At 31.2% G+C, this 72,089-nt stretch overlaps 1 protein-coding gene across 3 annotated transcripts; it reads left to right on the top strand.

Annotated features, from left to right (window-relative positions):
- The first annotated feature begins 29,025 nt into the window (after positions 1-29,025).
- Positions 29,026-68,401, top strand: LOC127729965 (LIM homeobox transcription factor 1-beta-like). Of its 3 annotated transcripts, none has more exons than XM_052237965.1 (7): positions 29,026-29,160; positions 44,523-44,709; positions 55,393-55,610; positions 59,931-60,070; positions 61,346-61,423; positions 62,858-63,002; positions 66,264-68,401. In XM_052237965.1, exons 2-7 carry the CDS (start codon positions 44,525-44,527, stop codon positions 66,452-66,454), a joined length of 957 nt encoding a protein of 318 aa, XP_052093925.1. In that variant the 5' UTR covers positions 29,026-29,160; positions 44,523-44,524; the 3' UTR covers positions 66,455-68,401. The 3 variants fall into 3 exon arrangements, with proteins under 3 accessions (XP_052093925.1, XP_052093927.1, XP_052093926.1); XM_052237967.1 differs by having other exon boundaries at positions 29,038-29,057; XM_052237966.1 differs by lacking the exon at positions 29,026-29,160 and adding an exon at positions 43,133-43,273.
- Positions 68,402-72,089: the final 3,688 nt, after the last annotated feature.

The following is a 72,089-nucleotide window of genomic DNA, read 5'->3' as shown; positions in this document are numbered from 1 at the left end:
ACAAATAGATAATTTTTTTTAAATTGATGATAATCTTTCAACCAAAATGCTGGGTATAAGAATAGTTGTGTATGTGAATAAATTTGTAATTGCTTATGTTCTTAGGCTTACAACTATTACTACTATATATTAATAACTCATTTAATGTGATGCTGTGTTCCGTAAAATGCCTATATCAAGTCAATCAATACTTTTAAAATACTAGTAATAATAGGGTCTTTGCATCGGAAATAAACACATTTATTGTTAAACCAGTTGTTGCCATGATACGGGTTATGTTCTTCTCATATATTTTATGATGGTATGATACTAAATCCCTAACGGGAGGGATTGTGCTTGATTTTCATATGATGAAGACATAATCTTTCAATCAGTTTAATTGAGGATGGAGCTGGCATGTCAGTAGCTGCTAGTAGTCCTTTGTTAATCTATGTATCATTGTCATTTTTCTTAGTTTCTTTTGTTACCTATTCTGACATCGGACTCGGACTTCTTTTAAACTGAGTTTTACTGTGTGTATTGCTGTGTGTTTGTTTGTTCTACATTGGCTAGAGGTATAGGGGGAGGGTTGAGATCTCACAAAACATGTTTAACCCCGCCGCATTTTTTCGCCTGTCCCAAGTCAGGAGCCTCTGGCCTTTGTAAGTCTTGTATGTTTTTTTAATTTTAGTTCATTAATATGTTTTGTAGTTTAGTGTGACGTCCATTTTCATTGAACTAGTATACATTTTTGTTTAGGGTCCAGCTGAATCCCGCCTCCGGGTGCGGGATTTTACCGCTGTGTTGAAGACTCATTGGTGGCTTTCGGCTGTTTTCTGCTCTTTGGTCGGGTTGTTGTCTCTTTGACACATTCCCCATTTCCATTCTCAATTTGATTTTCAGTCTTCAGCAGTCTTAAATAAGGAAAGACTTATATCAGTTGGTTGATAAAGTATAACGTTTGATTTTGTCAGTTTTTATGGATTACCCCCTTTTAAATCTACCTTGGGGTTTGGTATTTTTGTTATACTTTTTTCCCCTATTTATCAATACCAACATTTTTATTGTAAATTATCAATCTATGGAATATCTTTATTCATTTCATCGATCATTTGACTGATAATTATTTTCCCCCGAAAAATGCATATATTTACAAAAATTGGCATGTGAATTTCATAGAGGTAAGTAATTTCTTTTTTCAATTATTATTATACATGTAAAAAAAAGGAGATGTGAAATGATTGCCAATGAGACAAATCTCCATCAGAGACCAAATGACGTAGAAAATGTCTGTTTTTGAGTCAATATTCATGCTGATGGTAGTTAGATAGGGAGTGTTTCACTGACATGATTTACATAATGTTTTGATTGAAGTCACTGTCATTTTCCGAACTGTTGGTGCCTTTAAAACATTTTGATTAAAGCATTGTGGGTTTTACAGTCCAATCTCTATTTTTCTTCTATTTTAGAGCGTTCATGGTGCTAGTCACAACAACACAAACAATGCACACTAAAGTGAGTAATTGTACATTTATTCTAAATAACTAGTTATTTTTTTAATAAATCTCACCACTTCTCCGTATTTTTTACATTTGATTTATCACATCAAGTCAATAACCTAGATCATTTTGAGGCCTTTTGTGTTGTATTTTTGACTTTAGCCTCATCTTGAGATATTTAGTTGTTTATTTTCCAATCTTATCAAGTTTTCCAATGTTTACCTATATGTCATTAGTGAAACAGATTGAAGACAAGATTTACAACAGCCGCCCCCATCATGTTTTTTTTTTCTGAACGTGGCTCACACTCAATATGTTTTACGGAATTTACATAGTTTATTTTATTGAAATAGACAGGGATCCCTGTTAAAAATGACATTTATCAACCTAATTTAAAAAATGCGATGATGACTGAACATATTATAAAATTTGAAGTTTTTTTTTATTCGTTAGCATGTTATTTTAAGGAATTGCATGTTGTTTCGAACACTGTCCACCATTTTTTCTCTTATTTTCTAATACATGTAGTTTACATGTTGTAATAGTTACGGTTTTCGAAGTAGTATCTTATGTCACGTGTGTCCCAATTTATCCTTCAACAACAATTCAACACCACAGACATGTCAATCAATTCAAATGTTAAAATGTTTAAAAAACCAACAGTGTTGACCTTCAAGCGTTATGGGTCACACGAAATCCTTGTCGAAGAACTGTTTGTCCTGCTGCTTCTCTTTCATACATTGCAGTTCTTGCACTAAATCAATACAATTGAATTGTCAAAATTCTTAACACCTGCCGAGAATTGAAACAGAAATATTTCATCAAGTAAGCAGTATTGGCTACCTGGTAAGTGTGGTCTTGTCAAATCAACAGGTTGTATAAAATGGAACCGTGACTGATGACATATGCGTTTTTCCGAAACATGGTAAAAATTATCTCCCCCTGGTTTTAGACGTTAGACCTGTGTTTTACAAAACAATCTCAAGACTTAAAATTTATCGAAAGTATACTGAATTGTTTATGACTTACGATCAATTTTTGTCCGTGTCGTATAATATTTTTGTGACACGCGGACCCGAATAGTTGTCTCGTATGAAAATGACTTTCCATGCTGGTTTACGCATGCATAGCTGGAGTCGCTTGCCTTGTATGTACTTCCATTATCGCTTCGTTTGAAGTTCATACAATTTTTTAAAGTGTTTTCCTCTTCGTTGGAATATCATCGGTAAACCACGGTTGTCCTATGCATTAAGCAAAATGCTCGATTTTCCATATTGTATGCGGTATGTCTAGTCATTTTAATACATAACAAAAATGTATCAAAATGATCAAAGATTATTTGAATCAATACTATTAAGTATCCAGTATTTGTAAAAATACCACTACTGGACCTAAATGCATACGTTATAGCCTCGTAGAAGAACATTTTCTGGCTATCTCGGTCACCTATAATCCGTCATGTCTTTTTTCGGTTAATTTAGGACTACCACTTCTCCTGACTGCCCAGGATTGCCAGTTTTCCTGTCGAATGTCGATGATTCTCTCCGGGCGCTCCGGCTTCTTCCGCCAATAAAAACTGTTTGCCATGAAATAACCAATAGTGCTGAAAGTGGCATTAACACACCAAAAATCAACCAATTAATCAATTTAAGACTACTATTTCATCTGACTATGCCCATGTCTTTCAAAACAAAGATACGTATACAGCAGCGCAGCTTGTATGAATGATTTTTTTTTATTCTGGATATTCTATATCGTTGCAAAATAACCCATACAAAATAAATCCTACCCTTTGTCTTATATCGGGAGCATCCACCAACATTAATGCATTGCTTTTAAACTTGTACACCGACTAAAACTAGCGGAATAAGAAATTGAATAAAACTGTTTTATCTGATCAGGCAGTGAAATTTTGTTGTCATTTTCCCTCCCATTTACTGTAAAAATGTTTCAAAAATAGTATTAAATAGTAAATGTACTCAGTTAAATTTAACCCTACCTGAAATGTTTGGTTACACTGTATAATTAAATTGATTTTTTTCTTCAGTCATTTTTTTTATTCAATTTATCAATTTGGTGTGGGAGTAGATAGGCTGTACATGTGTTATCGCTAATTCTAATTTAAAAAGACCAAAATCGATGACTAAGGTGAAATACTGTTGAAATTGATAGATAGCAAAACAAATGAAGTTATCAGTATAAGATTGTTTTTAAAACAAATAAAACACACACCGAGGTTCCTGGTTTTTAGAAAAGAGCTAACATTTCGACTACACTATATTTCGCGGTTTGATACTTTCTATTGAGTACCTCTTTGTGAATGAATTATATCCATGAAATCAACGAAAATTAGCGTTCGTCTAAAATACTGAATATATTTTTACAGTCTGCAACTATGTATCTGGAGAGCATGATTCTTATTAGAAAATCATATTGTCTCCTCCCGGGACTTCTGTGTAACAAGTCAAAACTCAAACCGACTGAGCTAAAAAGAAAAGTACTGCTCTAGCTCACCACTTACGACTAGCTAAGTATTTACTACTCAAGGGAAGCAATCCTGTCACAACTATAACAATCGTTACTGAAAGAATTTGTATACTGAATACGACTATATGCACCTTTCTTATATAGCTCATATAGAATTCCTGATAACTTAGAACTTTTGTCTACAATTATTCTACATAAAACATTACGTACAACATGAACGTTCGTATGGTTTGGGTATGAGTCAAACTATTATAATTAAGCATCTACTGTAAGCCTTTTTATTTTCAAGGATACTTTATTTCGCGTTTAGCCCTCTAGTCCATTTCGCGGCGATTTATTTTCTATGACTAATGAAATATTCAAATCATACTACGGTATGGTTTTTGCTCATTATTGAAGGCCGTACGGTGACTTATTGTTACTTACACGTCAATTGGACTCCGAGCTGCCACATTGGCAATTATACTACATTTCCTTATTTTCATAGTACTATGTTGGATATGAACACTAAGTTATGAACCATTTTGTTGAATATAGGCTACTCTCTCTCTCTCTCTCTCTCTCTCTCTCTCTCTCTTCTAGTAATTTGATTTGTTTCTACAATTACATGATGTAATGCGTTACTTCGTATTTGTAAGTAAAAAAACTTTTTATTACGTAAGTAAGAGATAAAATTACCTGCGCTTAAACATGACAAGATTTGCTAATTCGTAAATTCTTTATTCTATCAAAGCTGGGAGAAGATTTGTGGTTGCCCTCTCTGTCGACATTTAGCTTTCATCTTCACTAAAATAAGTCTTAACAATGCGCGACATTTCAACAAAAAGAATTTCCCCGACTTAATTTCAATTAAAACCTTTGCAACTGTTTTGTATGAAACATATAATTTTCTTCGACATGATATAAGATTAACAATATGTTTGATTTCTTCAGGCGTTCAACTAAGTGGGGTATACCGTTTCAGGCTTTGTTTTCTGAATGCCTGATGTTTAAATGTTTATCACTGGAATAGAGACACCCTGTCATCATATGGTGATTTTAGTATCACATTAAGCCTTAATTAGGCACGGATCGCCTAGATATATACAAACTTGGTTTTTCTTCAATTTATGCCTTATTTCACCTGATGACAAAAGTGACAATTTTAGGTCAAAGGTGTGAGCATCTAATGACACTTTGTGCACGTAACCAAACACAAAAGCTTATTTAGAAAAGTGAGTATGTAGGCCAAGACTTCTTCAAAAAACTGGAAAAAATAAGGTTTAGAAAAGGATAAATGTTTTAGTATAACAGAATAACAAAAATACCTAACTTCAAGGTAAATTCAAAAAGGGGAAGACCGTAAAAACTGACAAAATCAAACGTTAGACTTTATCAACCAACGGAACGAATGGAAAACAACTGTCATATTCCTGACTTGGTCCAGGCATTTTTCGAATAAAATTGTGGGTTAAACCTGGGTTTATAGCTAGCTAAACCTCCCACTTGTATGACAGTTGTTTTGTGGCGTTTCATTTTTTTATCAATGATACCTTTGTTTTTAATTCGTAAGAGTTATTATACAATTATGTATAATTTAATTTACCTCTCTAAATAATCAGGGAATAATTAAATTTCCGAATGGAGCATTATGTACCGAAATTGACCAAATTAGAGTTATACGCAGTCAAAAGCAAAATATGTAATTATGTGACCGTCTGACACTGTGACAGAGATTTTAATCTGCGATAAGTAAGTGTGATGGTATTTTGTACTTTAAAAGTTTTTGTTATAAAAAGGTTATTCCTTTTTAGAAGTAGATTGAGAGCTATGAATACTAATATTTTGCAGAAAAACAGATTGAATGATTATTTATATTTTTTTATTTATTAAAAAAAAAAATAACCAACAAATGATTAAATAAATAACCAAACTGTAGCAAAATAAAACTACAAGTTTAGATTCTAATTTTTGAAATCCAGATGTGTACTACTTTGAACCACACACGTGCAACACAGAATTTGATAGGTGCACTTTACATTATAATCGCCCCCTGCTGCATTTACAATGACCCAGAAAATGACTGTAATCAACGTTTCTTTTGAACATTTTCTTTTTAAATGGGAAAGTTTAATGATAGTGCAGTAATTATCGCACAGACAATGTGTTAGGTAGAATGTTACTAATAATGTGTTGACATTATCAAAATCTCTTTATTTATATCTGAAAATACCACGATAAAGCAGGAACACCAAACATGATGGTTTGTGCAGGTTACGTGTGTGTCTTCTCACAGTTATGTACATTTTATATATATATATGTAATGTTTGCAATTCGAAAATTTGTATCATTTATTTTAATTTTACAGCTGGATTGGTACCTATCTTGTCCCCTTTTCTCGAATGTCAACTTCCGAATTAGACGTAACACCGGTTTGTACTTACATGAGCAACACGACGGGTGCCACATGTGGAGCAGGATCTTATTATCCTTCCGGAGCACCCGAGATCACCCCTGCTTATGGTGAGGTTCGTGTTCCTCAGTCTTTGGTTTTCCATGTGTGTTTGTGTACTGTTGTTTGTGTTTTCGTCGTTTTGTTTTGTTTGCCATGGCATTGTCAGTTTGTTTTCGACTTATGAGTTTGAATGTCCCTTTGGTATCTTTCGCCTCTCTCTGGTTGGCTGACTGTTAGTCCCAGAAGGTAAGATCAGTCCAGTCACTAGTGAATCCGTAATTAAAGGACTAAAATGGCTGTATATGTTAAACGCTAGAGGCCGTCTTGAACTTTAAGTGATGGTGAGAGATTTTGTACCATAATAATTTCATTAGATGTATGTTTCATTATTATACGTTATTTTGATTGGCTAACAGCAATCTCGCGTCATTCTTCATTTCAAAATGAATTGCATGAATTGAAACATACATGATGACACACGTTTCCACAATAAAGTGCACAGGTAAATAAAAGAAAAACTTGATAGTAATCGTCTTTTCATGATCATAGCGAAAAATGTAATTATAAGTATTGAATGCTTCTTTTGGTAATTTCATAGGGTTATAAAAGCGTTGACCGTGCGTACATTTTTAGAATGAAGCGCTTCAATTCTTAATTGAAGGCCTCACTGTGACTTTGTGATGAAGAACAACTAAAAAAAACCGTTGATGTACGTGTTGTAATTGTGTGCTGTGAAGTGATTCACAATATTCTTTGTTTTCTTTTAAAATATTGTGAATTGTACTAAAATTGTAACTCTCGCAGGAAAAGTTTACCTCAGAAAATGCTGGCTATTCTTTTATTAACTTCTTTGGTTTCGATGCTCTGAACTTTTTTATATTTTGGTCTTCCCAAACATTCGGTCTGCTCAATCTTAATTGGTGAAGTTTACCCCCAGCAACAGGTGAGGATTTCTCAAAAATTGTTATAACACTTTTAATCTGTATTTCCTTGAAATATAATAAAAAAGTAATTTAATTACATGTATTTTTCAATAGAATCTGTAATTTTGCTTGGCTGACAGAAATCGCGAGGCACTCCAATATCACATTTTATTTCCGTATAAAATACAATGCTATGACTGCACGTGCTATCTGTGACAATGTTAAAATAATGCATTGAAAAACAAATCGGAATTCTTAATTTTATGGTTGTAGCATAAAAATTTAATCATACAAAATGTGCTTCGGTCAACGCTTTAACACCCCAAAATTTATAAAAAAAACAGTCAATTCTTAAATAATACACAGTTTACAGTGAGAAGATCTGTTTTGATTGATTTAATAGATTTTTTAATACACAAGAGGGACGAAAGATACCAGAGGGACAGTCAAACTCATAGATCGAAAACAAACTGACAACGCCATGGCCAAAAATAAAAAGACAAACAGACAAACAATAGTCCCCATTCCGACTGGACGTTATCGAGTATTTATACATCCCGAACAGCCATAAAAAATGCAAAATATTATACAAACTATATTTTTTTCCGTACTGTATAATTTAAAACTAATGAACAGCTATATTATTTTGTGGATACTCTTGATTTTATTATGACAACCGGAGACCTTCTTCATTAGATAGACGACGCAGCATACATCTAACTTTTACATCTTCTGTATTAATTCAGAATTTTTTAAAACTATAAAAACTCATTTAAGTACACTTGTTTTAGTCTTAGGCTGTTCTTTCAAGTCTTCAGAAGGTGCAATTTGTTATGCGTTTAAAAATTCATCAAATCTAATCTGTGATTAGCTAAATATAGCTTAAAAACATTCTTATACAAAAGTACATTTACAAAGTAAACTATGAAATAGATGAGAAGAAAAACTGAAAAGGGTTTTTAAATTTATGTAGAAAGAAAAACGGATGTGAAAATGTGAACAAAGTTCGCGTGTAATGACACATTACTAATGATAGAGTACAAACCTGTTATCATAATTATTGCAACTGATTATCCTTAGAAAATACCTAAAAATTTAAAAACGCCGAAACTTTTCAAAACATACTATCAAAGAGACAACTTTTTCAGCAAGTCGCCAATCTTTGATCAACTATTAAGATATCATAGATATAATTTTAGATACCTTTGAGGGCAGTGAGTGTTCAATTTGTTTTTAATGAAAATTATTACAATGATATGAAAGAAAGTTTTTTCAGAAGCTTGGACACCGCAACGCGTATCTTTTAATTTTCAATGAACTTTGAAGTTTAAAACAGCTCCATTTTATACAATGCTTCACTGCGTACGTTTGTGTCTTCTTTTGGAATACATATTTGAATATAATGTAACTTAATGCAAAACGAACTATCATAAGCTGTAAATTCTAAAAGCATAATGCATATATAATTGAGCCCAAAGACTGTTTATGTGCCATAATTTTACACAAAAAAATCATTTACATCATATACTATTGTAAAGGTTTTTCCATTTCTCGCTTAATTTATTCTCCATTCTCTTTTATAAAAAATCTTCGTCAGTCCTTAATGCATTTCAAATCTAAGTCAACACAGAGAACTTTATTTTTATATAGCTCATTAAGATAATAATTCGATCATAATTTACAAAAATATGAAATGTCTGAATACATAAGATCGTTTTAAATCAGGTGCGAGATTTCACGGTACAAAAACTCGGAGAACTATGAATATCTGAGTAAGCGAAAGTGACTTCTAAATGGCTACTTAACATACTATAAGATTATAATAGACCGAAGGCCACACATTTTGTTTGACAAATATTTTTAGCTTGAATAGTTCAAAGACATTCAAAAAAAATTTAAAAAGTCTCTTATATTTTGTTATATCTTTTATAATACCGTGTGAAATTTTCACTTCTTTAAATGGAAATATTATTGTGATTTTCATGTCGTAAAAACAGCGATAATACTGGAAGAAACAATGATGTTTCAATGTGTGCAGTACGCCAGGTGCAGTGCAATACAATACCTTCCCATGTTTGCAGCAATATCATATTTCAAGACTTGAACTCAAGTTGTAAATTCAATTTTGAAGATTGAAAGTGTCACTTATGCAACAACTTTGTATTCAAAAAATAATATGAATTATCATCATACTGTTGCCCTTCATATCTCTCTCTCTCTTTATCTTTCTCCATTTCCCTCTCCCTCTCTCTCTCTCTCTCTCATTTTGGGGTTTATGACCCTCTTTCTTATAAAGTTCCCAATGCGCACACATTTATGTATCATTGTCCTGGCTTTCATATGATTTGTGCATCGGAGACCCCAAACACGGTAGCATTTACTTCTATTCTCCTATAAGTATTGTGAATGCGAGAAAGATACTATATGCGGATTTTCATCCGATGACGATTTCTGTTTAAAATGTTTATACGTTGTCTATACAAAGAAATTGTTCAGACGAGTATTTAATGAATGTTTAACAATATATTCGAAGTAATTCGTTATGAAAATACAGCTGAAGAAAATGTGTTTGTTATGTCTATAGTTCTTAATCCGGACTAAAAGACTAAAACAGTTTAATAATTGCGTCAATTTTTCTAAACATTTACGAATTGTTGGAAGTAAGACATTAAAATCGTAAAGACATATCGCTTATGTTATACCAAAGACCCATATTCCTACCTATTACGCGTTAAAAAATGCCATTGTAATTATTCTGATCACAGATCACCTCGTTTCATTGTACTTTTTGCTACTTCTCCGCCAGAAGAAAGCTTAAACGAGAGCCCGTAGTTTGTTATTTCTATTGGTCCCGATTTAAAGCAAAACATATTTATGTTAATTCATTAAGGACACCAAAATTGGTCCAATCATTCAATGCCATAACATATAGCCAAGAATACAAAAAAATATATGTTATCAGATAATCATCACTTCCAGTTTTTTTAAACGAGATGTAGATATCTGATAAAATCTTCTAAGAGAAGATTGTTACATTAACTAGGAACGCAGATACCTGTAACAACTATTTTCGTTGTTATAATTCTTCAAGTACATAGTAAATATGACTTCTTTATAAATCTAGTGAACTATCAAATTTACTACACCAAAAATAAATCTCGGTAGATATTCTCTGACTTAAGTGAACTGATAAAATCAATAAAATTATGCGTAATTTTTGTATTATATTTTATCATTCTAGTTATAATAATAAATAGATGCGAAACAACCCGACTAAATTTTTTACTAAATATCTAAATATAAATATTAGTTAAGTTTTCTTTTACTTAACACATAGAATCATAAATATCATTCTTTTTTTAGGCATGAATATGATAAGAAATCCATATTTGTTGCAACCAAATAAAGAAACGTCGTTTCAAAATCAGGTAAGAAATCTTGCAATAATTAAACGGTCATTTTGGAAGATTCCAATGTCATGTATGTTATGTTATATACAATAAATTGTTATTTTGAAATACAATCATCTGTGTTTAAAGGATAAATAATTGATAATCATCCAAGGGGCAACAATGTACACTATTAATATATTTCAATGCCATTTGAACATACATGCTTTATACGAGACCAGTATGCCTAGTCATGTTTTGGGTGTGCTAGATGACTACATAACAGTCCAAAAGAAAGGCATGCCACACTTTCCGAACACATTATTTTACTCACGGAGCCTCGATGGCCAAATGGTAAATGTAGTCCATCTACAGTAGCACAAGCCTGTCAACACTGAGTTGTGATTTCGAAATCCGCACGTGACAGGTGTGTTCAACTCCGATCTTAATTGACTAGGATTGCCGCTGGTCGGTGGTTCTGTTCGGGCACTCCAGTTTTGTTCTCCAATAAAAAATGTCCGCCACGATACAGCCAAGTGGTGATGAAAGTAGCGTTATACACCAACAATCAATCATCAATTATTATTCTACTTCAAGCTGACTAGTCTTTCCATTTAGTCCTACCGGCTGTAGAATTTGCAGGAAAGACAAGTACCAAATACCATGTAGTTTTAAGGAACTGGTTTGACTTTGGCGGAGAAGAACCCAACGACCTAACGCATTTATAACCAGCACGCTACCAAAGCGGTTAGGCATTTACACAAAGAAACAGTTAACTAATTAGAATGAGAATGAGAATAACAATGAGAATTGAGAATGAGAATGCAGTGTTGTTTCCTCGAGCTAACTTATTATATGGAGTGATAGTTCTGTGTTTGAAATTTGTAGAGGTGCACGAACTTTAAATCCATTCATATATGATAAACATTAAATTAAATGTCCATTTGGAAATACAAAATATAGTATTTACCTTCCTATCGACCTGAATATACATGCAATATTTATCAATATAGTTACGTTTAACAAGCAACAGTCATATATATCTTCCCAAGAGAATCTTGTACAAAACGTGAATGGCAAATTAGTCCCGCACAGTGTTAAGTAATCACATGCAACTTTGTTTTCCAAAATAATGAACTGATTAATAAGTCGATTATAAATTTCTTATTTTCTTCGATTCTTTTAAAATCATATGTTTTTTTTTGTTTTTTTTTATGATGTTTTGTTTTAACTTTATGGTGTTTGATGTCAAGAATTTTGTAGTTATTTGTAATTAACTACAAAAAGATAGCTCGTATGTTAAAAATAGTAAAATCATGATAGTGACTCGAAGGTGGTTAAAGGCTATTTAGAACAAGTACTAAACTAAAACTAGGCGTATGGCCAGTTGTTCGATTTTTCTCTTATAATTGATTTGAATGACCGTTCTATCGATCCAGGGAGCTCTTAAACACAACGTACTCCTATGATGCCGCACTTTATACGTGTGTCCGTGACAGTGTGTAAAATTTTAGCCGCCATGGGGCAACTTACAATGATGAGTGTCCACGTGCCACCCGTGATGTGTAAATGACTAAGACCGTACCCGAGTTGACATGGTGATTATAAACCAAGTGTTTGGACACCTGTTTGATAAGCGTCTTAATGACAGTGATTCGTGGTCAACTCGAGTATGTCCTTTTTTGATAGATTACGATTTAATGTGTCGCGTTTTCGAAGCGAATAATTTCTCCTAGCTTACATAATCAAAGTTATGATTGCGATGTTTTTGTATTCAACAAACACGTAGAAATGTTTGAAGGGATAACGACATTTATCAGTTTTATCTACAAACATAGCTAAGAACACGTGGTTTCAGGTGAAAAGGACTATTTGCGGGATGGGTGGTGATAAAAACGTTCTCTTTTAAATTTATCTACCTATTTACGTTTAAAGAGTCAAACAATTTCTTTTGAAGTCACTAAATCTGTCTTGAAAAGATTCACAGGTGTTAGGCCTAGACTAAACCGCAATATTTCCTTTTTGGGTGAGAATGAGTATGTGATACGTTGTATAGTTTATTGACAACTTGTATCTGAAATGGAATCGAGAATATATTTCAAATTTGCAGGAAGTATTTATGAAAACTGTATGTGCTATAGTTTAACTATTTTTACAGTGGCTATTTTCCTGCTTGGTCATATTCAAGTCAGCTATCAGAAAGAAACAAAAATTACACAAAATACCGAACTCCAAGGGAAAATTCAAAACGGAAAGTACTTTATCAAATGGCAAAATCAAAAGCTCAAATACATCAAACGAATGGAAAACAACTGTCATATTCCTGACTTAGTACAGGAATTTCCTTATTTAGAAAATGGTGGATTAAACCTGATTTTATAGCTAGCTAAACCTCACACTTGTATAACTTCCTTGGATATACAAGATGGATCCTTGATAGTATTGCGTTAAAATGACTCCTGATAAAAAAAAGTGTCTTTTGTTACTAGATCTAAATATCTAGAAGTAATAATTTACGTCTTTCTTTTCGAAAATCGGTAACTTTCTATTGAACCGCCCTTCTTAACTATGGCACAAAGAAAATTCAGTCTGTCTGCTTCATATCTTGACTAAACACTGAGAGTTAGTTGGAAACTTTACATTAAGACAATTTTTACCTTTTATGAAGTTTATATTCAAATAGGTTTTTAAAGGCAGATGACTGTTTTATCTTTAAATGTCTCTTAATACAAAATAAAAAGGGAAGGAAAATAAGTAATGCATTTGTTTCTGCCCAAATACTGATACTAAAAAAGACTTATACATGCATGAGAAGTTAAGAATCAACGTACCATACATATGTGATCAAGGTTTCTCAAATTACGTTTTCCTGCTGGAAACCATTTTATGCAATAATTAAGAAAATAGATATAAGAAGATGTGGTATGAGTGCCAATGAGACAACTCTCCATCCAAGTCAAAATTTATAAAAGTAAAACCATTATAGGTCACAGTACGGTCTTCAACACGGAGCCTTGGCTCACACCGAACAGTAAGCTATAAAGGGCCCCAAAACATTATTTTCATAATTGTAAGTAAACGTCAATATTAATTTGCAATTATGAAACAAATATTTAAAATATGATTTTAATTCTTTTTAGTCAGTTTTGAATTGTTAAAATTCAGACACTTTCTTATTAAATGGTTCTTTTTAATGAAAGCTTAAATTATTTAACCGTACGAGACAGATGATTTTGCAAATAACTTCATCAAGAATCAATAATGAAAAAAAGCTGTTACAGTGATCAAAACACTGAAACACTAAACCCTTCGTTTTTCTTTTCTTTCCTTTTACGATGAAACAGAAAAATCGTTTTTAGATTCTTTTTTACAAGATTTTATTAAATTGGATACCATATTGCGATGAAACAATGAAATCACCATATATCTAAAACATTCACTTCTATTACAGCTGAACTGCTTGAGTGTATATAGTGCTTTTACTTTTAGTCAACTTCTTTGCTGTTTGAACCACGATTTTTTTAAAGCTCAATGTGAATTTTGAAACAAACTGGTCAAAACGCATCGCTATCTTCTTTTTAAGAATTTCTACCCCAGAAATAGATTATCTTAGTTGTATTTGGCAAAACCTTTCGGAATGTTTGGTCCTCAATGCTCAACTTTGTACTTTATTTTGCTTTTTTAACATTTTTATTCGAGCGACACTGATGAGTCTTTTGTAGACGAAAGGCGCGACTGTCGTACAAAACTTTCAGCCTGGTATCTATGATGAGTTTATTGTCACAGTACTTTTTCCTTGGTGTGATTGGTAAATAAAAATAATTGTTACTCTTTCAAGGGAGTGAATTAAGGAAGTAATGATTGCAAACAATCAAGTGTAACCTCACTCTAATAGTTATGCTAACTTGTTCTACTTTTCGATTTTGCTAACTTAATTTCTTATACAAAGAAAGCATTTTTTTGTTTATTGTTTTATCATAAATCAGTATTTTGGTTTTCTAGTTTGAATTGTTTTACATTTTTGTCATGCCTTTTATAGCTTAACTACATGGTAGGGGTTTGGTTCATTGTTGAAGGCCGTACGATGACCTAAAATAGTTGCTAACATCCTCGTCATTTGGTCTCGGGTGGTTAGCTTTCTCATTTGCAAGCATGCCACATCTCCATGTTTTATATACAGAAGTTTCACCGAATGTCAATTTTGATTTTACTAAGTTTGGAGACAATGTAAAGAGAGAACGTATCCGGTCGAATAAACCGCCAGAGAGTGTGGGCATTGGATCTCAATTGTCATACCAATTGATATTGAATGCGAAGTCATGCATCTAGCAAGGCCAAACGGGCTCCCCACATTACTGGACGGGAGCAGACCGGATGAGATCATATTTCTATACCCAAGTCAAAACTTAGAGTCGTTACCGAAAAGGAAGATTTCACTGTGACTTTCACTTGTTCTTAAAGCATTGACATTAGGTCATTTAGGTCCCAATATTTCAAATTCTTTAAGCTTAATTTTGAAGGCATACTAAATTTCCAAGTATATCTGTCATTCAACATGCGCTTGTAAAATTTATTGTCTTCTTTAAGCACGACATTAGTTGAGATAATTGAAAAAATACAACTTTATTTTATCACAGATGATAGTAAACCCAAATCTAAAAATCATTAACCAAAAGTATTGAAATACTATCAAAGAGTCTATAACTATAGTAGAAATCATTATATGGCATTCTTTTACAATATGATGAAATTTTGTAATTTTATACAGTTCTAGTAAAATTTATGAATGTTTCAATTTCTCTTTTAAAACTTAAAAATCATTGTATTGTGCTTTAACCTAGCATATTCAAGATGTTCTGTTGATTTCTGTTTTTCATATCTTTATTTTTTTCCTTGAGTGGGTAGAAGTTAATTTCATGAGGTTAATAAAATGTCATCAAGCTGAGCATCATCTCAAAGGCTGATTTCCAAAAGTCTTGTATATGTCATAATTTAAAAGTAATGAAAAATGGAACTGTAACCCGCTAGCTATGGTATTGTATTACAGACATCAAGCCAATATTGAACAAGAAACGACTCCAGTAATATTAGATGTTTTACTAGGAAAATGAATATTTCTGTCGTGTGGATAAGCAAAGCAATAATGTTTCAAGAACATTTCCTTCTGTTTCTTATTGTCAATTAAATAAGCCATAGGCAAGAAGGCTAATATTACCATGAATCAAAAAGCAATGCACTTTATAACTTAAGTTTCATCATCGGTACCAAACCATTTTATTGCTACTTGAATGATGGGTACCGTTGTTGCTGATATCTTAATATTACAAGGCCCTCTGGGATATATCACATGATTACAGTATGACAGAGATTAAAAAAAGACTAAGCGGGTTTTTTTTCAAACAAGAAAGAGAAATATTTTTGCAGTTAATATTTGGCGAGAATTAATCTATTTCCAGCTCAATGGCATGTTTATTAACCTTTTGATAGAACACTGTTTCTTCTCAATTCTTTCATACTTTTACTGTTAAGCAAATACCGTATAGCGGGTGTAAAATTTCGCGATTTTCATTTAATAAGGCATACGAAATATTTTAGCGGTTATTATTTTGGCGGATTCAAAACTTTTATCAATACCTTTGCATGTGCACTTTTAAATTGGCGATTTTGTTCTATCCGCGAAAATAAGCGAAAATGTACACCCCGCGAAAATAACCCGCTATACGGTACTTTTAAAGTATCCAAAATGAACAAACGAGACTTATAAGATACTTTTTAGCAATATGCTTGTAGAACCTACAGTTACCATGTGTAATACATTACAAATGTTCTAAATGGCTTTTCTATACTATAACTATTTATTTTTTATCATGTTAATGTATGTCTTGAAGCCATCAGATATCTATACTTTTTTAAATTATGAAGATGCATATTAAATTTAAATGTACACGTAGTGCTTTTTTTTTCTCGCTAGCATTTATTGAATAAATTCAAATATTTTGCAAGGCGGTGAGTGTATCTAAAATCTTGTTTTGCCTCTTAAATCTATCTCCATATTATGAAAAGTTAACTTGTTATTAAAGTATTTTTCAAAGAAATATGGTCAATTTCTCTGACAGTATATTCGTTTCACCTATAGGATCAAAATATTACAGCTAGAGAAAACTTAGGAGATTTACATATTACAGAGTTTACTTAATGAACGCAAAAGATTTCAAGTTCTAACAGACTAAACATAGTCCTGGAGCACAACTAAAATATTTGTCTTGGCAAAAAAACATATTTTAATCACTACATAATTATAAAATAGTTAAACTATATTGCCTGAATTAACTGATGCCATGTTAATATAAAAATAAGGAAATGTGGTATGATTGCCAGTGAGAACTATCCACCAAAGTTCAAATGAAGTGGATGTAAGCAATTATAGGCAATCGTACGGTCTTCAACAATGATAAAATCCCATACCATATAGTCGGCTGTAAAAGGGCCCGACATGAAAGATAAAAAAAAAACCAATTCAATTGAGAAAACTAAATGCATAATTTAAAACAAAACAATTTACGAAAAACAAATATGACAGACACGAACCAACGACAACCATTGAACTACAGGCTCCTGACTTGGGACAGGCACATTAAGAATGTGGCGGAGTTAAACATGTTTGTGAACGCTCAACCTTCTCCCTAACCTGGGACAGTGTTGTTTCAGCACAACATTAGAAGAAACTATAAAAATCAGTAGAAAATGGCTTAACTAATCAGATCGATACAAAGTACATTTTCCTTTATCAAATTATCAAAATTTATTACATAAAGGCAACTGTAGTATACCGCTGTTCAAAAGTCATAAATCGATTGAGAGAAAAACAAATCCGGGTTACAAACTTAAACCGAGGAAACACATCAACTATAAGAGGAAAACAATGGAACTACAGAAACACTGAAGTGTAACAAAAACAAACGCCAAATGAGTTCATAAAGTATACTAAGGTTGACTATGATACACGGAATATGGTACAAATAAGCTATACATAATAAACAATGACTTACAGAAAAGAGATATTATAAAATAATCAAAATATTTGATACCACATCAAAAATGCACCAACCACCAGGAGCCAGCTTGTAAAAGACTGGAAACACAGATAAAGACAGACAGTAAGGAACACAATTTGGGTAACTTCACTTCTGATAGAAGCATAACCTGTGGTTGTGTATACACTAGTGTTCAGTGTACCCAAAGCTCTCATAACCGGCCTAAATAATTTATCGTAGAAGAGAAGACACAATTTAAAATACTGCAAGTGTTCATTGATTGAATGATTGGTTTTGAACGCCAATTCATAATGTAATTGTTTGTATCGTGACGACAAAGTTACAGTGAATAGGTACTATTTTGCATGTATGCTAAAGTGTTTTTAATATGTTTTATATATATGATACATGTATCTATCATGTCTGCAAAAGTGATGTTTTAAAAACATGTCTGGAAACGTGTGCCTTGAATAAGATGTATGATACTATTAGGTATGGCAATAAATACTGCGTATATCAGTTGATGTTTTATTATAAAAACATACAAATCGGTCGATGCGAGGGCGTTATGTTCAACACTAATGTCCGTAAATGTATAGTTTGAAGAAATTATGTATGACATTCAAGATTCTCAACATAAAGTGACAATCATTACATATCAAGGGTAAATCAAACATTTCATTTAACTGTCAAAACTTGTGGCAGAAAGGCTACACAAGGCATCAGATTCAACTTCTCATTCGTTTCCGGATTTTGCTACGTATTTATACATTCCAGACGGCCAAACGGACACCCTCTTTAACATGGGATTAACTGCAGGATGGAAGATGTCCAGACTCAAACATATGTTTACGCCCATTTCAACTTTTGGGATAAATACAGATTACGTCCTCGAAAATTGCTTTGTGAAATATTAGTGTCCTCGTAAATGGAATCTGGACCAATCAATAACGTTCCCATGATGCAACATCATTTTCGAATGTGTCCGATAGCTATCAGAATCAAGCGTACAATACACGAAAGAAAAAAATTAAAAGCAACGAGAAAAGTGAACAGACTAGAAAAGACGTATACAAACAGTACAAATATATTTTTTAATCTTAAAACTTGGTCGAATACGAACTCCTACAAAACAAGTAGAGCATTAAATTCTGCTTCGTTTGTTAGACAGCTCAGATAAAATTACGCGACAGTGATTAATATTAAAAGTCTTACAAAAACTGCAAGAAGGATGCTACTTATAATTCATACAAAAAGTAAACAATATATTTATTTAAGTACGCTTTAGTAAGGTTACTTGAGAATAAACTAAATGACGCAAGCAGGTGTCATGATTGTTTTCCCGAAAATTTCTGAGCTACAAGGAAAAGTTTCAAAATATCAAAAACAGTATACTGAGTGTACGTTACTTTACTTCAAAAAAAAAATAATTAGATACTTAATAAAGATTGATTTTTTAACACAGTCAGACAACTGTTCGAACAAAACAACTATATTTTTGTATCGCATGTAATATAACCGATTATGTCGAGCGCACCTCTTTGCAAATATCTAATATTAGAAAGTCCAATGTCTGTTTTACATAAATTTTGTAAAGATGTCCTGATGGACAATATTACAAAGAAAATGCCGGAGTATCTTTTATACGAAGTTTGAAATGAAATACCATTATGGCACCGTTAAAAGTCCACAATTCATCTAAAGTCCACACCATGAATATGATGTTACTATATTAGAATGTTCAAATTCTGAAAGCTTCAAAAATAAGACGTCATACGACAGTTTTTTTTATGAACTGCAGATATGGAAGAAGTGAATTATAATACTGTAAAGTTGCTTTTGAAATTTGTCTGTCAATACAACCAAGAATGTTTTCATTTAAAATAGGCCTATGAAAATGGCACATGTTTTACTCTGTTGGCTTTTCTTCTTCAAGATCTGGAAAGCTGCGGGCCAAACACGTGTGACATCCGGGGTGTTTCCTAACATGGGAGACTTTCATGATAATAAAAATGACATTAAACTAAGGCGCAAAGAGCTACAGTTTTGATTTACAGCAGGCGTATTCGGTTACATTTTATAACTTTAGTTATTAATATTCTTACAAATAATATAATGTTGTAGAAAGCCATATTAACTTCAAAGGATTCAAATAAATTTTAATTGATACTTATAAAATATGACAATGTTACCATTGTCAATTGTCTTATCAATGTTTTAATCTTTTTAAATTCTTAAATTTAGCAACATTTCTACATTTTAAGATTTTTTGTACCCATCATTTTGTTTCTTGTATCTGATCTTATCTCCGGGTGACGATAATTTATGTAGGCGTTCATCCGAGTCCGGTACAAACATGGCTTTGATGTACCTCATCAAGAATACGCTTGATAAACTCTTAAAATAACAATCATATTTGTAAGATAATTAGCCACAAATTTGTGGCCCATGAAACGGACTGTAAATATGTATATGACCCCTATTTAAAGGTCATTTTCTTAAACAACTATCACTTTTTTAGAATTTATGGCAAGATACTCCGTACATTTGTGTTAAAATGGTCCTATATCAAACAACACACTGTTCCCAGAAACAATGCAACTCATTTTCATGGCATGCTTCCTTTTTGTTATTTTAATACTTTAAAAAGATTTGAATTATGATTTATGAATGTGTGAAATTGACTTTTGTAATAAACTTTTTATTATACCTGTTCTAGTAAATGCTTTATGCTACATGTGGGGTTTTTATCTACATTGTCAGATGGTGAGTACTTGATACATGCTTGATTTCAAGATGTAAACAAACCAGTTATTATTTTCTTCAGCTTAGAACATATATTTTCTGTCGGTACCTTTAAATCGGTGAAAATAACTTTATAAATCAGTTTTATAGATCTAAATCTAAACATAATGGGGACTGATTGTGATGTTACCGCTAGGAGAACTCATACATGTAAAAATGTATGGTAAACGAAAATAGTCGCAGGAAAATAAGTCACAGGAATTAAGTAACAAAGCTAGGAAGTAAAAATTCGTAGGAAAAAAAGTCTAAAAAATCTAGTTATTAAAATCTAATTTTGGAATAGCGTCACATGTAGGCGTATATGTATGTAAAATACATGTTCCGACGTAGTTGAAAGGTTTTTTATTTCATTTTACATTTTGATCACATGTATTGGTTTGATTCAAATACGATAAAAATATTTTTTATAGAAACGTCGATGAAACTATACATGTTTTCTATAAATTTATTAAATATAATTATAAGGTAGAGATTCCACACATGGTCCATAAGTGCTATACAAATTTTAATTTACATGTAAAACTATTTGGCTTTCATCAATGGCACTGTTGCTGAAATTGTTGACATAATTCTAAGATTTGTGCATTTTGCGCGCTTTCTAAGCTTAGCTAAATGTAGATATATATTACCAATTTTAACCTTTTATCTGATACAACTTTCAATGTTTGTAAATACAGTAAAAAATAAAATAACTTTTTTGTTTTAATTTTCGTTTTGATTTTGCAATTGAAGTGTTAAACAATGTACAAGACGGTACAATACAAGGGAAGATTTACGACTTTCTATATACTATATTAAAAAAATATATAATGATAGAGGGCACTGACTATCTACTGGACTATAGGCGAGTGTTTTGTTTTACTTTAAAAAATTTGCCACCCCCCCTTTTCAGTCGACCCCTACGCCACTGCTTTTTGGTATCGAAAGTACCAGGTTAAGGGATGAATGGTTATTACGAATACTCGTGTCGCCGACCGCACACGCGCACATAAATCTGTATCATAAGTTTATGTAACTGCTACCAGAGACGTGCATTACATGTCTCTGCTACTACTGTGTCGATGCATGCTGCTGATGGACTGTCAATTCCCAAGTGTAATACAACTATCCACTAATTACCCAGTACTTTTAATGATACATTTTTCCCAAAAACTATAATTTAATACATTATGTATTTTTTTACTAAAACTAAGGTTACAACTATCTTTGTTAAAGCTGACTTTTGACTATGACGTATACCTAAATAATATCTATTTGTCTTAGACTTTTGAAGGGTGTGTATGTTATATGTGTATCGTGCGTAATAGAGTCTGTTTCGTACTTTATATTTAAGGCGTTCTAAGTTAGTGAAATCTAGCTCTTAACACAATTGTTGGGCCATTTAAGATATGATATTTGATGATACTTACAGTTTTTTGTATAGCGGTTTTGTAGATGCTTTACATAAGGAAAGCTTTATATGTCCGGTTCTGATTACCTTGTTGTATCATTCAGCTTAATGTCAAGCAATGTTAGAACTTGCTGTAATAGTATTCCGAATTGAAAATTGAATGTCTACATGCAAAAAAATCAAATGATACACCGACAAAGGAAAAATGCGATCAAAGGTAAAGATGTCAGTATCAGTGTTTCTGTCTTCTTCTTTTTATTTGTATAATAAAAAGGAAATAATTTACAAAATTCATTGAAATGTGGTTTTTCTTTTTAAATGCTAATATTAATGGCCATGCGGATTGATACTAATTCTTATCTAACCATGAGACATCGCCAAATTCTTGCAACACATTTTATAAACAAGATGACTTTGTATAGTTTGATATTCTGTAGAAACACTTGTGTATTGGTTAAGACTGTATGTAAATTCATCATAGATACCAGATTCAAATTTTGTATGCTAGACGCTAAGGTAATCTTTTCCTGGGGTATGGTGCTCTAGGTGTCTTTTGACATTTAGTCGTTTGGTTGCTCTCTCATTGACGTACAATTTCATCTCCTTTTATGTATAGCAAATAAATGAAATACATTTCTTACATATTGTCTGATGACAGTACTAGAAAAAGGTTGTGTTTCAAAATGTGTATGAACCTTGCTAGATAGGCTGTATTTGTTGTAAATGAAGACTCTTAATATACGAGGGTCTTGATGGGGACTTCATTTCTGCATTCTTTAGTTTGTTTGCCCATTATTCCTTATTAAATTTTAGTACCCCATTTTTCTCTATTCTTTTATTTGTTTTGCCTATTTTTCTCTATTTTTTTTTTTTGCTCTTTATTCTATACATTTGGCCTATTATTCTCTATTGTATAAACTCCATCCACATCCTCATATACTGGTCACAATTTCAGTTAAAACCAGTATTGAATCCGGTTTGGCAGATGGATATTCCAAAATTCAAACCATTCTTTTATTTAAAATTCATTATTTTTGTACATGTGTCTTTTATTGTAGCATTAAAGCGGATATAAAGTCGAAAATACATTGCGTGTTTACATAGTTAAACTCTAACTTCATATGAAACGTAAAACCCCTTTTCCTTCTCAGTATAATACAATGACAATTATAACAAAACAATTATTCTTATTGTATACATGTAACAAACATTGTATTTCTTCAAGCAACTGGAAGGTATAGCATGTCTTTGGTCGGAAATACTTAAATTTGGAATTACCAATATACCTTGTTCTTACGGCTCAGCTGACGACAAAGTTTACTCTCTCTCTCTCTCTCTCTCTCTCTCTCTCTCTCTCTCTCTCTCTCTCTCTCTCTCTCAATTTAAATACTAGTATATTTTATCGTTATGATAATAAAAATCTTAAACGGTTTACCAATTTTGATGCACTAGATGCGCATTTCGACAAATAATGTCTCTTCAGTGATGCTCGAGGCCAAAATATATTTGAATATCCAAAATATAGTACAAATGTTGAAGAGCGGATCAAGACTTTAAGAACCCAAATTATTGCCAAAAAATGACATAAATAAAGGACAAATGGATCAGACACAAGTTTTTTTTTTAAACTTAGGAACGTCTTCTCCAATATATACATGAACATAAACAGGATGAACATTCCTTTTATCTGACACCAACAAATTATCAGTATGAATAAATCAAAATAAATTACAAGAAAATTTGAAGATTCGAATGTGTGTGCGTGTGTTTATATGAAGAAGGTTGTACCTTTAGTTACGCATTATTTCATGTGCTATCACACATATGTACAAAAAACCGTATTGTCCTTATGAATTTGAGGCAACAGAAGTTTTCTGTTTTCTACATAAGGAAATACCTATAACAAGTCAGGAATATGACAGTTGTTTTCCATTCGTTTGATGTATTTTAGCTTTTGATATTTTGCCATTTGAAAAGGAACTTTCCGTTTTAATTTTCCTTGGAGTTATGTTTTTTTTTTGTATTTTACTTTTTATCGATTTTCAAAGCCCATAAATCCGTTTAAAAGAATAAAATCAAGGTAAAAAATAACACGTGCATGAACTCAAAAGGAGCGAGGCCGGATACGTTGACAGGATAAGCGTCTCCTGTTAAGCATACACTTACCGCGCTGCAAATCCACAAGTCAGTCAAAAAGTCACAATCGGGAAGAGAAAAATGCTGATATCTGAAGATCAAAGAATTCAAAAGGAGCGAGGCCGGGTACGTTGACAGGGTAAGCGTCTCCTGTTAAGCATAATTCACCCACTATGCAAATCCACAAGTCAGTCAAAAAGTCACATTTGGGAAGAGAAAATATGCGATAAATTTTCTGATCAAGAGACAATGCTGATATCTGAAGATCAAAGACTCAAAAGGAGCGAGGCCGGGTACGTTGACAGGGTAAGCGTCTCCTGTTAAGCATAATTAACCCACCATGCAAATCCACAAGTCAGTCAAAAAGTCACAATCGGGAAGAGGAAATATGCGATAAATTTTCTGATCAAGAGACAATGCTGATATCTGAAGATCAAAGACCGCAAAACAAGTCGCTATTGATTTGAATTAAGCATCACCAGACCTTCGAAATATGTGATTTCTAAAAATAAACCTATGATATATCTTGCATTCCATTTTATACTGAAATATGTAGACAATGAATAATGACATATATTTTTAAACAAAACAAAATATTGATTCTTGAATAACAGGAAACAGATGCTTCTAAAGAAAATATCAATGTTTAAAGCCTTGATCAACGTTATCTGGTTTATGCACATAGTATTTCATTATAAGGATCATTACGCTTGTAACAAAACTCGTCATTAAAATGTAACATTTGTGTTAATGTCGATTTTAAAATTTGTTTTTTTGGTTTTTTTTTAATAAAAAAAATTAATAAGAAAATACAAAAGGGCGTTAAAAATCATAAGCAGAAGGATAAACAACAGAATGGTAAAAAGAGACGAAAGTCTTCGTGGTTTTTCTGTTTATAGAAATGCTTGATACATTTATAATGGGTGTTTTTGATGCGGTGATATTCACAAAAATTACCCACATGTAGGCAAGTTAGAGAATACGAAATTTATTCAAATAGCAAATAGTCTTCTGTATTCCTTTACATCTGTAAAAAAAATACTCTTGACACAAAAACTACCATCTGGTACAATAAAAAAAAGTATTTACAAAAATACCGATCTCCAAGGTAAATTCAAAAAGGAGGGAAGTCCATAAAACCTGACAATATTAAACGTTAGACTTTATCAACCAACAGAACGAATGGAAAACAACTGTCATATTCCTGACAAGGTACAGGCATTTTCCGAAGAAAATGGTTGATTAAACAGCTACTAAACCTCCCACTTGTATGGCAATCGTTTATAGTTCCCTTATATCGACAAACTGGGTGAGCAACCCAAACAGACCTACATCTTGTTTATATATTTAATGGAAACGATATTTATAATGCTCAGTCTTAGGTTTTCTATGTTGTGTTTTGTGTACTGTTGTTTGTCTATCTTTTTCTTTTTTAGCCATGTCGTTGTCAGTTTATTTTCGACTTATGAGTACGAGTTGGTATCCTTCGCCTCTCTCTCTTATACTGGAGATAATTACGTTAGAAGAATGTAGCATGGAGGTAAAAAGTCTTCAAAGATACCTGGAGTCGGTTTCACAAAAAAAAACTTACGACTAAGATTGATCGTAAGTATACTGAATTGTTCATGACTTACGATCAATCTTAGTCGTAAGTTTTTTTGTGAAACCGACTCCTGGTTTATTAATTTATTATTGACGTTAATAAGAAATTTCTGAACGTTCATCAGGGAACGAAAGTCTCTCAGATATATAGTATTTGTAGCTAATAGTTTGCCTCACAAAAATATATGTACTTTTTTCTATTTTGCAAATTACAACTTTGCACTTGAAGACCATCATGGACAAGGACAAGATTCGTACTGTAAAACAGAGCACCCTCCTTGAAAAAGAAATGGTTAGTGTCCAATGGCACTTGAAAATATATGCATTACGGTAGTATTAGGGAATATATCTTGATGATATTTGCAGGTTTTTTTAAACGAGATACTCGGTGTTTTGGTTTTTTTAAACCTTATGATCTGCTTGGCTATATTTTTTAACCTTTAAAATACATAACTGTTTTATTTTATTTGGCAACATTTTTTGGAAACATTTGAAAAATTTTCAGTAAAAATGAAGTCAGAGCATTAAATTTACTTAGTTCACTTTTGATATACAGAATCTTTTTAAAAATGAGTAAATTTTGGGAAGTAATAAGTCAAAATGGCCACCCTCCTTATCTTTTGAAAATCTTTTTATTCAACTCAGTAGCACTGTACAATACATGTATATAAGTATAGAAAATTAACAATTAATATATGTGCAAATTTTAATAATGCATGATTTTTTATGTTCATTGCGTAATTCCATATTTCAATACGCCATTAATTGTAATCAATTAGTTGTTATTGGCTTTGAACTAGCTGTAACTGCGAGTACTCTTGTACTTAGTGTCCTTTTTGTTGTTAGGGATGAGGGATGGATAACTACCCTGCCACGTCCGATCTGTGTTTATGTATGTGTTTATCTGCTTTGTATCGATCTGATGAGTTAAGCCTTATTCAACTGATTTTTATAATTTGTTCTTATGTTGTGCTGTTACACCACTGTCCCATGTTAGGGGAGGGTTGAGCGCGCACAAACATGTCTAACCCCGCCACATTCTTTATGTGCCTGTCCCAAGTCAGGAGCCTGTAGTTCAGTGGTTGTCGTTGGTCCATGTCTGTCATATTTGTTCTTCGTTAATTGTTTTGTTATAAATTAGGCCGTTAGTTTTCTCACCTGAATTTTTTCATATTTTTCTGGCCATGGTCGGGCCCTTTCATAGCCGACTATACGGTTTGGGTTTTTCTCATTGTTGAAGGCCGTACGGTTGCCTATAATTGATTACCTCCACTTTATTTGAACTTTGGCGGATAGTTGTCTCATCTCCTTATTTTCATAAGGTACACTGCAAAGTATCTCAATGTCTCTGGTATAAAACCTTCTGTATTTATCGGATGATTTATGCTTAATCGACACAGTAATGAACAGTTTTAAGGTCAAAGTAAGTATTTAATAGAGAATTGGTAGTTTTGAGAATTTTTGAGGTCGCAGTTTTCAAAAAGTAGGGTACATTGTGATATTTGCAATATTACCAAAGCGAAGACTAGAACAACAAAATGTTTTCTGATGGAGCGATTACGAAACATATTTTGAATATGGTGCTCTTTTATAACTGATTTTAAGTATGAATTGTTAAAAAATGTATTAGTTCAACTCAACAGTTCATGCCGAGATGGTTTTTCCTACTTACTTATTATGGTTAAGGTTTTAAAAGAATAAAAGTAGTTTTATATCTATATGTATTAGAAGAAATTTAAATATCAAAAACTATAAGTAAATTTTATATCCATATCTGATTCTGATTTTAAAACTATAATAGACATATATATTTTGTTGATATCCATACAGAACATTTGGCTTTGAGTGTTCCTGATGAAGATAAATCCAGAAAAGCGCTTCGGACGCATGAAATTATTAAACGTGTTATTTTCAATTTTTTATATCACTGGGGCGATACCTCTGCTGGTGGACTATCAGTTCCCGAGGGTATCATCAGCTCAGTAGTCAGTACTTCGGTACTGACATGATTTAACAAACAAACTAAGGTGTCAACCCCCTTAGGCAAAGTTGACTTTAGATGAATTTGGCTATTTATTTTAGGTATTTTTGTCATATAGCTCTTGAACGGTTTCGGTACTTATACATCCTCGGATTTCAAATGTTTGGCTTTGAGCGTTCCTGATGAAGGTAAATCCAGAAAAGCGCTTCGCACGCATGAAATTATTAAACGTGTTGTTTTCAATTTTGTACGTAATCATTTACAAATGTTGCAGTCTTTTTCGTTTCCAGCGTAAGAAACAAATTATATTTTATCATGTACCGCATTATGTCACCAGTGGATCTGATAATACTTTTCACAGTAAATTTGATTTATTCAAATTGTTATACAACACGTCAGCACATGTAGATATGGTTAAGGATAAATAAATGTAGGTGATACTGGTATCTAAACTCTTTATATGACAAAAAGGTGAAATTGTGTAGATCCATGACAGTTTGAATATAAATGGGAAATTGTTTTATAAAACTAGAAAACATCAAAGGCCAATTTTGTTCGAAGAAGCTTAACTTTACGTTCTGTTCTATTTCAAAAGGCATCGCCTTCACATTTAAAAAACATGGCTTCAATAATCCATGGCAAGTTATAAACAAATGACTTCCAGGTGATGATACATTCGTATAGAACAGTCTATCAGAATTGGAATCCAGTGGCGGATTTAGGGGGGGGGGGCATGTTGGCCGCCCCCTTATGGAGCAAATTGCAAAATTTATGATTAATGAATAGACTTTTTACATGTCCAACTCCAAACGTTGCTTAGTTTGGGGGTCCCAGCTCTCCCCGCTTTTCAACATCCTTGCTTCGCATCTAGTATCGGTCAATTAAATCTAAGATTAATATGTAGAATTTAGTTCACTAAATTACTCATCATCAAACACACTAATAAGCTAAGATAGGAAAGATAAACTTATGTTAGATAGTTTAATGCTTACGTTAAACAATCATTACAAAACAAAAATCGACCCACACAATTGATAATTAACCAAGTTCAGCACTCGTTTAATACTAAATGATAGAAAAACATTACCCATGGTTTCGGAAAATAAATACCGTAAAATTATCTTGACAATAGATTTTCAATACCATACATTCAGTAAATATAACATTCTCTGTTTAATATCCTTAATAAGTACAATACAACAGCCTTCCGTTGCATATACCCTGTTGATATCAACAATATATTGAAATATAATACAATGTTAAAACAAATACTATTGTGGGTCATTGAAGGACGCATGCCTATTCTATTCTTTGCATTTTAAAGGTACTTGAGCGACGGAAGGCATTTAAACCATGTTCTCAGCCGATTGTGTTTAGTTATATTGTCAAACCCACAGGTAAACGACGTACCAGTGATAAAACGGATTTTAAACTTTATGCATGTTTAGTTTGTATAGAACTGTTTGATTCCTTCATATGTTTTCTTATTGAATTATCAAGGTAAGACAGTTTAGATTCAAATACTTAGTAATTTTTTTTACTTGTATATGTAGCATGTTGGACGGAATAATTAGTATAATTATCATTAGTTATTTTATTATTATTTTTTACTTAACTTTAGTATTCTGTTTACGTTATGTATCATAGGATTCAAGTCTTGATATTATTGCCAAGTCAGTGTTGTCATACTAATTTGGTGAAATCAAGAGATTTACCTATTCTGATACATTAAATAAACGCATCATAGATACCGAGCTTTACTCCTCGTGTTTGTGTTCATTTTTTTCTTTTCAAATGATTTTACTGAAGGTTTATTATGTTAACGTCAACCACAGAAAACTTAGAATTTCAATAATGTCAATAATAATAATAATAATAATAATAATAATAATAATAATAATAATAATAATGGGGGATGAAAGTAGTCAGGAGGAAAACAGGTGATCATCTACAGCTCTACTTAGTTATCTAACCGATATATTTTTTTAATTTTTGGGTGCTGTAGTTCTTAATGTTAATTTTTTGTAAATATTTTAACCGATGTTTCAATTATATTCGGATGTCCCTTACATAACAAACTTTCATTTCAACAAATTTGCGATACTTTTATTCTGAGGATGTCATATGGAAAATATTCAATACTTCACCATTGACCAACGTTAAATGTATGCAAAGTTTAATAAATTGTACTTAGTATGTATTAAAAAAATGTCTATAACTTAAGTTCCAATCCTCTCATTCTAACTTTACAATGTATTTTCGCTGTTTTGATGTAAATCTTGAAATACATTTACTTTGTTTTTACTTCACAAATTTTGGGGATGAACAATCTCTTGAACGTTATTCTAAGAAAGAACTTGTTATCCAAACACGTTCGGTATATGTAAGAACATTTGATAATTAAGCAATAAAGAATCTTGTTCACAGTTATAATAGATTTATGTATTATTATTATTATTATTTACGAAAAAATCAAATTGTTGATTTTTTTATGAGACCCATGGATGTTTATAAATTCATATAATGTGAATAATTTAATCAAATCGATTTCTTAGATGTAAACGTTACCGTCAAAACGTATTTTTCAGGATTTCTTATGCAATACATGCATTATTTATAAATTGTTTTATTTAATAATTTACAATTTATTATATTGTCTATAAAATTGAACTAATAATTTGAGAAATATGAGTAACTTCGATCAATCTCCTCAATCTAAAATTCAAAATTTTAATCATTAAATTAATTATTAAAATAAGTTAGACATTTGCTTTGTGATATCTTAACATATAAATATCCTCATGTGAATTAAAGGCAATAGGAGTTTACCGATGTTAAAATCTCATAAAAAATATAACAAAAATACAGAACCCAAAGGAAAATTCAAATAGAAGTCCATAAAAACTGACAAAATCAGTTAATTAACGGAACGAGCGAAAACAACTGTCATATTCCTGTCTTGGTACACAAATCATCTGCTAAAGACAAAAAATGAGGGAATCGCGTGAACTACAAAAAGAAAGAGAGAGCGGATGCGTCGACAGAGTAGGCGTCTCTATACAAGTTGGATTCGATTTATTCAGCAAAGAACACTTTAAAGTTTTATTCTATTGATTACAATTAATTAAATGCTAAATATAAAAAAAAAAATATGTTTTGTTTAAAGATCTTTTCATGTTTGTACGTAATGGTCGAGCAGAATTAATTTGGATACCGTAACAGACAAATCAAAATGCGAGATCAAGAAAACTAACTTTACACGAAAAGCTTAATTTCGTAATGCAGAAATATCTATAACTTAGTGTAATCATATTTTATTAAAGAATTCGTTATGTATGACTATAAGAATAAGTAAATACGAAATATACAAGTAATTTACAAATGGGATTAAGAAACAAGAGCAGTGCTTTTATATTAAATTGCATCACTATAAGTTCAAAAATAAAATTAAAAAACTATATTTACTTGCTGATTTGAAAACGCATATGTATGAAACAAAATATAATAATAATGATTGCAATAAGCTAAATTGAGTTCATTATTGGATGATATACATAAACATAGAAAAGGGGGAGAAGAAAGTTGTTGAGAAAATGACAGTGTTGTTACAGAAAGGGACAATATTACTTTTGAAGGGAGGAGCGAATAGAGGTATTAGATTTGGGACGAAACTTAAAGTAATCAGTGTCAGTTTTCAAATTTCATGTCATGTTACACCGAATTGCTTGCGAACACCCAGTAGTCTAATAAAAAAATATGTTGCAACGATAAAATTTTCATATGTTTATGATGTTAAAATGAATACGTTTAAATACAGCATTTACTATAAAAAAAAATATGAAGCAAGGTCAAAGAAAATAAACTAATCAAAGATACCAGGTATATTAAGAAACATCTTTCAAATAAAATTGATATTTACCCAGATTTTAATATATTCTAAAATATAATGAAGATCATTATGTTTTTTTTTTTAAATTTAACTTTGTATGAGCATGAATGTACATTTGACGTCCATAATAATAATAGGTAACTTTAATTAATGAACTGATTCAGATATTAAGTATAATGACATAAACACATTAGTATACATATGGTCCTCGTGTTGCTGTATGACGGTTTCTCCTACATTTCTTTATATTCATATTAACTGTCCCGGAAAAATTAATGGCAGCTTTCAAAGGATACGGACATATAAGTTTGTGATTGAAAATTAATTACGTAAAGCTACATATCAATAGACGCAATATCAACTTTAAAATGGTCTGTAATCCCTAAAATAAAAACACGATACTTGTCATATAGTTTAATACTTCTTACCCTGGTGTAAACAAACCGCATATGATGTCGGTACCAAGTCCATTTTATCTATCTCATAAGAGGAAGTTCATCTTTTTGCTTCGTCTAGGTCCATACCGCTGGTGGTGGACTATCAGTACCCGAGGGTATCATTAACTCAGTAGTCAGTATTTCGATACCGACATGATTTATAACATACTTTTCTGAAATTGTCAGTTTATAAATTTCGAAATTATTAAGGAACTAAGGTTTCAACTCCCTCCAGCAAAGTTGACCTTAGATGAATTCGGCTATTATTTTAGGTCCATTTTTGTCATAAAGCTCTTATAAATCTTGACTTTCAAATATTCTGTATTGAGCGTTCCTGATGAAGGTAAATCCAGAAAAGCGCGTCGAACGAACGCATGAAATATATAAAGTGTTGTTTTCATTTTTCTTTACTAATTTTGTTTAAGCAAACCACATTTGATGTTGGTACCAAGTCCATCAATCTATCTCATAGGATGAAGTTTATCTTTTTGCTTCGTCTCTTATATATTTCTTTGACAAATTGGTTGGAAATAGTAGATGCAGTTTCCCCAGGTAATATTATCATTATTATTAATATTATCATTATTATATTTTGTAGATTTTAATCAATCAAGTTTAAGGATAAGATCAACAAACGTAGATTGCAAAAACATTACGGGTACTAAAATATTGGGTCTAGGGCGCTTTTCTAGAAATGCCTTTGTAGGAGAGTATATAATCAAAATTTGGAAGGCAAAATAAATATTAAAAAAGTTCCAGGAAGCTGGAACGTTAGTTTCAGGAAAATGAAAGTTTAGTTTCAAATTTATATCTTCTTGCTTCGTCTATTAAAGAGAAGTGTTTCTGTTTCATTTTTTTACGATTAGAAAGGCCAACCTGTATATTGAAGGTGGATAATTAAAGTTAATATGAAATTCTTCAAAATACATCCTGCTTTTCATCAAGTTGGTTGTCATCTTCCTACTTCATTTCAATATTTGAGTTACTTTTTAATCTTTTCAATCCTAACACCATGTTCGTATGATTCCATACTTCAACTTATACATACGGCAGTGGAAGACAAAATCAAAAAGTAATAAGTGAAATACATCAGTAGAAAGAATCAAAATGTCAATGTCGTATTGAAAAAGTATGCTTTAAGTTAATGTTTTGTAAATATATATATCGTATAAATTAACTTCTCATATTTTTTTTTTTTAATTTTCGTTTAATGATTTTTATTTAGTTTTTGTGCCTAAGTTTTTCAACACATTTTCCCATTTTCCTTTGTTGATTTCATGTTTATGTTTATATCTGGTATATTCTATGGATGTCATTTATCATCTTGTACTCAATAACCTTGACTTTACACCCGGTTATAGGCAAAACAAATATTCATGATTTAAAATAAAATGTATAAAAGGGAATGTTTACCACTGGTTTTGAAAAAAAATATTTGAAAATGAATTGAAGCATAACATAGCAAACGGTTTATTATTATAATCAAGTGTATTTTCTTTTTATATTTAGTGCATGAAAATTTAATCATTCAACGTTAAAAGTTAATTATTTGTTAAATATTTCATTTCTGATTTGAAACAAGGAAAACTGAGTTTTATTACTTTTGTGCAAGTATAGATAAAGAAAGACAACAGTAGTATACCGCTGTTCAATAGTCATATAGACGACATTAAAAACAAAAGCACTTGGACAGATAAACAACTGGTATTGTGACAAGTATATGTGTCTTCTTTCAAAACACATTTTTGATTAATATTCTGTAATGTTGATCGTAAAAAATTTACAACATCTTCATTACCATTTATAATTAAGCTGTGTTTAATTATTTATTAACTATGCATACATATAACTAACCACGATAGATGAATCATTGTTTCTCATTAAATACTAATTGATTAAAGCCTTTCGTGTCACATTAAGTTTTTATTTTCATACTTTCACAAAATGCACACGGGGATTCTAAAGTGTTCACTTTTGATGGAAGGATAAAGTATTTTTCAGGTATGAATTTTAAATCCTTCTAGGAAGCATTAAAGCTTGACATATATATGAATGCAAAGGATGTAATTAGATTTGTTAAATTTCCATATTTAATACTATAATCCTGATTTCTGTATAGTAATTAAATCAAATATCTAGGAATTGTGAAATTATGCAAATCTTGTGCATTTTGATGCACATACATTTGTTTAGATAGGTTTAAATAGTTGATAACTGTTTTTCATGGTGACAAATAAAATATTGAAAAATGATCCAAGAAGATAAGATTGATTGAGTTTAGATATTATTTATGCAAGTTCATTTTATTTATTATTATTATTCAATGTAATAATCGAAAAATGATTTTTCATAAAAAAAGGTGGTATTTTGTACTAGTCATTTAACAAAAGATCTCACTTTTATACTTTATGTTTTTAACTTATAACAAACAATCTGAATAAACCAGTGAGGTTTTACTCTAAAGGAAACTCGCATCTAATGATTGATGGATTTGGTAATCTTAAGTTATTTCTACAATTATGATCTCCTTACTTTAATAAACAAAAATATGGTATGATTGCCAATGAGACAAGTTTACACCAAAGAAAAAAGAACAAGTACGTGAACAACTACAGGTCAACTTGTGGCCTTACACAATGAGCAAAATCACAAACGTAGAGAAAGCTATAAAAGACATCGGTGTAACCAAATATTTGATCCCTTACTCTTTGTGAATGAACGTCTATATTCTACATTCATATCTTTTCATAACATTGTGCAAGAGGTCGTGAGTATACGACAGATTTTTCAGAAGTTTCACTAACAAACTCGCCTTCTTCAGAATCTGATGGATTATGACTACTTTCATTGTTTGTTGATCAAACATGAAAATACCTTAAGCCATTTTACAATTGTCCATTTTCAGGACAGTCAATCAGTCAATACGTTTTGAGAACGCTTTTTGAAAATGTAACCCAAAATGCTCTCCTTATGAATTACCATCGATATGGCAGTTTTTCTGAACTTCTGATTTCCTTGAACTATGACACACTAGTAATTTCCTTCTCAGCAGATGCCAATCGGAAAGATGTGATAGAAAACACAGGGAAATAAGAAGTTGGAAAATAATCGTCAGGGGAAAATTTGGATATGTATCCTTATCTATGATTATTCTTTTTCGTTTGACTAAATATGGTATACTCAATACTAATGTATTAATATTCTTTTTCTCTCTTTGTATTTTATTTCCCTTTAAGCCTTTGTTTCATTTTTTATTTTTTCCGTCATTTGAATAAAAGAATAATGAAATTTTATGTAAGTATTTTGAAAATAAAACATCTTAAATTAAATAAAAAAGTGGCATGTGTTGCAGAACGACGAAATATTGTTTGTCAAACTCCTTTGAAGAAAAAAAAAGTTAAATGATCAAACTGAATATTAAACTGATTTTTAATTTGTTTTGTAAGTACAGTGGTTCTTGTTTGTGCTAGCTTATAAACATTCACTTTCACTTGAAGATATTTCTAATGAAAGAAATCTTTAACTTCCCTCTTATTTTCAGTATTATTTTCCAATCATGTTACTTAATGGGTTGTATCTAGCAAGAATGACTGATTTGAAATGTCAAGTATTCTCCGTTAAAGGTTTCACATTCAAGTCTGTAATTGTAACATGTGTTTAAGGATGTGTTTGTTCACGTTAGGGGTGTGGGTATAATTTTGAATAATAAACTTATCACCGATGACTTGTAAAAACCGTGCTTCATCAACGCCAGATGAGTTGTTATGTTTTACATTGGATCCGTGTCATACTTTCAAATTTTCTTGGGAAAAAAAATTACAAATTCTACATTGGCAGAAAATATTAGTACAATACCTAACTTCTGTAATGAGTTTGTCCTTGTAATACGTTTGCTTAATTTAATTTGCAGAATTTTTTTTTATTTTGAAAAAAAGACGATTTACATTTTCTTCTATCTTTATCTGGTTTTTTTTAAGTTCAACTTTTAATCTGATTCCCTGTGATCTTTTGAAGTCCGTCTTACTTTTGATCGCTGACATATATCCCACAATTCCATTGTTCTTCTCTTTAGTTTTAAAACCATGACATTTACTACTAGTCATGACATGAGCATTGTATGAAGTTTAAAGTTTTTAAACCATAGAAGAAGCTTATCCTGTCAACGCACTTGGTCTCGCTCCGTTTTGAGTGAAGGCGATTCCAAATTGTTTAATGTATGTGTCTATGTATGCGTCGACTCCCGATAGTTGAATGGATTTCGTTTCACGACTATTTTACTTTACCTAATTTTGGAATTTCTTTTATATAATAAGTTTCTTGTCTCCTGAAAGTTTTCTATCTATTTTATTCTATTCTAATAATCAGAACGTCAAAAACACCAACTTCAGATTTTGCGTGACAAAGCTTGTTGACTTCAGTGACAGAAGTTAAAGCTATAACTTTTACATGTCTGCACCTTCCCTAATCATTAAAAATGACTTCTACCCATTTTGCATGTATCAGTCGTTTATGTTATCAAAATCAAATCTTCCGTATTAATTTCGTTACTTTCAGTTAAATACACTGAATGTGCGTCCTATGTAAAATGATATTAAATGTTATTTTATAATTTAATTACGCTTGTTAGCTTAATTGACCATCGTCATCTGTCGTGACCGGTATGGATATTGTTCACAGAAATACTGTATTATAGTTGACATAATAGGAAAGTTTATCGTCTAATATGTCTCGCTATGAGGAAAATTTCATGTTGATCGGTTTTGTTCATTCTTTATGTTACATATCGTTTTTATTACATAACAAGTATTGGTTTTCATTTTCTGTTACGGAATATACACACAAATTATTTAGAGTCATATAAAGTTGAGGGTATATCGGGTATATCATGCATATTCTATATACTTTTGACGTCTGATTTCTATTATCTCTATTGACTTCTATTATGTTCATATGGTGCTCTAGTAGGAATTACTCAGCATTTTAAATTCTTGGTCTGTTTTCGGTTTTTGTGGCGTAGATAGGTATTTACGTAAGAACCCTCTTTTGGTCTGACGTAACAATTCCTTGTGATCTTCAAAGCAAAACATTTTTCAGTATTAAATCACAGGTATCGAGTTCTTCTATAATATCGTGTTTACTTTTAAGCTAATTAATAGTCACACTTGATTGTACATCTCGTATAGACTGATCATATTTTCAATAAAGGTTCAATAATTTGGCTTCTCCTAACCTTGAAATTATTGTTAAGATAGTAGAAAAATTTAAAGGATCATTGCATGTAATGAAACTTGTAATCTTACATAGGTTGTGAAGACTTACTCGTCTTTCTTTTCCTTTCTTTTTTCTTCTCAGAACTACAATGTCAGTAAAAATCAATATAAAAACATATATATATATAAATTAAAATAATCAACTTCAGCATTATTATCAGAAGAAAACACGTAAATATATAGATTAGACCGTTGGTTTTCCTGTTTGAATTGTTTAACGCTGGTCTTTTTGGGGCCCTTTATAGCTTGCTGTTCGTGTGAGCCAATGCTCCGTGTTGAAAGCCGTACTTTGACCTATATTTTTTTAACTTTTTACACATTGTGACTTGGATGGAGAGTTGTCTCATTGGCACTCATCCCACATCTTCTTATTTCTATATATTTAAACATATAGTGGTTTTAGAGAAGACCGAGGTCCCTGCACAAAAATCTTTAGTTTTACGAGTTTCCAATATATATGATTAATGTCAGTAGTGTAATATATCCTTAGACTGGTTGTGACTGTAGATGTATAAAGAACGAAAATAGAACAGCAGACATTTCTCATTCATTATCTGACATATGTTCACATTATTACAAATCGAAAGGACGAAAGTTCACAACTTGTGGTCATGCTATGTAAATGTTGGTTTTTCATGGAAATATATATTCATAAACAAAAATAAAGATATGTTCATATTGTGGAAAATTGCATTTGTTTGTAATGGTGTGGAATAATTATAAATCTTTTCCATCGTGATTTATGATTTATGATTTATTATACAAAGAACTCTTCCTAATTGAAGACACGATTTCTCGTGCTAGCAGTAGTACTTTTTAACATTCTTATAGTCACGGAGCTTATTTCAGAATTACACTTTAATCGCAACTTTCTGAATGCTTATAATTTTACATTGAACTGTGTTTATTGAGCGGTAAAACTATTCAATCATTTATATAAATCGAACAGCTATTCACTAGACTAGAAAAATGACATAATATAAGTATTACAATGCACATTGGAAACAACAAAAGCTTTTTGCATTCAAAATTGATATCTTTCTTTTATTCCGGCTTCTCTTTTTTCAAGATGTCAGTCGATAACATCACATTGGAGAGTATAAATAAGGGAGATAACTAGCTTGATAACCTTGATACTACAATACGAAAACAATGAACATTTAACGCAACGAGAAAAGTAAATAATACAGCAGGCACCCCTATGAAAAACGTTTTCATTGAAAGTAAAATATATATTGCAAAGCAATAAAACCTTAATTCATCAGGTGAAATGTTACTGCAATTATTTCATAATTTTTATGAGTTCTAAGTGCAGTTTTGATTTTAAGATACAGAAATTGAAAGGTTTTTTGTGCAAAGCGTCACAATTTACAATTACAGTTCGGTGTGATCAGGGTAATTATCAATTAACTGACGAATTTGACAACTTTATCGTTAGACAAGGACGTCCATAACTATAAAATAAAAAAGAGCATACCTAAAGCATGTAACATCATAAGGCGACCAAATTTATGTAGAAATCGAATATGATTTTATGCTTTCTCATAATCAACTGATCAATAAAAAATGATGTATCATAATATGACAAAAAATGAGAACATGTAAATATTCTTTATGCGAGGGAGGGTTTTAGTCATTACATAATTTCTAGCTGCACATAACAAATATATTGCTCCTTGATTCAAGATTCCCGTTCACCTTTTTATGTTCTTTTTAAGGTAGAAATGTATGAAAACACCAAGGATGCGAACAGAAACTATTTTTGTTTTGCCTCAATACTTGATAGCCTCGACGAATGTATTGTTAAATCCAATTTTGTTGTCCATTATAAAAAAAATTATTCGTTAGTCCTATGTGACTGGAAAAATAAAGGATATAATTTACATTAATAAAAGATTTTTTGTGGAATCAACCCTATCCAAACTAACCCTAACGTCTACTTTTGAAGACAAACAGAAAAAAAATATATAAAAGGGAATCTATTTAACCTTGTATGGTTTAGGTCTACTTGATTTATTTTATATTATGAAGACACTGAATTTGGAAAGTTCTTTTAAAAGAACTCATTGTTTTCCTCTTCTTACTTCTTTCAAAATAAAAATAATATATGTCTTTTACAAATAAATTAATATAAATGCAAAAGAGTTTGTCTAAGACATTGAATTAGAAAAGAAAATGTAGTTGACGGGAAAGTACTAAGATAATAAAATGTAATGCAAATGCGACGATATAATAGTTAGGTTGCTGTCTCACTGACGTATACACAACCTTTTCTTCAATTCATACAGAATTTGAAAGCTAAAGCTTTCATCATACTGAAATGAACCGTCCCTTTAAACATCATCTTATTTTACTATTCACCACGATTGGCTGCCATTTAATCCAACGAAAGTTTAAATGTCTATCAGATTAAGACTAAAAACATAAGTAATTGCAAGGTCGATAAAAAAGTAAAAGAAACAAAAATATCGTGACGAACGTAATTAAACGAGATTACACGCATTTGAATGTCAAATTCCGTAAGTTCAAAGGTTATGACAGCTTTTCGTGTAACAGTTGGTAAATTTAACACGGAAGACACGACATACGTATGGTGTCAAACTGTAATTTGAACTCAAGGTGCAACCATGGCTCAAGTTTCTTAATATTTCTTGTAATTGCCGTGTAATTGAACTATGTAAACAATTTTGCTCTTTTTCTAAACTATATTTAGTTCATTATGTCGGAGTAATTGAAAATAAACTATCCAATGAAAGATGCTACAAAAAAATTACCATATTTACCGTATTTTTTGGAAGAATTTATTTTATCGTTCAGAATTTCCAAATTTAAATATATAAAACCATCAATTCATTTAATTTCCTGCTTTGGTCGACTTAACTATTAAACGTTCATAATATTTCCCTGTTTTTCAGTTATAAACATCTATAAGGGTATTAATCATTTTATACATTTTTGGTACTTTTGAATGGTTTCTAATAATTTACTTAAGTACTGTTTTCATTACAGTTTCATTTCAGTAACTGAAACTAAGTTTGCAACATAATATATATTGACATATAATTTGTTGAATATCTAGATTATGAGAATTACAGTTTTCAGAGGTTTTTCTTTGGTAACTGATTCATACAAATTTTTATACAAATTTATAATTTGAATTATAATAACATAAATAAGTAATAACAAAAATACCGAACTTCAAGGTAAATTTAAAAAAAGGGGGAAGTCCATAAAAACTGACAAAATCAAATGTTAGAGTTTATCAACCAATGAAACGAATGGAAAACAAATGTCATATCCTGACTTGGTACAGGCATTTGCCGAAGAAAGTGGTTGGTTAAACTTGGTTTTATAGCTAGCTAAACCTCTCTCTTGTATATCAGTTGTTTATAGTTCCGTTATATTGACAAAATTGTGTGAGCAACCCAAACAAACATATTACTTGGTTAAATGTGAGATAATTTACTGTACCTTGATGAGAAATTCATAGGATGAAATGCATTTTCTTGGTTCATTGGATGGATCTTTTAGGTTTTTACTAAACAATATAGACAAATTTTAAAAAGGAGGACATTTGATTAGCGATTAGCTAAACGCCGCTACATGTCTATGGGACTAGTCATAATAATAATAAATAATTATGATAATAATAAACCATTAAAAAATAAAAATAATAATAATAATAATAATTCTTTATTCATAGAAGGGTAATACAGTTAGTAATACAACTAATTTTACCTGAGGCCCTGTAGTTATAGTTCTGTATATCTGTTAGTTTTTGTTCTGTAAAGAAATTGGTATGTGCCTGTCCCAAGTCAGGAGCCTGTAGTTCAGTGGTTGTCGTTGGTACATGTCTGTTATATTTAGCTTTTTGTAAATTGTTTTGTTTAACATTAATAATATTAGGCCGTTAGTCATATCGTTTGAATTTTTTCATTTCGGGGCCTTTTATAACCGACTATACTGTATGTGTTTTTCTACACATTGTTGAAGGCCGTACGGTTACCTATAGTTGCTTAAATCCACTTTATTGAACTTTGGTGGATAGTTATCTCGTTGGCAATCATATCTCATCTCCTTATTTTCAGTATGGTATTAATGGTACAATATTGGGTGTCTTGGTTAATTTTTTGTCGGCTTTTCTAGACTCCGGACGATTCAGAGCTGGGCACATTTATTGAACTTTAAATATCTATTATGTGTTGTGTTTTTGGTTTGCTGTCACATTCACCCACATTGACCAATAAACAAGATATGAAAGATATGTTACTGAAGTAGCTATCGAATGCTTGTTAAATATGACAATATGTTGTCGGGGTCCTACAAATAACTCTACTATTAGATCTAATGAAGACAAAGTCACGTTACACTTATAATGACTGATACACTAATTTGATATTTAATAAATAATCATAATTTAGATCTCTAATAAAACTATAGAGTTAGAGGGTTATGTAATTTTGGTTTCGACCGTGCGAGACCCTCATGGTAAGTCAAGATCGTTAAACACCCCTGTAGTAGTTTAACACAATTTCAAACTATTGTGAAGATATGTATAAGATAAGATAAGATAAGATAAGATATTTTATTTCCAATTATGGGCCCCAAAGGGCATAAACATTACAACATCAATAATTTTTTCATAATACAATACAAACAATGAGATAAAAAAAAAAAGAAAGTTAAACGAGAACTATTTAAGTTCTTAAAGAATACGTAGATAAAGAATCTATAGTATGTTGTTTTTTTTTAATACTAATGCATTTTATTGCAAGTGTGGTTGATATAGATAACAAACAAGCAGCCCAAAAAGAAAAAAAGAAAAATAGATATCCACATATGTATAGTACACAAAAAGTTGTATAAAAGAAAATGTATAATATCCGTAAATGACACAGTAACCCAACAAATCAATAAAATCAGACCAGATGTTTGATTATTGTATTAAAGTCAGGTAAATAGAGGTATTTAGAAGGGATTTATTTTAATAATGTGTATAAAATATTCCTTCCGGAGCACCTGAGTCCCCCCCCCCCCCCCCCCCGGTTGTGAGAGGGGTTCGTGTTGCTCAGCATTTAGTTTTGTATGTAGGGGTTTGTAGACCGTCTTTTGTTCTTTTCGTCCTTTTTTGATTTTGTCATGGTTTTCTCAGACTTATGAGTTTTGTTGCTCTCTATGGAATATTAAGCCTTTTTTTGTATATGACTAAAACTTGCCAAAGCCTCTTTACATATCCGTATCGATAAATCGCCTCTATGCAATGGTAAAAACAAATCCAGGAGAGAGAGAGAAAAAAGTGGGGGAAATCACCTCTATTTAGTGCAAAGGATGTTTAAAGCAGACATTTAAAGTATGTCATTAGGCTTTCCTGAATTTGAAATCAGCTTTTTTATTAAATTTTGCTACCTTACCTCTATGCAATGGTAAAAACAAAACTACTAGAGAGAGAAAATGTGCAAAAAATCACTACTATTTCAAGCAAATATTTAAAATATGTCATCAATTAGGTTTCCCTTTATTTGAAAACAGCTTTTAAAATTTGTTATCTCACGCCTTCGCATTTTTAAAGTAAAAAAAATTAAGTATGATCTAATCAATTAAAAACAATTCTTCCCACTTGACAATATGTTGTACCAACAAAACACATGTATTGAGAGGATCGCACTTGTAAACAGGTATTACATGCAAGATAATACAGGGTGATATTGACTTGACTTAACATAAAATTTGTTCCCTATTGTTGCAGAATTATGTCTAATTGTAATTTTATGCAGTGGAATCGATTTGTCGTTAATGACTATTGTGATCAGAAATGGTTGTGTACTCCAGGTTAATGGCCACATATGTTGCGGGAACTGTCAACATCGTCATTAACATATGTTAACATACTTGATCATAATAAAACCTACAAGCGTTTTAACTTTTTATGTTAATTTTAACAGATAATTACTAATGTTGTAATTTTTATTGACAACATTTTTTTGGATAAATTCATTTGGTTTTGCATGACTATGACGGTAAGTTTTTAAATACCAGTTTTGAGATATTAGTTTTGTATTGGTATGTTTAAGGATGTTTTTGTAAAACATTTTTCTGAACATTTTTTCTTCACTAACAATGACAGTGGACTTTTTACAGCACATTAACAAACGGTGAATTATTTTTAAATTATTCTATTCTCATTTTTTTTTTATTATTCTATTCTCATTTTTTTTTCTCATAAAACGTTTTATATGCAATGTTCCTTCAATGGCCGATGCATCAGTTATAAATAAATAAATATCAATTAGTATCTTTCAAATCGGTGTTACGAGCCATCTTCAATTTGCTCTGTAATGCATGAGCTGTTCAGTTCATAATCGAAGGCCTTCCATTCCATCTACTGTCAAGAAGATCCTTCGATATATAGCATTTCACCAGTTTTTTTGTCTCGTTTACAGCCACTCGAATATAACTCATTTAAAAGACAAGCTACGAAAATCAATACGAATTTTAATCCATGCTCTTAGGGAAACAGGGACTGATAACCCAAACGGAGCATATGAGTTCATTTTTTCTTCTCTCGAGTTCGTGTTCCTCAATATTTGTATTATGTTGGGTTCGTGTTGTTCATTTTTTTGTTTTCTGTATTGTGTTTTGTGGACTCTTGTTCGTCTGTGTTTCCTTTTGTTCATGGTGTTGTATGTTCTGTTTCCCTTTTGTTTAAAAACAGTATTACTGCTTCATCAGTGCAAAACTTACATATAATTTTCTTCTATAGCAATATAAAATTTCTCGTGCAACATAACCAAACTTAGGGTGAAATGTTCTTTGTAAAGGTTGCTAAAGTCATCGTGCAATTTCACCGGTATTGCACTTCTGGAATACCGTTTGAAAATGGTGACTTTTACAGTTATCATTATGAAATTTCTGTAATTTCAAAAAGTTTTGTCGTACAATCAAAGAGTTATTGCCCGAATATTGATTGATAGTTGTCTCGCAGAATAATAATTTCAGTCTTAAGTTTTTTGCAATAAAATATTCTACTCGGGACTAAGACTAAATTACCAAAATATCACTACAATAACCATATACTGTACCGATAGTAAAATACAACGCTGGTATAGAGGTAAACTATGTTAATGTAAAACTGCGGTGACCTATAGTTGTTAACTTTTATGTCATTTTGGTCTCTGATGGAGAGTTGTCTCATTTGCAATCATACCACATCTTCTTATTTTTATAACATTAAATTTATAAATAATATTCTTACAACTATGTTTTTAGAGATGCCCTCTCTTCAAATGGAGGTTTGTGCAGGATGTCAACGTCCAATAGAGGACCGTTATCTGCTAAAAGTTCAGAACAATTACTGGCATGAGACCTGTATGATATGTGCAATTTGTCGTCTGCCTTTACAAGGCTCGTGCTTCATGAGAGATAGTGTTTTATACTGCCGAACAGACTACGAAAAGTAAGTTAAATTTTGTTTAGTATTAAAATGCTTTAATATTGCTGAATATATTGTCTTTGCATGAATGAGTTTAAAACATTATATCATATCATTATATGTGTTACATAGATATATTAGTAGATAAAGAATGAGAAAAGAAATGAGCATGATATCTTCTACACTCTCAAAAATTTCTTTGAAAAAAAATTACACTAAATATCTATACTCTTAAAATCTTATTTAGTGTCACTAACAAACTTTTTTTATTTTTTATGACAACTAAGCAAATTTTAATAAAAAAAAACAAAAAAACACCAATTTAACTATGGTTTCAATTTGATTTTCCGCAATTTTTAAGTGATATCACCCACTGAATCAATAATACTTTGTTTTCATTTAAACAATACCGTTCATTTTATTGAGATAAAATATTGATACTACCAAGGAAGAAATACTAGTATATTAATGCAGTGTAAGCAATAAAACGTTTTTTATCAGCACTTTGAAACGTTAAATGAACAGATGCATTGATTTTGAAAGAAAACAAAAAATAAAAGGTGGTTAGACAAAATGGTAAATTTGTAGAAAATTATCATTAATTCGAACTTAATAAAATTATGTTTTATACATGGTGAAACCTTCTGAAAGTAGTTAAGTAGTTATAAGAGCAGATTGATATCAAATATGAAATATTCAGATTTTTAGATTAGATGTATTATAAAATTCACAATTCACATTGCACCTGGGACATTGAACTTCTGGTGAAGATATGTTATAGACATTATACATTCACTTATTTTAGCCACACTCAGATTTTGTACAATTATTTTGTAGTTTGTCAACTTTTGTCAACTTTTTTTTTATCATGATAAAGAAATTGGTGTACTTTTAAAATTTTAATTTTTGTTAGATGTAAATTTAAATACCATTGCTTTACATCTGTTTACAGACATTGACTGACTAAGACCGTCGAAACTTTTAAATGTATTCCGCATGATGACGTATCAACTTAATTTTTTTTTTAAAGACACTTTCACCATCAAGGATGTATCTTTTTCTTTTGATCAATTCAACAATATGCAGACATGTTATTTAACTATTCTATTATCCTTAACTTGTTGTAATTTGAATAAACTATAGATTGAAAAATTACATAATTATTTTCAAATCTCTTAAGGATGATCCGTACGTCAATTATTACACGATAAAGTATATCCTTCTGAAACATGAAGATTTTTTAAAAATTAATGCAATTGTTTATTTGTCAGCTCTTTTGTCTAATTTTACGACAAAGGATATAAAAACCCCTGTGATGCACATCTCATAGACGGTAGTTACAGATTGTAATCACACTCTTGACGAAATACTTGAAAATCTGTATGATCCCCGTCCATGGCCATATCTCTACTAGAGAGATTTCAGTATATCTTGTATTTGAATGAAAACTTTTGTTTCCACATTTTCTCATGTCCTTTAAATATTTAAGACTTTCAGAATGATAGAAAGTGACATGTAAAGCGGTGCGTCATCGACCTTGTATATTGCACGAGTTTTAACATATCAGCGGTAAGGAGTCATCTGAAAGAATTTTATTCAAAAAACATTTATTCACTAAATCCAACCTTTTTATTTAATCTAGTCTGATCTTAGGGTCGAGATCATTTAAATCGATATTATATTGAAAAGTGACAACGCTCCTAGTTGATACGTTTTGCACATTTTAAAATAAAGATTTAAAGAGTTTAACAAATAAAAAAGAAATCGATTTATCGGATTATAACATTTTAAAATTTCCTTGTCCCTAGCAAATATAGACCTTTTATATTAATTGTTTTTGTCAATGCCAAAACAGACTGTAGATATTTGTTAAAACGTAGATGCCATTTAAGCAGTGCAACAATAGATGCACTTTCGTGTGTACATACAGGCAGTACCGAATGACATTTTAGATCAATTCCGAATGCTTATATAATTCAGGAGACATGGTTTTAAATTTATTATCAATATGTCGCATCGAGATTGTGTGACTGGTTCATGTTCAAAAATTAACGATAAAATCATTTCAAATTCGAGACAAATTTCTTGATACTCACATATATAAAAGTTTGTGGTTACTCTTTAAAATAATGCAAAAAATTTAAGACATAATTCTGTTATATTGTAATCTAACAAGCTATAATGACTGATTATAAAAATAAATGTAGATTTCTTATTGTCCGTTTTACAGTTTATCTGTAAAATATTTAAATTGTAAGGACAAATTTGTACAACGGTGACAATTTTATTACTTTATTGTTTTTATCGAGTGTCAAGTTGAAGTATATTATGTGTAAATATTTAGACCTTCCATGTCGGATGTGTCTCTACCAGACGACAGTTTTCTACAACTTCGCAGGTAGTAATTACTTTGCACCTGATTTGGTCTTCATGGGTTAACATATCTTAGATGAACAAGCCTTCATTTAAATACTTATTACTGCTGTTCCAACTCTAGATCCAAATTTTTTGTGAGCAACTTTTTCTTCAATGAAAAAAAATGGGGAGATGTGGTATGAATGCCAATGAGACAACTATCCAGTAGAGTTCAAAATGACGTGGACGTAAGCAACTATAGTTCACCGTACGGCCTTCAACAACGGGTAAAATCCATACCGTATAGTCAGTTATCTTAAGCTCAGTATAATTCCATAAATTATAGAATGAAAGTTTACAATAAAACTGGCTGAATAATGAATTTACCAGTTGAAATGAAATTTGTTATACTCTTGATGTTGAAGACTACCTTATCAATCAGAAAAAATTGTGAAATTATCCTACTAATAGTTTTTTTTTCAGAATTAGATATACTTTAACAATGTGAAGATTTATATTTAAACTAAAGTAGTATATCAAAGTTTAAAAAAAAACCGAATGAAGATCTACTTCATTTCTATGTCCATTATTTATAAGCAAAAGAGGCGGAATATATCAAAAGAGAGAACAAAAACTCTTTAGTCGAAGAGAAAAACGACAAAATCTTGGCAAAACGTATAAAAAGCGACGACAAGACAAACAACAGTCCACAAAACACTATACATAAAAGAAACCGGAAGCTGAACAACATAAACCCCACCACAAATCAGGGTTGGTCTCGGATGCTCCGGAAGGGTAAGCAGATCCTACTCCACATATGGTACCAGTTGTATTATAAAGTTTTCCATCACACTTTTTTAATGCACATATATAATCAATATTTAAGTAAATGATCGGTTATTGTTTATCATAAACCACCTGTCTTTATTGCTATTATGGCTGTTACTGTATGTATTGGTTTTTCATACGGAGCAGATTGCCCCGTTAAATATTATACTTCTTTCTCGTAGTATTTTTGCATTTGGTATATGATTATATATATAGGAATGAACTCTCTGTCCCTGTTTTTACAGTTTCGACAGAAGTGTTTTCGTCCTTTTAGACAATTCGTGTTTCTATTTATTTAAATAACTTAAGCCTATGTCTGTCAAATTGTTGATAACAATGCATTCATGAATCATTACGAATTCATGTAATTGATCATTTTTATAGGTTTTTAAAATTAATATTAATGTGTTAACAAAACATTTTTATGCAAATATTTTTGAATGTAATACATATTATTTGACCTTAGAAGTCCAAACTTAAGTCTGGCATAACAAAGAAATGACCTAATTGAAAGGGGAATTAACTCTTGGGTTACAAAGACTTATAAGAATGTAAGTAACTTTAACCAAACGACAACCTTCTAAACCGATTATTTGATTAAGAAGTACTTATGACTGCAAAAAGTGTATATATAAAAGATTAAATGACTTAAACTATTTTGGCTTTTAACGGTTACAGGTATTTAAGTATCAAAATGTCGAGTACATTGAAGTTAATCAAACATGAACTATTTCCCCTTGTTTCCTTCTATATATCATACAAAGCTTCTTTTTTTCTTTTCTTGCCTTTTTCTATTTAACCTTTTTGCTAAGTGAACTAAAATGGAGAGAAATGCGACTTCAACTTTTGACTACTACGTGTTACTAGAAAAGAAGCGAAAGATCAACAGGGTCTACAAATTGTAGCCTCAATATAAATATTTATAATTTCGAATAATTCAGTGCCCATTAGTCGATTAAAGGCCTCGATGGAGATGTGGTAGTTCGCGAAAAATAACGACATTAATTTTGAGTAGGAAAAAGAGACAAGTTTATTGTTTATTTGGTTTTGACAAGAGTCCATTTTAGTAAATGTAAAGTCCTTGTTTATGTTTTTAAAATCAATATTATGAATTCAAAGCAAATAATAAAGTTAACCGAAGTATGCCACTGGAACTCTACATTTCACACCTGAACATGTCAACGGCAAAATTAGAAATCATAAAAATATTGTTATACAATCCATTTAATATTTCCTCAAATGTAGTAGTTTTGTAACGGTGTAGTTCAATACGTATCAATATTTAGAAACTCAATTTGTCATTAAAATGGAACAAGACATAACCTGCACATGCGATTCCCAAAAAGTTAGCCTCTACTACGGTTTGAAGCGAAGAAACGTCTCTCTATACTATTATCAAAATCTCCCTGTCGATTTCTAGAAGTAACAATTTAAGTATAGCTTTAAAAAATATCTAACATATAATTACCATAGCGGAATGGGACGGGACAGGGAAAAAACCCTTAGCCCGATTACGCCTTAAAAAAGTGTTGAAAATTATATTCAGTTCAAACTTTAAAAAGATGGTAAAAACTTAAGATAATGTTTGGGACCATTGTGTCTTTTGACAAGGTCATGTTTTCTGCTTCCCTGTACACTCTTTTGCCTGATAAGACCACCACTCATGAGAAAGTTCCGCTCCTATGTGATGTCGATTCCAAGATGAAATTGCAGAAACTCATATATGACGAATGTCACCCATCTCCTTTTATTTCTGTAAGTTTCTTCTTAAAAACAACTTGATTTTATAGTAACAGTTCGGTGTTATTTAATAAAATGAAAGGAAAATATATATGTTTGTTTTACATTTTTAAAAACAAATATATTGTGATCGAAACAAGGAATGCGGAGTGAATGTCTCTTATTTTCTTCTTGTATAAATGTGTTAAATAAACATTGGTAATACAAATGTATTCGTTTTCTTGTCAGGTTCATTTATTTACGATATTTTCTTAACATTTGTTTCTATTTTTGAATTTTTTTTACCGTCAACAAAAAAAATGTCAACAAACCTGAAACAGAAAATGTATGAAAGTGTTTCTACAAGTGTGTTTACAGATATTGGGGAGCAGGAAAGAAAGTGTTTGCTTCGCAATCTACAATGACATTTAAATACAATATTTGTACATTCCATGTGCAAACAAAGATATTGTATTTTAGAAACAAATATTTGAATGCATTAAATCGGTTTTGACTATGTCATACACAGGCTCGTAAAGGTGCATTTAAAAATGAAAGTCTACCCCCACGGAGATCTTTAAAAAGTATGATTGTACGTATAAAGTGGAGTTTTCTAGGTTCAACAGCCGTTAGAATACAACAAATAATTGAAGTGGAGTCGTATGGTTAGAATGTTGTAACTAAATAAACAGCGGTAATAAAATTGCTATACCCAGTCGGTTACAGTGTTGTTATAAACCCGAATTCAAATATAAAAAATAAAATTTAATGATTTAAAGCTTTTTAGTGAAAGGTGTTTTTGAATATTGTACGTTCAATTAGCAAATATATGAATGGTTCAAGATATGAAAATCTTAAAAACAATGAAATAGACTAACTGTTATGCTAAATAAAGTGATTCGAAAACGAAAAGGATATGGTCTCCTTATTAGGTCATTGTAAGGGTTGAGTTTAGGACAGGGTAAGTGTATTTGAGTTGAATAACAGCCATAAAAGCGCTGTTCCTTTGCTTTGTGTTTTTACTGTGCATGTACTGATTTTGCGTCATGGATTGATACCCCATATCCTTTGTTTTCTACTAAGGTTAGTTTTAGGTATTGGTTACACAGGGATAAATGCCTGGACAAGAGTAAAGGTTATGGTCAATGTTAGGATGAATAACTGTGTATAGAATATGAAGTAGTGCTATGTGGCTTATCTATAGTCAAAGATAAAAATCAAAAGTGGTCGTATTTATTCAAAAGAAGAATAAGAATGTGACTTGAAAGTTCTAAATTGAATGGATAAACAAGGAAAATATGGCAATTAATTTTCGGGTGGGATCGTATATTTTAGCAATAGTTTCTCCCCATTTCCACGATATCAACAGGTAAAACAAATAAGCCCACTTCAAGACCTATATTACTTGGGACTTATCACCGAGTTTGTACTTACACGTGCAGCACGAAGAGTGACACATGTGGGGCAGGATCTGCTTACTCTTCAGGAACACCTTAGATCACCCCCAGTTTTTGGTGGGGTTCGTGTTACTTAGTCTATAGTTTTCTATGTTGTGTTTTGTGTACTATTGCTTGTCTGTTTGTTTTTTTTTCTTTTTCAGCCATGGTGTTGTCAGTTTATTTTCGACTTATGAGTTTGAATGTCCCTTTGCCGGTATCTTTCGCCTCTTTTTTTGATACCATTTATAGTTGAGTTGATGTGACTTACGGTTCACTAATTTCAGCTCAAAACAAGATAACACAAATTTGAGTTAACTTTTTAGTTAATAATAAAGAATAAAGAATCTGAATAAATTGTATATCTTGAGCTTTTTTATTAAACTAAATTGCTTGTTAATTTTCCCTCATTATTTGATACAAGAACTTGTTTGCGTCGAGCAAGACGACGTTTTCCTTATATAGCCATATCGTTCCCTTATGAAAATTCCAAAGATTGAAAAAATGTCACAAGCAGAGTCTTTTTTTTAGTGCGAATAGTACAAGCAAAAGAACAGTACCATGCACATGTACTCATACTAGTATTCCAAATTAAGAAAATTGGTCATTACAGCCATTAACCTAGTATGACAAGTACTAAAAGTGGCAGATAATAGTTTACAATTATATATCTCGTTTTGTAATTTGTAAAATATGTAGTATTTTTAGCTTACTATATTCAATTGTTTTTTAAATATTTTTTGTCCGCTTAAATGGCAACAAAAACAAAGACTCCATAATAAAAGTGTTGTGGAATGCAATTTTTGTTCTTTGTGTAAAAGGAAAAAGGTCAATGATTAATAAGTGGGTCAGTGTATGAGTGATGTTATCGTCTGCTAAAAGTAAAAGTGTCATGGCAAGTCGAGTTAGCCTCGATCATAATTGACCCTTTTATCATTCCTCTGAAAAGAAAGAAAAAACAACGATGCAAGAGATTACACCACCTCTGAGAAAATTATTGTTTTGTTTTTTAAAGTCAACTATTGTGGACCATTTGCAGTTTAATTCTACAGTACAAAAGATAATATTCAAATTATATAAATAATTACATGGGAACAAAAAAAAAAAATACGGCAGCTACAATTTTAGTGGTCATTTTATACTATAATAAATTTTAAAATGAGGCATTTAAGCAACAAGGAATAACAATAAAGTAAATATCATGAAAACGTTTAAATTTCGAAAGTGAAAGTAACAAAGGAATCGGGTTATTTGAATTAAGAGTAACCCTCCTGAGTGGCCTCAGACAAATTTGTTCAGTGAAAATAAAATGCAACAATGATTAATTAATTCAACAATTGTAAAATTGATATGAAATCGACAAATTAAAATTTGAACAAAAACTGTTTTTTTCTGTCGTGTTAAAATAAATTAATAATTCATTCCATTTAATCAAGTCTTAAAAATGACATTTGATCATTGATAGTTATCTCTCTCGTTAACATGTCGAAAGTTAATTATGACACTTCCATTGTTATTTTTCATTATTATCATTATTATTTCTTCTATTATTGATATTGATTTATATATAAGTATGAAAATATGTCTTTTAAAACGAAAAAAAAGATAAATTAAGAGGTTGGTTGACAATATTTATTTATGTAAGAGAAGAGAAAGGGAAGCATTTGACAGATTTGTATTTAAAATGTATCACTTGAAATGATAAAAAAATCATCAAGGGAATGCTGGGCATTTTTTTTTTCTATTCCACCGCTGGAAGAATGTTCGGAGGAGTTTGCGTATTTAACATACCCTTATAAAATCGGGTACTAACTTAACGAACAACCGAAACCAAATGCAGAATTGTACATATTTGAACCAATTAAACATGTTGGTAATATAAGAAAATATCTACGTATATTGTTTGATATCGGAGAATAATATGTAATTTATGGAAATTTATTGTAATTTTCTTTTTATCCTATTGGGATCATCTTATTTTTCCTTTTAAACATGACTATTTGAAAGGTTTTAATTTGAGGTGCTTAAACAGTTAATTTTGAACGTGTAAAACCGGTAAATACAACTGCAGTAGTGACTTAGCGCAAATAGGACTTTTTGCTGACCGCAAATGTCATTTTTGATTTTTTATGCGCAAATTTCGTATCAGAAAATACGATCGTCTATCGTTCATACAGAAATTAACCGTTTCAAAATATCTCGATTAAAAGCCAGACTTCGATTTTGATAATATTGTTATAGGGTTATTGTATTGATGGGAGCACAATCAAATGATATCTTAACATATAATTTCCAAGGCTGTTCACACGGTTTAATTCGACCAGAATATTGATATATTGATAATATTAATAAAATTATTTATATTTCAAAATATCCTTACTTATCAAGATTTTGCAGCAAAATACAATGCATGTCACATATAATTTTCTGATTGATAAGTAGATGCATATTATAAGTCATAACTATGAAGGCGAAAGTTAACAGCGTGAGAAATGAGCTTAAATTGGGCCGTAAGTTTTCTCTTTGGATCATTGCACGCGTTGTTATTATAGGGCTTTTTATAGGTTACTTTACGGTATATGTTTTGCTCATTGTTGAAGGCATCCCTAGACTTCCTAAGTGTTGCGTCCGTTTGGCTGTGTGGGATGTATAAATACGCAGCCACATCCGGTCGAAATAGGGACATTAAATCCAATGTTTCGTGTAGCGAGAGTTCCATGCTATCTACACGGTAGAGAAACCTAGCAAGTTTGTAAGCAAACTTTCTGTTCATATCAAACGTACCCTCATTTTCCAGTCGTAATCTAAATTCTTTCTTTAAATAGAAGGAAACCAAAAAAAATTGCAACATTAAACCCCATCATGCGTAATAAGTCCACAAAACACTAAACGAAAAACTATAGATTGAAATACACGAACCACGTCAAAACCGGGGGTGAACTTAGATGCTCTCGGGAGGGTTCGCAATTCCTGCTCCACGAGTGGCACCGTCGTTTTGTTCATACTTAATCTTTGCTATATCATTTTTTTTTTAAAAAGCCGTTAACCTAGTTTGACTCAAATTATTGTATCGTGCATGTGTATTCACTAGTTCTCAAAATGTTACTATTTCATTCAGTTTGTGTTCCAATGTGCCATTCTTTTTTTTATAGAAGCATATATATGAAAATATATATGAAAATATAGTGTGTTTACCAAACCAATATATAGGCCATGTATTTCAGTTTTGACTATGTTATTACAATTATTTTTGATTAATTAAGGATGATTGCATATTTACTGGTATTAGATACTTAAATAGTATTTACGTTTGACCTGCACGAAAAAAGTGATGTTATACTAACCAAGTACCACACACGAGGGACCTCAAAATATATGTATGTGCAGTTGACATCAGTACTGATGACACTGCTGTATAGTACATGTACTTTACTTAGTCATACGATATTTCCGTTTTAGCCGTCTGACATTGCGACTTGCACAGCATGCGTTTAAGGAAATCTTATTAACCACGCCGATTTTGGATTGAATAAATAAGGGAGGTTGATTGTACTTTACTTTCGTAACTTTGCATACATTGCCAGGTTATTGCCTTGAACAATATTGATTCAATATAAAAACTTTTTTTTTCAAAAACTACGGCACTGATCTGCAGGAACCAGAAAGTTCAAAACTTGACCAATTGATAAAGGAAAAAAATAACAATTTAACAAATAATGTATAGAAAAGGAGATGTTGTATGATTGCCAATAAGACAACTATCCACCAATGACCAATGGACAAAGATTATAACCACCACATGTCATCGTACGGCCTTCAACAATAAACCATTATATATACAGATTTTATGGTTGACATGAGCTACTAACTAATATTACAAAATTTAATGCGTTTCTTCAGTATTCTGGTGTATGCAAGCTGGTATGAATCAAGTGTAAGAACACTTGTTTATAAATGAGACGCTTATTTAACCATGGACACTTATATTGCCTTATATTGTGATTCTTGTTTTCGATTGAATGATCGCGCAAAACGTTGTTATATACTGTGTTACATGTGAAGCAGTATCTTCTTACCCTTCCGGAGCACCTAAGATCACTTCGGGTTTTTTTTTGGTGGGATTCGTGTTACTATGTCTTTAGTTTTTCTATGTTGTGTTTTAAGTACTGTTGTATATCTTTTGGTCGTTTTTCGTTTTTTGTCATGGCTTTGTCAGTTTGTTTTCGACTTACGAGATTGGATATCTCGTTCGTAGCTTTTTCCTCTCTTTTATACGCATAACCAAATTATCATTTTTTATTTACGTTGGACTGCATTTTCCTGTTAATATATGTTTAGATGTAGACTAATTGAATGTATACATTTTCAGATTATTCCGTGGAAAATGTTCTGGTTGTGGCTACTGCATATCAGCTCAAGAACTGGTAATGAAGGCTAATGGAAATGTATATCACATGAACTGCTTCCGATGTGTGGAATGTGGCCATATATTACAGAAAGGGGACCAATATGTGCTCAAAGATGGACAGTTGTTTTGCCGATTTGATTTCGACAAAGAATTTAGTGTTATTTCATATAGTCCAAAAGGTAGGCAACATATTTTTTTTATTTAAGTGATAAACATTGTAAGTCTGGAAAATATATATCTGATGTGAATGTACAACTTTAAACGGTACTAATTTTACTTCACCAAATGCATATTTCAACGATTAATGTATCTTTAGTGATGCTCGAAGCCCAAAAATCTAAAATTCCAAAATCTAAAACATACGTATAACTCGGAAATGATTTTCATTTAGACTAATATTTATGAAATACTGTTCTGTTAGTTAGAAGTAATGTTTTCACAGTAGTAACGAAAATCTCTGTAAACGCCGAGTTGTTTTTCATAAAATCGACGCGGAAAAGATGTGTGAGTTGCAACTGCTTGTCACATTCAATTTTGTCATTCATGTTAACACAAAGGCACCCTAAGCGTTTTTATATACATAAACATATAAGTTATTGAATCTGATAGGTATGACGTTGACTGACAAATTGGTACTACCAAAGATTGATAAATTTGACAAATCCATGATGACTATTTTCACAAATTTGACATTTATTGTTTGTTTCTCATGTTTCTTGCAAATTTAGTTTAAAAACAAGTCTTATTCTTTTTTCCAAGGCCTAATGTCTAACTTTTTCAATTAAATTCCTATTAGTTGAGTGTACATAGTATGAAAACGTCACGGCAGTATAACTTGTCATAAAATAAAGTTTGAATTCATGCCGTGCTACAATTGTCATCTAAGAACAAAGAAAATGTTCTACGAACACTGGTCACATCAATTAAGATTTAAATTTTTGAAGTGTGACCTTCGAGTAATTAACATTTCGAAAGTACAACCAGCATTCATTTGAATTGCTAATTGTGAAAAGTTGGCGCTGTTTAGCCGTTAGCTTCAAAGATCTGTGTCACTAAACTGTCATCCTATAAACAGAACGTGTCATTCTGTTTGTATTTCTATAATTTACTGCAGAAATTTCTGTAATTGAATCATCAATCCATTTTGAGTTTTTTTGTATGCAAAAATAAAAATAAAATGTATTTGTGACGTTAAGTACGTCATTTCTGCATGGTGCTTTTTAAGTGATGTTAATTACAAGTTTTTATGATAACCTCTTTCGTTTTTTGCATTATTTACATTTACTAGACCACAAAACCAAAAATTTACCGAATTAGATACAAACGTTAACTTCAGCACGTCTTTAACTCGTATAGCTGGCCGAGTTTTGAGTTCAGTTGTTGCGTCTGATTCATCATTACTTTTTTTTTTTTGCATTTTTTGCATTTTGTAGACTTTTTTCTTTGTAATATTCAAAACATAATCAGTACAGGACTGTTTTTTTCCCTTTTTGTTACTTGCAAAGCTTTACGGCTATTTATACAGAAAGAATGTGATATTCGAATGACTGTCCCCCTCCCTCTTCTTTTTTTTTTGTTGTTGTTATAAACAATTATGTTTAATTCTTTTTCTTCACGAGAGATACATTCAAATGACTTGGAGATATAATTATTTGAAACCCTATTCCAGCGCTATTTCTTCTGCGTACAAGAGAATTTCTTTTAAAACACCAAATGATTCCATGGCATTCTGATGTTTGAAGTATCGTCCTGAATATGCATGATATATTTGCCACTGGACGTTATACAAATGGCAATCAATCAATCCTATTTTTGACGTATACAGAGGATATAACCTGTGTTTTGTTGGGTTGATAATTAGAAATTTTTAGTCTTTAAAACATATTGAATCTGTTTACAACCTGCACAAGACAAGGTTATCCGAACTCATTAATTTTGTTTTCCTTTCGTCAGGTTGTCGTCTCTATTTTTATATGCAAGACAAAGTTAGGACTTTTTTTTAATTGGTGTGTCATTGGTTTTTTTTTAAGTTTATTTCACAACCAAACATTGACATTGTTAAAATTTTGGCCAACGTTTTTTTTTCTTTTTTTTTTTTCAATAATTCATTTACATGTATACCTTTGACGTTTTTATTTGGAAGAGTTAACAAGGCTGTTGAATAAGAAACTGATGGATCATAAAGTTCTTCACGTGTTTCGGTACTTATAAATCCTTGACTTTCAAATTTTTACTCTTGTGCCGTTCCTGATGAAGGTTACTCTAGAAAAGCGCTTCAGCTGAATAAAGCTTGTGAAGTGTTGTATTCATTTTCTTGCAAGAACTGAAATATGGTTTCAACATTTATCATTTAGAATTTACAATACTGTACATTTGCGCAATGCCAGCGACTGAAATATGAACTTCTTTTTGGTTTAAAATAAGCATTCACATTATTCGATTTTTCTATCATTATATCACTTTTCAATTTCGTTTCTGTTCTAATAGCAACTGCAACACTTGTATTTTCTGCACATTTACTAGATACACCGCGCATCGTTTTAACCAGTGGATTAAAGGCAAATTTTAAAATAAAAAAAAATAATGAAATAAAAAGCTTCTTCCAAATAATTTCAACATGTCCTATGGATTCCGAAAGTTAATATATCCTATGTATTTAAAAAGTCAATATGTCCTTAGTATTCCAAAAGTATATTAAGACTACGAACATTCCCGTAATATTTACAAACCTTATAAACCAGATCATCTTCCTTAGTTACATATATCGTGTTTCTTACATGTTTTTCAAAGTCAATTATATCTTAGATCGACAACATGGATGTCAGGTCTTTGTAAACGACATTTTATTTATGTTTATCTTATGTCTTGATAATTATCTTGTCACGAACAACATATCGTCTTAAAGATTTCCAGAATTGGTTCGATTCCAAAAAAGTCGAAGCTAGGAGATATACTTTAACGGTCGTTTATATCAAATGTGTACATATATTGTATATGTAAATTCAAGCCTTAAACTTACAGGTAAATTTTGTCATTGTTTCATTATTTTTAAGGGGGTGATGGTAAACGATGGAATATAGGTAAAAAAAGTAAGAGTCTCACGTACTTATCATCGGAGACTAAAATCTAGCATTCGAATTGAAGATCGTCCTGAACATGCATGAAATATTTGCCACTGGACGTTAAGCAAACATCAATCAATCAATCAATCGAATCGAAGAAGAACAATATAAAGCGCAAACCTATTCCTTATTTCATATCCGTTTCAATTCTTGATTCATTTGCATCAATCACAGATTCATTTCATAATAAGTGTTCATGTACCGTATGTGACAAACAAATAGATAAAATTTGTTACATTGCTTATCATACCTTTGGTTCACAATGCAGGTAAATTTAGTTATCAGGTGTCAATCGTTAAATTGTAGGTAATCTATTTCGACATTTAGGACAAAATAAGTTGCTGAACTTGGAAATTTAAAGTATTTGATATGTAAAATACAAATTAGTGGATAATGTGCTATAAACAATGTCTCGAATATATTTTTTGTGAAATTTAAACAATGCAATGTTTAATGGCTTCGTCGTCTGATATTTACTCAAAGTTTATTGTTTTAAGGCTTTTAAAACATTATAAAAATTATATCTGGCAACCACTTAATCAAAATGCATTGATATTGATTTGGACAGCTGAAAAAACGCATATGACATGAAAAATCACTTTAAGCGACAAATGACAAAAATTGATGCATTATTGCAATAAATTTTTCAAAATTTTACTAAATAATTAACAACTAAAAAAATAAACTGAAATAAATTTCAACCACAAAAATCTCGATTTCGATGATTGTAGTATTTGAAAATGTCATAACCGTCACTAAATATATACAAATATATTCATCTTCGTTTTTCTTGTACTTTCTGGTTGACAAAGGCACACAATACTGTACTTATGCTAGCTAATTAGCATAAAGAACGGGGAATTTAGAATATCATTAATATGTACAACACTAACGACAAACCAATTCTGTAATCCAATCAAAAAACGATCTACCAGATGTTAGGACACCCACACGTACACTTATATCAAAGTCTTATAAGCATATGCATTGAAGACCAGGAAATAAATTTGAATCTCATTTGCATAATTTTGCATAAAGAAAGTGTTCGTCTTGTAAGAAACTGTCAATCATTTTCAGTGTGTACTGTCAGTTACAGATATTATGTTGTTTTATACCTGTCTTTCCATGAACTTTTTTTTAACTTTTAAGATGACAAATTACAATTTAATTTTTGAAATTTTGTTTTTTATCTTCAAGCTAGATTTGATTCTTTATTTTTTCAGCTTTAAACATGCACGACTTTTTAACTGATTTAGTGTTTTTGTGCAATTTACATCTTCTTAGACTGAATATATTATTTTAATATTCAATTTAACATCAAAATGACAAATTGAGAATAATAAAGACTTTTTAACTATTGGGACTATTTTTTTTCAGTGGAAGACGATAGCGACAGTTATGAAGATTTTGATGGCGATTTAGATAGGGCAGCAAAACGTCCACGAACAATACTCAATACACAACAAAGACGAAAGTTTAAGGCAGCATTTGAACTAAATCCAAAACCCTGTCGGAAAGTAAATATTGTATTTTTACATAATTTTCTATAGAATCTTTATATTTTATAATTCCCCCTCTTTGTGTTATTTCTATACTCAAAGAACTATTGTGAGCACCATTAAAACCAGACAGTTTATTTTTAGGGAAAATTTATCACAAAGGAAGGAACAAGTTTGTGTAGTAATAAATTGTAAATTCACTACTATATACACCAGGGCCCGTATGCATAATGCTACTTAAATTAAGATTTGTTCCGAACGGACGGATTTTTTTACATGTCCTACGATAAATTAGTATTACGATTGGATATCTTAACTTAAGTGGTTTTTGCATATCAGCCCAGGAGCAGATATATATATCAATTCGGAAAAAAAAATCCCCTTGTCAAAATTTTTGCAGGAATAAAAACTTTCCATTAACCACTGTCACTAGGAATTTAGTGCAGACTTGTAAAAACCACCATTACCTTGTAATTTACATATGAACATTTAAAGAATATGCATACTAACATAATTGCCGTGAGACTAAAAAGCAATTGTTTAAAAAGGAAGAAGATACTAAAGGATTTATCAAATACCAAAACTCGAAGAAACTTCATGACCAAAAAAGAAACAAAGACGAATAGACAAATAACACTCATAAAAAAATAATAACAAAAATACCGAACTTCAAGGAAAATTCAAAACGGAAAGTCCCTTATCAAATGACAAAATCAAAATATCAAACAAATCGAAAACAACTGTCATATTCCTGACTTGGTACAAGCATTTCCTTATGTAGAAGCACTACACAGAAAAAAGGGAGCAACACGAACCCTACCAAAAACATGTGGTAAACTCATGTGCTCTCAAGATTTGTAAAAAGTAAAATAACAAAATTACCGAACGCCAAGAAAAATTCAAATCGGAAATTCCTTATCAAATGGCAAAATTAAAAGCTCAAACACATCAAACGAATGGAAAACAACTGTCGTATTCCTGACTTGGTACAGGCATTTCCTCATGTAGAAAATGGTGGATTAAACCTAGTTTTATAGCTAGCTAAACCTCTCACTTGTATGACAGTCGCATAACATTCCATTATATTGACAACAGAACCTTCACATATAATACACGTATTATACGAAACTCATCCATCTGTATAGTTATTAGATAGTTGCGCTATGTACTGTGTCTTTTGACTTATCACTGGTACACTCAATTTGCAAATATAGAACGACTTATTCAAGAAAATATTTAAATAAATAAATGGTTATTTTCTCAATATTTCAACTTTCTTTTAATTCTCTACAGGTACGAGAACAATTAGCATCGGAAACAGGATTAACCGTGCGTGTTGTACAAGTGTGGTTTCAAAATCAACGAGCAAAGGTAGGTTGAAAAAAAAAACAATAATTTTAAAGGCAATAGTAACAGAGGGTCTGGATTGAGTTTACAGAAAAAAGAATAACGGGTCAAATGTACAAAAAAATAGAAAAAAAGAGAAAAAATAAAGAATAGAGAAAAATAGGATAAAAATAAGAACAGAGAAAAATGGAGTGCATAAATATAAAGAATAGAGAATAATGGGCAAAAAAATTAAGAATAGAAATAAATGATATAAAAAATCGAAGAATACAGAAATGAAGGGCCCCTCATTTAGAACCTCATAACAGCACATTCAGTATAAACAAGGAAGTAGATGGTATAATGTATTCAAAAACATCCGCCAAAGCTGACAATTTTCCCCCGGGGTAACAATCTGCTCAATAGTCTTCTCAACTATGTTTTATTCATATAATGAAATATCATATCCTCAACTATCAAAATTAGTGCATTTTTTTTAATAATGCTTCTTTAAAAAATATAAGATCGGCATTCATCGAAAATGATATTAATAAAAGGATATGCAGTGTATACGTCAATAAGACAGCAACCCAACCAAACAATATCAGAAGACGTAGTTTTCAACTCTATACAATATGTCAATCTCTAAATCTTCCAGAGTTTCTAAAAGTGATAACATTTTTATACTCTTTATTTCAAGAAAAATTAATTATACCATCATCAATAGAAACTGATGACGCGTCAGCAGCTGACTGCTACCACTGTATAGGTGTAGTCCTAAAGAATACCGATATTGCTTGACGTTTTCACCTAATCGGACATTTCCGTATACGGTCAAATAATTAAAAGACATTTCATCTGTACCAAAGTAAACAAGAATTCGAATCTCGATTGTGTTCAGAACATTTTTTTTAAAAGAAATTAATAAGATGATGAAAAATATTTTAGAAGTATCACAATTTAAAATCTATCTGTTAACGCAATGCTTGTTCAGGTAAAATCATTTAAGTAATAGCAGTGCTGCAAAAAAAAAGACGTATCTTGTCTCATTAGAAATTAAGAACAAAAGTTAAATCAGCTATTCAAATACCGTCCTCAATTTTGACAATGTGACACTAAGACAGATGTTTTATATTTGATAAGATAGGAAACGTGTTATAAAATACCACATGTTTATCACTTTAAAGATTTGTGGTCACTTGTTTTATTACATAAACTTGAGAAACTTCATTCTCGTACCTCTCATAGCATGAGGTAGAGAAACAACATCTTCAGCTTCTCAATCACATAAGCGGTACATTTTTTTCTGCAACATATGCGCATTTCGACAGTACATGTCTCGAGGCCAAAATATTTGAAAATCCAAAACTTATTAAAACAACGAAGAGCTTATAAAACAAAAAGGACAAAAGCTACGGTATATCCAACACCGGACAAGGAATCAGAGCTTTGCATTCAAGGAACGCTTTTATATTTCAGGTAAAGAAAATGTCCCGAAGAGGTTCGGACGATTCAATTGGAAAAGAAAGAAAACGACGTGGGCGACATCTAGATGACGATAAGGATCCATCGTTGTATCAAGACATGGACGAGCAATCTATTCGTTTAGCATCTGATAACGAGGGTGAGTATAATTGCAGTCGACAGAGACACAATAAAAGCTTTTGTTCAAGTTAAAAAAAAAAAAGAAGAAACAAACACAAATATAACTCGGATAAAACAACACCTACTTGTATACATTAAGTAAGTGGTATTACTAAAACATGTCTGTCAGCGATGACCTCTTCCTTGACCAAGGGCAATGTAGTAGCAGCTATCCAGTTCGATTTAAACTGTTAGTTATTGCAATCATTCAATCTGGCATTAAGTAATAAAAACAGACATAAGTACTAAGGCTTAGTCAAAGTTAATTCAAAATTTCTTTTCAACTTATGCTTTTGTAATAATTAATTGCTGAAAATTCCCCGTTTGACGACATTGCATTTGTACTGCACTTATACAATATTAGACAAATGGAATTTGTAATGAACCTATGCAATGTCAGACCAATGCAATTTGTAATGAACCTATACAATATCAGACGAATACGTTTTCTAGTACAGCATTGGCATTTCTTTTGGCAAATCATTATGAGTCACTTTTTGCTCCCCCGTTCTTGTGAAGACACATCCTCTAGTTTAATCTTGATTGAAGTACACTTGCACCTCAGTATAATACTGGTAAACACGTGATGATAAATGTCTTTTTTATGCAAAAATTAATAGTCAGTGTAGCATATTTTATACCCTTTGGTTTTTTTCTATTTCTATATTAATAAAACAGGGGATTAATATTCTATAAAATATAATCAAATACACTTTGGCCTTAAATAGTATAATGCGATGCTTTAATTATAATATAACCTTGAATATAATATCCTACAGTCCGACACGTATTAAATCCGGAAATATCCAGTTTTTATTCAGCATCTCTTACAAGGCATCTGTTGGTTGAACAACGAAAAAAAAAATACAGGATTAATTTTAATAAAGTCCATCACTAAAAAAACAGACAAATTTCGTATTAATGCAGGGAATCGATTCGACACTAATGGGGGCTACAGTGTTGCTACACATTTATTTATAGTGTAAGTCTTTTTTCTTGGAGTGTGTTGTATCAAAACCATGTTTTTTCTTTGAAAAACCTCAAGTAATGCAAGAATACATTCTAGACCGATTGACGGACAGCCGCAAGTTAATTCACATAGCCGATTCTAGTATTACTAATTTAACTATGTATTAGTAAATTAAAATAGAATTATCCATGAGAAATATATATGTCCATTATCGTCTATTCAGCAAGTGAACTATCGGAGATTTTGTATTCTTTCATGTGGCACATATTTTGTAAACACTTTCATCATTAAAAGCACATGTAGCATGAAATAAATTTCGCTGAAATTTAGATAATGTCTTTTTCTAACAACATTTACTATGTAGTGAGTGTTTTAAGCTATAGACTTACTATAAAATTGAGAATGGAAATGGGGAATGTGTCAAAGAGACAACAACCCGACCATAGAACAGACAACAGCAGAAGGTCACCAACAGGTCTTCAATGCAGCGAGAAATTCCCGCACCCGGAGGCGTCCTTCAGCTGGCCCCTAAACAAATATATATACTAGTTCAGTGATAATGAACGCCATACTAAACTCCAAATTGTACACAAGAAACTAAAATTAAAAATAATACAAGACTAACAAAGGCTAGAGGCTCCTGACTTGGAACAGGCGCAAAAATGCGGCGGGGTTAAACATGTTTATGAGATCTCAACCCTCCCCCTATACCTCTAGCCAATGTAGAAACGTAAACGCATAACAATACGCACATAAAAATTTATAGTTCAAAATATAAAATTTATATGGTAATAATGACTGCGCAAATTTCTTCAAATATCTAAGTTCTTTTACGTCATAAAAATAATAAAATCATGGTGCTATCTTAATAAATAATTATCGTAAAATTTTCGATTCACGCAAAATGCATTAGCGTTTTATCTCAAAATGCAAATCACACCATTACATATCAAATGTATTAGATAAATACATTTGTGAATACATTTGGTGGAATGCTATCTTTAGGGATCTTTTTGAGAGTTTGTCTTACCAATTTACCTTCCTTTTAAGTATTTGAGCAAGATTCCCGTTTTTTACCCATAAAAATTCACTAATGAGGAGTATACTAGGTTATGCTCAATTTCAACACTTAATCGTGGAATTAAAAGCACATAAATATTTTTTCTCTCATCTGAAATCTTCTTTAATGGCGGCTTATGCATCAAAGGATACGTCCATAATAGGACACGGTTGAGTCAATAGGAGACAAGTGCATGCATAAATTGTCTACAGTACATAGATATTTTAATGATCACATGATTAAGAAAGATAGGAATTTCAGTTAAATACTTAGGCTCTCAAAATTATTAACTTGTTTCGTGTTTTCCTGGCAGAAAATAATCGGGTAGGTAAGTATTTATTTTTTTTAAATATTTTACTTGGACTATATAGGGAAACGTTCTCAATTTAACGGTGCTTAATCAAAAATATCTGGACTTTAACGGTGCTTATCGATATAAATGTCCATAAAATGTGTCGGGTAGGCATAAAATTTAAGGTAGGTAGGGAGACAGACAAGAAACAGAACAGAAAATTGTTGGCCTATTAACTATTTAATGCAATAAATAAACAAACATTTACAGAGACATTTTAACTTCAAATGGAAATAATGCATTTGCAATAATAAATCTCTAAATAAATCTATAAAATATTGGGAAAGTACGTTTTTTTATCTACAGCGCTATTAAAAAACCATTTGCTTAAATCAAAAAAATAATTTTAATGCAACTGATACAAAACACTGAAAATAACAGATCTTATCTGCAATTGCTACAAAAATCCGTTAAAAATAGACCAAGTATTAAATAAAGTTTTTTTTTTGTAAAATGGACCAAATGAAAAATGGTATTAGCTTATTGTGAGCATTCCATGACGTTACAATCGCATATAAATTAAGAGGTGCATGTAGATATCGACCCGGGTGATGCCCCGATTTGAAAGTAAATATATCTGAGTGTAAAACTATGAATGGATTTACATACTACTGAAATATTTAGAAAAGGAAATGTAAATATTCAGTCTGCCAGAATGAATGATTAAACCGTTGTGACCAAAATCGGCTGTTCAAAGCGTGTAAAAAAATCGTAATACAGTTAAGTACATGCTTAGTATAGGAAATGTCTGGTGTTTAATAAAAAAATTAAGGGAGGTGATATTTCTTGATTGATACTTGATTGATCAATGACCATTTCAGCTAATCAATTGATAAACATTCTAATTTTATTTTTACAGGTTCTTTATATTCCAATGTGGATCTGTCCAACAATATGTTTATGGATGTGCAAACATCAGAAGATTCAGCCGAGTCACCCGAACAGAATATTTCAGAATCTCTCGGACCTGATTTGAATAAATCGAGGTGCCCGACCAATCATATTAACAAACTTTATTCCATGCAGAACTCGTATTTTTGTGCAGAGTGAAGTCAGCGTTTAAACTCATTCCGCCCTATCATTAGACATTTTATATAAATTATTTAAGCATTTTCTTGTAAATATGTTGAATGTGATATAATTCAAAAGTTTTGTCCTACATACATATATGTGAGGGAAAAATAAAAAAAATTGTGCATAGTGAACACGGAAAATACAACTGTGTACAAATGACAACTTTCACGTATACAAAATGCATACATTTAAGTCATTCAAGTGCTGTACAACAGAATAAAATTAGTATAATTATTTTACAATGAACAAGGTATGTTTTACCGGATTCATAAAGGGTCAACTAGTCCTCTAATGCCTTGATATAAAAAAGAGAATACTGTTCACAACACATTTATACAAGTATTTTCAAACAACTATTTATTAAATTTTTTGACAGTGTTATCATCAGGATTGCTCAATAATATTCATAACTTAAAAGTCATTGTTAATTTATTTATTCATTAAACATCGCATTTTTATTCTATGGCAAACGGTGGTGTCAGATTCGTAGAAAAAAAATCTTTTCTAGTTTCTTAGCAACATTGTAGAAAAGTTTGTTGTTATTTTTTAATGTATTTCTTTTCATACGCATTTGGCATATTATATAAATCTCAGATATCGTGTTTCAAATGGTTACTTTATTAATAGTTAAAGATTTTTTCGTTTTAAATTGACGAATATCAAAAATTTAATTACTATTTCACACAATCGGTATTATACCCCCAAAAAAAGAAAAAAAGAAATTTGCTATAATGTTTAGATATCTTAATACAAATAAATTTCACAATACTAGTAGTGTCTGATCTTAAAAGTTTTCCTTCAGTCAGTTCACATTTATAATTATTTTACATGAAACATGATATCTTAAATTTATACAATATATGTCTATTGTTATAGTTCATTTGGTGCATTATATTATTTGTTATCTTTTCACTTTTACATATTACAGCAACATTGATCTTAGATTTGTCTTCTTCCAATGTTATTGTTGGTAAAATCATATGATTATCGAACGGCAAATAGCTTTGACTTTACTAATGTCCCATTCCCTATTCCATTGCTTAGATTTTCGACAATGCAGCTATTTTGATAACCAAAAAAGAACCGTTTGTTCTTGGAGAAGATTTTAATTCGTTTGATCCACTTAAAAAAAACCAGGATGTAACTAAAAGACTTCGGTAAACTTCGGCTCTTTTCGACAACATTCGGAAACTGTACTTCATAAGGTGGTAGCAGCTGTATATGACAAGATATGAACAAAATTAATCATATTGCAATATTTTAGGATATCATTTGACATGATTATCAGAAACAATATAGAACTGAAATATTTTTAAAAAAAAAGTGAAAAAAAATTGAATATTATATCTGATCGTTACATGAAATGTACTACACGCTTATGATGCATTTATTTTTTTTTTATTATTATTATTTCATATTTTTGAAATAAGATTCGTATCTACTAGAACTGCCAATAACCAATGTTCAATTCCATAATGTTGCATCTTAACCTTGTGTTAGACACATTTCTTATAAGTTCAGCTTACTTTCACAATAATTGTTACTTCTTGTAACGATTTATAGATTTGTATTCAAAAGTAAAACTATGAATTTGGTTTTATAATTGTAAATATACAAGCTTAGTTCCATGTTATTTCTTACATATTTTGAAGTATTTCTTTAATCCCTGTTTTTTTTAAAGTACCCACAGTGGGTTATTATTAAAAGTGTAATTTATTTGATCATTATTGCTTAAAAGTGCTTTCTGCATAAAGACAATAAAACAGGTGAATTTCTTAACATGGACAAGGCATTTATTTATTTTTTACCGCAATTTCATTGAAATTTGCATTATTTCGTTGTCGTTAACTATATATATGTGCACTGTTTTATTTGTAAATTTATTATTTATTTATTTTACTTCCAAATAAAATATGGAGGCTATTAGGAAATTTGTTGTTTATTAAATTACTAGAAATTATTGCAAATGAGAAGGACCTTAAGTTTCTATCAAACTCCGAAACAATGGCGACGTCGCTTTGCTAAACTTGTTACCACTGTTTCGGAGTTTGCCTTTCTATCGATTATCCGAAATAGGTGATGTATTATAATTTCCAATGAAATACTAACCACCAAAGACCAAAGGAAGTGAGTGTAAGCAAATATAAGTCATTGTACGGCTTCAATAATGAGCAAAACTCATACCATTAACTTTGCTATGAAATGTCTATAACTCACATACACACACACATATACTAATTATATAAAAATTCTTTAAAATTTTCAACATTTTCAATAATATAATATAAAGTATACATAACATTGAATTCACCATTTTTAATGAAAAAGTCTAGATAAAGGTAGCATTCAACACCTTAAAAAAAAGAAACATACACAGTTGTTAACTTCTGTGTCATTTGGTCTCTAGTGGAGAATTGTCTCATTGGCAATCATACCACATCTTCTTATTTTTATATGTGAACAATACCAATATACATGTATATATATTATATGTCATACGGTAGGACAACTCGATTATTGATAAGTCTATATATGTATATATAGTAGCTGTAAGACTATAAGGATAGTCGAAGAGTTATATATGAACACTCTTTCTACAAACACACACACTCGCGTGCGCGTGCACATCTACATGTATAAATGGATTTGAAACATTGTCACAAAATTAGGTATTCAAATCCAGCTGATGGAAGGACAAAAATTTGGTACCGCAAACTTTATTGACTCAATTTCAGACGAAATATATGTTATTTGTGGTGTTGGCTATGTGTAAGCCATGATTTACCAACGGAGAATATAAGTTTTAGAGTTGTCACACATTTAAACGTACATGTATAACATTTTTAAAAAGTTGGTGTATTGATCTAGGTTGCTGAACAAAGTGCAGGCGAAGTTGCCACGATGTCACAGAGACATGGGTTCCACTCCCGCCGAGGGAAGGACAAATATTTGCTTACGCAAATTTTCAAATCTAACATTGTTGACCTTAATTTCCAGACGAAGTACATGTAATAAGTTGCGTAGGCAATGTGTTTGTATCGAGAATGTGTCGAAGAGTTTTCACACTTTAGAGAAAACACACAAGCGACACAATATATTCTACATTATACGTAGGAAGTGAGTTAAGAATTATAGACAGAACACAATTCAACCACTGTTGTTCGATTAACTCCTTTAATACAATAAAAATGAGCAATTAGTGTAATAGTTAAAGCATGTATAGGAGAAACACAAAACAATCCGGGTCTTTTTTTCGATGAGCACTTTCCACATAATGAAAATAAGCAATAAGTGACATTGTCATTTTCCAATTCAATTATTTGAAATCTTAAGTACTAAGTATCCATGTGATTTATTTGGGATGTCAAGGTACACAGTTCAATAAAAATTAAAATCGGTGACGAGGTTGCATAATAAAAATGACAAATCATTTTAATACCACCACCAAGGACTACGTACAATTATCAAACAGAAATTCATATAAATGTTATTATTACAATTATATTTAAAGTATGCAATTTCAAACAAACAAACGATGCATACTCAATTTACATGAATTCAGTCGAACAATAGGAAATATATAATGCTGAATCTTCTGTCTAATCTTCTCACCTATGCCTAAGGAAGAGTGAAACATTAGGTGAAAATTACAATATTAACATGATACTGTAACTTAAACTTCAAAATGCTACACTTCAAACTTGTCAAAAAAATTAAAAAGACAATGAAATATAGTTTAACAATGTCTGACACATACGCTAAATTTGTAAACGAAACTAAGCTGAAAGTCGTCTTAATCGTGAAGACAGATTCTTCAAGCTTGTATTACATGTCTTATATGACTAAGGATGTCATTTCGACCACCAATGCTTAATACTATTTAGGGGGTATGTTTGTGTCAGGCGAATGGAATTTTTGAACCCTTAAAGACGTCATGAAATCATTTAAGATTTCTTTTAAAATAAAATGTAAATTTTGTTTCCCACAGTTAAGTAGAAGCAGATATCTTTATTCTACCTGCCAAACAGGTGCTTTGTGTAAATAAAAACAATAACCAGTCTGCTTACCTTTTGTTTCAGCAAATAATACTCGGTATTTAAAGTAAAACATCGATGTGTTTCGATGGTCATCCATGCAACACAATCTTTCTCTAAATGTATGTTACAACTCATCCAAAAAAGAGTTCTAGTGACCCTGAAAATCGATGTGTAACGATATATCTCTGCGCCTTTCAGAAGGTGATGATCCGAGCAGATCTCTATCGGCAAGACAATAGTTATCGTTTATGTTTATCTGGACAGGTATATCATCTACAATACACAAAGTAGCTCCTATAAACAAAAGATTGAATTATATAACACAATAAATAGTTTTTATGCATTGATTAGAAGAAACCTAAAGTTGGATTTAAAAGGAGACCAACATATATTATAACTTTATGTTTGTCATATTATCCCTGAGCATCCGTCCTTCCGTCTGCCTGGCATTCACAAAAGTTGCCGACCCAAAATATCATACAAAGAAATGGTACGAAAATTGATAGAACTACTTCTCACCGTATATATATATATATATATATATATATATATAAGTGCCTATAAATAGCAGCACATGACATACAAATCTATGGGAGTGTGGATTAATCAGTACAGAGATTAATTCAATTACACAAATAAAATTATAGATTGCCTAACAATGTAATTTTAACATTGTTACATTTATCATAACGATAGATGCACGCTTGATAAAGCTAGTTAGTCTAGCGAAATATTGCGTTTATTTTCATCATTTTGTAAATATTTTAAACATTCTTATATTTACATACTAAATAGTGTGTTAAAATTACATTGTTAGGCAATCTATATATATATATATATATATATACATATATATACACATATATTATATTATAAGTACGTCTAAACAAGTGACAACTCTACAACAGATCCGTTGATCGGATCACCAGTGAAGGTGATACACGGCTGAAAACACATATTATATTCATAATTTCTCTAAATTTCAACACAACAATGTTAAATCTGCAAATTTGCTAAGCAAATTTTTGTTCTGCGGGATTCGAACTCATGCTATTGGGATATCGAGACAACACCGCCTGCATTGTGTCCAGCGCTCTAGACCACTAGGCCACCTAGACTGAACTAAAAATTCAGATTTCGGTGGCCTAGTGTTACCTTTCCTCGTCAGTAGAATCTTAGAGTTGTAACACAGTACATGATATATTAGGCATTAAGATGGAATTGCTTGCAGATTAGCTAAATTATCTATCGTAAAGGATCGTAAGATGCAGTCACAGAAATAATTATTTGATAAGTACGTCGAAACAAGTGACAACTCTACGACAGATCCGTCCATGGGATCACCAGTGAAGATGATACACGACTGAAAACACATATTATATTCAAAATTACTCTAAATATCAACACAACAATGTTAAATCTGCAAATTTGCGGAAGCGAATTTTTGTTCTTCCCTCTCCGGGATTCGAACTCATGCTATTGGGATATCGAGACAACACCGCCTGCAATGTGTCCAGTGCTAGTTATGCACCTCCATTTTCATATTTCATCAGACACGGTTGTTGGGGTTTTCA

This window comes from Mytilus californianus, unplaced genomic scaffold, assembly GCF_021869535.1.
Source record: "Mytilus californianus isolate M0D057914Y unplaced genomic scaffold, xbMytCali1.0.p SCAF_2, whole genome shotgun sequence".
In the NCBI taxonomy this organism is placed as follows: Eukaryota; Metazoa; Mollusca; class Bivalvia; order Mytilida; family Mytilidae; genus Mytilus; species Mytilus californianus.
Note: the sequence above shows the minus strand (reverse complement) of the source record. Positions and strands in the feature narration are given on the sequence as shown.

Coding starts and splice junctions, on each gene's coding strand:
- LOC127729965 (XM_052237965.1), top strand. CDS start 44,525: ATGCCCTCTCTTCAAATGGAGGTTTGTGCAGGATGTCAACGTCCAATA. Junction 60,071..61,345: donor ATCCAAAACCCTGTCGGAAA/GTAAATATTGTA, acceptor AATTCTCTACAG/GTACGAGAACAATTAGCATC. Junction 63,003..66,263: donor TTTAGCATCTGATAACGAGG/GTGAGTATAATT, acceptor TTATTTTTACAG/GTTCTTTATATTCCAATGTG.